The sequence below is a fragment of the Hyperoodon ampullatus genome, assembly GCF_949752795.1.
Source record: "Hyperoodon ampullatus genome assembly, chromosome: 14".
NCBI lineage: Eukaryota > Metazoa > Chordata > Mammalia > Artiodactyla > Ziphiidae > Hyperoodon > Hyperoodon ampullatus.
Window position 1 is genome coordinate 83,316,368 of NC_136927.1, and position 65,748 is coordinate 83,382,115.

The 65,748-nt window shown below is 50.9% G+C and overlaps 1 protein-coding gene across 1 annotated transcript; it reads left to right on the forward strand.

Annotated features, from left to right (window-relative positions):
• Nucleotides 1-36,613: 36,613 nt before the first annotated feature.
• PCK1 (phosphoenolpyruvate carboxykinase 1) lies at nucleotides 36,614-41,149 on the forward strand (the record flags this gene model as incomplete). Its single annotated transcript, XM_079719232.1, has 9 exons — nucleotides 36,614-36,837; nucleotides 37,320-37,501; nucleotides 37,933-38,136; nucleotides 38,260-38,447; nucleotides 38,662-38,824; nucleotides 39,439-39,663; nucleotides 39,757-39,888; nucleotides 40,275-40,370; nucleotides 40,695-41,149. The coding sequence occupies 9 exons, from the start codon at nucleotides 36,614-36,616 to the stop codon at nucleotides 41,147-41,149; spliced, it is 1,869 nt and encodes a 622-aa protein (XP_079575358.1).
• Nucleotides 41,150-65,748: the final 24,599 nt, after the last annotated feature.

Consider the following 65,748-nt stretch of genomic DNA (forward strand, 5'->3'; position numbering starts at 1 on the left):
CACAGCATTGTAAACCAACTATACTCCAATAAAAAACCAAAAAACCGGGCTTCCCTGGTGGCGCAGTGGTGGAGAGTCCGCCTGCCGATGCAGGGGACGCGGGTTCGTGCCCCGGTCCGGGAGGATCCCACATGCCGCGGAGCGGCTGGGCCCGTGAGCCACGGCCACTGAGCCTGCGCGTCTCGAGCCTGTTGCTCCGCAACGGGAGAGGCCACAACAGTGAGAGGCTCGCGTAACGCAAAAAAAAAAAAAAAAAAACCAAAAAAACAAAAGCTCATGTACCAACAGTAATGGGTTTGTTGGTTAAAATCTTGGATGGCTAGTTTTAACATTGGGTCTGGGTTTCTATTACAGTATGTGTGCTATATGGGTGAAGATAAATATTTGAAGGTCACTGGGAAAAGAGTGTGTTATAATAACTTCTTTTAAATCATTTAAATGAGTTTTTCTGCTTGAACAATCATGACCTATTTAGTGCCTTCTCGGGTAATTTTGCATTATTGCTCTCACACTCGTGCAGCTAGAAAGTTTTACCAGGATTTATATAATACATTCATGTTTAGAAATGTCAACTACGGATTAAAAACACATTTTTTAAAGGAGAGGAGGGACATAGAAAGGGGAAACCGAGGTAGCCTTGGAGGGAAAAGTAGGGGCTTAAAGAGGAGAGAGTCAGGGGGGAGGGGCGAGCAGGGGGAGAGCCTCCTTGAAAGGGAGAGTGGGGTGACATGGATGAAGCACTCAAGGAGGCGGAGCAGAGCAGACAGACCTGAAGTTTTCCAAACTTTGGTTCTGATGTGGAAAGTTCCAGCAAAGATTGCATCTGTTTCCTTTCCTCTTTGCAGGCACCCCTGGGACTCCCTGGCAAACCTCCCACTGAAGGATGTGTCACCTTGGAGCGTCTGTGGAGCCTTCTTTCAGAAGCTGGAGGTAGGAGGGACACCCCAGAAGGTTGTCTTCCTTTGAGAGTCTCCAGGCAGCCCCGCTGACTGGGGGAGGGGGAGGAGACGGCACACGTGCAGGACCCGTGAGGCGGCGGGTGTCGAGGCAGCCTTCCTGGGCCAGGCTGCCACCCTGGCCGTGTCAGTGAGTGGGTTCAAAACGTGGGCAGTATTTGGAGGCCACCGGTAGGCCAGACACAGTCTCAAGACAGCAGGCTTGGCTGGCAGCCTCTGGAAGAATCCAGACTGTCGAAGCTTCATTTCGGCAGGGCGACCTTCTTTGCGGGTGCAGGTGACTGTCACCTGTCCACTCCTTATTCTCTGTGGAATCTGAACTGACCCTTCCTTTCCGATTCCATAAGCCTCTCTGCGTTCTTGGTTAATATAATATTTGGGGGGGAGACATCTCCAGAAAGAGATGCTGGATTTCTGCTAAAAGGCCCGTGGAGCGCAGGAGACTAGCAAAGTAAGAGATGTGACCTATTTCAGCCCGGGTGCGTGGAGCACTTTCTACCAGTTAAACTCTCGATCCCTGTTTATTAGGGACATTGAGGTAAAGCACGAGGCAGGTTGCTTGCATTTAGTCTAGAATGAAAAGAGCAATCAACTCGTGGGCCTGCAACCGTCTTTGTCAAAAGCCTAAACTCCTCAGATTCTCTTCAGTTGCCTCCTTTACCCCTTCCCGGTCCCTGCTCCATCCAGACCCATCTCCTGATGATCTCAAGTGGCCACATAGGGTGTAATCTGAGCCATGTGTCTGTTCTAATACCCAGAGCTTTGCGCCTGGCTTGGCTTTGCTGTCGTAGGTGTCCCTGAGAGCACTGATGGGTACAGCGTAGCCCTGCTGAGACCTGGGAGACCTGGCATCCTGTCCCGGAGGCAAATGCTGTTGCATCTCCTAAAGATGCTGCGGTTGGCACCTGCCAGCCTCAGGCTCCTGCAGCACCTTTGGTGTAGTTGTTGGTCACTTGCCTCCTTCAGGTGACAGGGATGCTCACCATGCCTTTTGCCCAGGATGTCAAGGGACTTGTGTGTGGTTGACAGCTGCTTGCTGGATGGGCTCCTGGGAGAGGCTACAGAGGCCTGTAGCATCGTGGGCGGTATTGTTCCTTGGCTCTCCACATTATCAGCTTTTGACCAGCCAGTGTGGCTCCAAGGAAAGAAGCGTCCTGGCCAAGTATATGGTGCTTACCACGTAAAATGGAACAAGGGTAGGAGGCCACGTTAACACTTGGTTGCAGAAAGCAAATGTTCGAGTACCTCTACTCAGCTCTCTCGGCCACAAGTTCTGCCTCCAAGGTCTGCTTTTGACCCAGGAGGCGTGGATGACGGGGGCCGTGGGGGGAGCAGACGTAATGTATAATCCCATTCAGAAATGTAATAGATTTACCCAGAGATATATACATGATCAATATAAAACTATTCTGAAACAAAAAAATAATAAATGCATGTCTTGCAGGACAGCACTGAATGAGGCAGGCCGGCAAGTGCTGACATCTTTAAAATTTATTCTCAGTCTGCTCACTGCTTCCAGAGTGAGTGTCATGAGCCTTACCACCTAATGAGTCCCTGGCCCCCTAACTTGAGTGCAAAATCTTTATAAGGCACGTGGTATGCACTTAAATAGGTGAGCTTCCCAAGTGAAAAAGGAGTTTGGTGGTGAAATGCTACGTGAAGGTTGGAATTGCCAGAAAATCTGCGGCAAGGGGTCTTTGTCAGTAGTTTGTACCCAGCGTGCCTAGGACAGGGAGGGCCCTCGGCAGTGTTTTGTGGAATTGCTGGATGCTGGCGTCCACAGCCCTTCCCCATTCTTTTTTCTTGCCTCTTTAGCATCCAGGAAGGGTGAATTTGGTTTGTATATCCTGGAATCTTACATAAGTAAATGTCAGAGTGGTTTTCTCCTGTTGCCCTGAAGCGATATTTACCTGAACAATTGAAAGACATCTCTGACCTCTTCATTTTAAGAAGGCTTCCTGAAACTTTTTACTTTATTCAACAGTTGTTCATTCATGCCGTAGGTGTTTATAATTAACTCAGCTAACTCCATCGCTGGGAAATGGGGGACTCACCAGGACCTTTCTGAAAGGTGATCTGGCGCCCCAGAATTTCCAAACTCCACACTGGATGGGACACGTCCCAAGACGGGCGGTGGACCTGCTTTAAGGTAAAGAGAATTGAACCCATGATAGGTTAGCGGGAAGCCCTAGTACTAACTAAGGTATGTTCGTACCGCCTCAGCTGCGTGTGTTACTATAATCAGTTCAATTCTAAGGAAGAGGAGATGGAAAGTTAATGTCTACTTTGTCAAATATTAGAGTTTAAGAGTAGATACCAAGTTTTTCTTCTGCATGGTTGGTTGTTTCTGTGTTTATTTGCTTATATTGCACTGAAGCCTGACTAGCAAGTGGTAGTACATTATTATTATTATTTTTTTTTCTTTTGCGATACGCAGGCCTCTCACTGTTGTGGCCTCTCCCGTTGCGGAGCACAGGCTCCGGACGCGCAGGCTCAGCGGCCATGGCTCACAGGCCCAGCCGCTCCGCGGCGTGTGGGATCTTCCCAGACCGGGGCACGAACCCGTGTCCCCTGCATCGGCAGGCAGACTCTCAACCACTGCGCCACCAGGGAAAGTAGTACATTATTATTTAATCCGCTGTTGCAGTGATAAGGTTGGCCCCTCTGTGTGTCATAAAGATAATTCATGCCCAAAGAGTACATAAACAGCCTAGCTCTTTTGCCTGAGATGTGATCGCTGCCATTCTGGCTTCAACCAATGGGATGCCAAGGAGCGTCCACTTTCGAACCTGCCAGTTAACCTGTTGGGCAAACAATGTTTTTATATGGATCATTATCCTTTGACCTTTGGTATGAACACAGACCGAATGTACTTTTATTTAATGAGCAATTCAGCATTGCTTGTGGACTTGGCCACAGGGTGAAGAGTTTGGGGACAAAGGAGGCACAGGGGAGAATTCTTAAAACCATGTGGGATGTTTATGAGAAGGGAAGAGGCAGGATACAAGCATGGGAATTTGACTATTAAGCAAAAGTGCAGTAGGTGTTCTAGAACTCTCCAGAACTTTATCACTATAACCTCTACCTTGTCCTGCTTCTACATGAAGAAACATTTGGGAAATAAGTAGATAACTAAATAATACAAGCTTTATTACATTAAGTCTGATTAAATGGAGTCCAAAAACAAGCATCTTGCGGGGAAAAAATCTGGAAATGTGTACTCCAGCCCATGAATGGTAGTTAACTTGGGGGCTGGGGTGCTGAAGAGGCCGATGGGAAAGACTCCTGTTTTTTTTTTCTGTGCATAATTTCTTTAAATAGTACCTAAAACTAGTGTGAAAGAAAAGGTGGTCTACTTTTTTGTTGTTGGAAAAAAACCCCTGGAGGATCAAAAACCTGAAATAAATGCTGAGGGTTTATGGACTGTGTTTCATTTGTCTCTAGAGCCCAAGCTTCTAACTGCTATTCAGCATCCAGAGGAAGCATAACTTAGCAGTAAAAGTGGTGCACAGCTTCCCTGCTGTGTGGCCTTCGACTGCTTACTCACCCTCTCTGAGTCTCTATTTTCTCATCTGTAACTTGAGCCTAATAATAGTGCCTTCCTAATTTTATTATTATGGGGAATAAATGAAATGATCCATATAAAGTGCTGAAAAATAACACAGAGCTTGGAATATAGTAAATACAAAATAAATGTTAGTTATTTTATTAGTATTTTTCACCAATTTATGCAACAATTGTTATTTATAATAGAATATTTATGTTGTTGGAATTTTGCAAGTCTTTATCTATCTATTTACTTATTTATTTTTGGCTGCGTTGGGTCTTCGTTGCTGCGGGCAGGCTTTCTCTACTTGCGGTGAGTGGGGGGCTACTCTTCGTTGCGGTGTGCGGGCTTCTCATTGCGGTGGCCTCTCTTGTTGTGGAGCACGGGCTCTAGGTGTGCGGGCTTTAGTAGTTGTGGAACGTGGGCTCAGTAGTTGTGGCTCACGGGCTCTAGAGCACAGGTTCAGAAGTTGTGGCGCACGGGCTTAGCTGCTCCGCGGCATGTGGGATCTTCCTGGACCAGGGATCGAACCCCTGTCCCCTGCATTGGCAGGCAGATTCTTAACCACTTCGCCACCAGGGAAGTCCCTCTGCAAGCCTTTTAAACTTCACTTTTTAGATTTCTTTTGCTAGTTCTAAAATTAAATCTGCCTAAAAAAAAAAATGACATCCCTAAATCTTCTGGCACAGAACAGATAAAGAGGGATTATTTTACATTTTTATATTTCTCCAGTAGGTTTAGCATCAGAAAAAGGTCTAAATTCAGTGGTATGGTTAGATCATACCTAATTAGATGCTAATTAGAGGCTGGTAATTCTACTCTAAAATCTAAGAGGACTGATGCCCTGTGCTGTCCAGTACCGAGGACAGCTTGGGATGTCCTAGTTTTTGCAGGAGCTGTTCCATTCTTGCTCTTGTCAAGGTCAATGCTAACCACAACGATGGGTCCCTGCTCAGTTCCCAGTGCTCTGACCACCCCTCCAATCCTCCCCTGCTCACCCCCCAACGCAGGCCACTAGGATCTCGCCTCCGCTCGAAACACCACCCCGCCCCACACAGAGCCCTCCAGATGCCAGGAGAGCTGGTGTCCCCCCGCCCCCCAGACTTCAGGCGACCACCTCTCTCCCACCTGCTCCTGTCACACAGCCCCTTACTGTCTCTCACACCCCAAGCAGGCTGTCCCTCAGGGACTTTGGACTTTGAAGGGTGGCAGAATGCCACCCCAAATACCCCACTTTCGCATAAGGATTATTTTGAGCTAAAGGCACTTGGAAAAGAGCAGATGCCAGAAGGGCCCCCTGACCTCCCCTTTTCTTCCTGAAAGCAGGAGATGAAACCCCCCTGTGAATGGTGCCCTCCCGGTACCAGGAAGAAAGAAACAGTCTTGTCACCAGAGATGGGGCATGGAGGCCGAGAGAAATCCGAACAAGCAGACTTGTTAAAATAATTCCTATTTTCCTTTAGTCTCCCCATGTATTGTTACTTTTCCGTAGTTTCCTGTCTTTGCTCAACTTGGTGGATAAACACCCAGACCTGACCTGTTCACTGGGTCTTTGTTCTCTTGGGGGCGCCCATGTCCATGGAACAATCTGTGTGTGTTTCTCCTGGTCATCTGTCTCAGATCAATTTAATTCTTAGGCCCAGCTGGAGACCCTAAGAGGACAGAGGAAAAAAGTTTTGCCTCCCCTAAAATTTGATCTCTGTTCCACCATCCCTTCTCTGAGGCCTCTCTGACCTTCCTGTTTATTTATTTATTTTTTGTTTTGTTTTGTTTTTTGAATTTTATTTATTTATTTTTTATACAGCAGGTTCTTATTACTTATCTATTTTATACATGTTAGTGTATACATGTCAATCCCAATCTCCCAGTTCATCCCACCACCACCACCCCGACCTCCCTGTTTAAAACGGACCCCCCAGTGTCCTTTGTCAGCTTCCTGTTCCCTAGCATTGAAAAGTGGTTGGCATCTCCTCCAAAACTTGAAGGCTCATGGTGTGCTCATAACAAATGTCACTGAAATGCATGCTCCCCCAGGGCCAAGATCGTCCTGTGTTTTATTCTGCTGTTTGTTCCTTCCTGGTACTAGATCAGGCTTGCCACTTGCAATGCACTCAACAAATGTCTGTTGAATGAATGGACCTGAATGAATAGTTGTGCAATCATTGTATGCAATAATCTTACCTGGTTCTGAGAGCCAAGTGTTCAAAGTCAATGCGTAGCGGGTTCCGTTTACCTTTTAAGGTTAGTTGTCTATATCCTTGTAACGTCACACACGTCTAATGCTTCTTAAACTTCTCTATTTGGAGGATTTAGAAAGGCTGCCTGCCGTAATACAGCAGTAGGGAATAGAAGCCCCAAACGGGAGCTGAGAGTCTGTTCATGGTTTACCTCTTATGCCCAAAGTACCTCTGGCTTTTCGTTGACACATGTTCTAAAATATATGTTCTACAGAATTAAAATTCAGAATCATTACTTTGGAAAGGGGAAGAGATGGTTTTCATTTGGAACAAGGGATGCATTGAGGGTGACAGAGGACACAGAAGAGTCTCCGTGTGGGGGACACCTGCCGAGATGCAGGGCAAACGGTCTTCTCTTCAATTGGGGGTCGTCAGGGCTGCACTTGAGCCAAATATTTGTGAATGGATGGATGGAAGGAAGGAAGGAAGAAAGGAAAGGAAAGGAAGGAAGGGGCTTGAAAAGCAGACTAGAAGCCCTGATGAGTGAGTGGGAGGCTGGCGGATAGACCAGGTTTCCCAAAGGCTGCTGTTCAGGCCAGATGCCCCTCCGGCCAGGCCGCCCAAGGGGAGACACGTTGTCTAAAGCAGCTGGCCTCCTCACACCTCTGGGGAGCAGGACTGTCATGAAGTGGAAAATCACCTTGATAAGTTGCCTGCAGGTGGAAGAGGTTCCCGGCCAACACCCTCAACGAGATAAAGAAACTGCTCTGTATCAGACGTGGAGAATTCGCCTCTATTGTGTTTGCCTTTTCTTGTCTGTTTGTTTTCGAAGGAGGGGGGCGTGCAAGGAAAAGAGCAGAGAGAACGGAAAGAGGGACAATACAGCTGACCCCTGAGCAACATGGGGGTTGGGCACTGACCCTCTGCAGGGTCGAAAGTTCTGGTATAACGTACAGTCGGCTCCCCCATCAGGGGTCCCCTGCATCCATGTCTAGGGATTCAACCACTGTGGACAGTGCAGCACTGTTGTATTTACTACTGAAAACACCCGCCTGTCAGTGGACCCACGCACTTCCAACCCGTGTTGTTCAAGGGTCACCTGTACTGCGATATGGCTAAGGTATCGCTTAGAGGTGCATCTTTTTTTTTTTTTTTTTTGCGGTACGCGGGCCTCTCACTGCTGTGGCCCCTCCCGTTGCGGAGCACAGGCTCCGGACGCGCAGGCTCAGCGGCCATGGCTCACGGGCCCAGCCGCTCCGCGGCATGTGGGATCTTCCCGGACCGGGTCACGAACCCGTGACACCCGCATCGGCAGGCGGACTCTCAACCACCGCGCCACCAGGGAAGCCCAGAGGTGCATCTTATGAAGATGCAAGTTGCGCTTCTCTCTCCCAGCCGTCAGTGAGCTCTCCTGCACACACAGAGGCCTTGGTTTGGAGGCGGTGTATGTGGCGTGTGTGTGTGTGATGTCTGTGTACATATAGAAGTCAGGCGAAGGGCTGGCTTCCATGTGGGCATGTGTGCAGTGCAGGCCAGCATGGGTTGGGGGAACAATCCACAGGTGAAATGAACCCAGAACTGGGTTTTGGACGCAGAGGCCACCATGAGGATGTTGGTTTTGAAAATAATTATAGATTGACGGGAGGTTGCCAAACAAGAGTGTACAGGGGGGTCCCTTTACCCAGTCCCCTGCAGTGGTTACATCTTAGGTATCTGCAGTGCAATATCAAAACCAGGAAGCAGACATGGGTACAATCCACAGCGTTTATTTAGACTTTCACAGTTTTACGTGCACTCCTTTGTGTGTGTGCATGTGTAGTTCTATCACACGTGTAGATTTGTGTAGCCGCCACCACCATCAGGATACCAAGTACCATCAGCCCCGGGAGCCCTCCAACTGCCCCTCTGTAGGCACACACACCCTCCTCCTCTACCCCATCCCTGTGACCATAAGAATTTAAGCCCCTTGTGAATTGGCAGAAATCTTGGGAAGAATGTTGTATTTTTCCACAAGACTGGCATGGGAGGCTCATGCTTATCTTATCTAGACATTACGGGCCGTGTTGGCTACTGTACCATAGCCCTAGAACTATGCTGATGTGACAAAATGCCGCTGACTTCAGTCCTAAAGAGCTCATACTCCAAAGTCCTCTCATTCCCAAAGTCTGTGTGTGGACAGCCTCTGACAAAGGGGGTGGGGATGGCGTCTGAGAGCTAAACGTTGTGTGAGCTGGGTCCTCGAGTGCCAGGGGTGTCCATGGAGAGTGGGAAGAAAGCCTCGTGGGGTCCGGAAGCATCGGGGCCCTGTTTTACCAGATTTGTTTCCTCTGCAGCCCCGGAAGCGTACTCAGTGTCCTGTGACAGTGATCGCTTCCATGAAGCATCCCAAAGTGCCTCTATTATGGATAAAGGATACATTTTAAAATCTAGAACAAAGGCGGCAAAGCCATTTGCGTTTAGGGCCCAGGCACAACAGTGACTCTGGCGGCTGGCGGTGGGTAGGTGTCCTCTCCCGAGGGGGACTGTGTTCCCAGCCCCGCTCAGCCACAGCCACAAAGAGACAGATGCCGTGCATCTTATTTTTCTAGACAAGCCAGGGCCTGAGTGTGCAACTAAATTCCTCTGAGTGTTAAACAGTGGCAACTAATTAAAAGAAGTTTTAAGTCCTCTTGTCAACCAAACAAAATGGATGCAGGAACCAGATTGGCCCAAAGCCAAGTGGGATATTTTCCCACTGGTTCCCATTACTTAGACACAAAAGGAGGGGTCGGGTGGTTGGCACCATGGATCATTCTGGGAGTACTTGTAAGCGCTTTAGGAACTTATGAAGTCGTTGTTTTTCTCAAGAGAGAGCTCTGGAAGTGATAATAATTCAACTTTGTAGAGCGCTGTCAGGCTCACCACATCCATGTTGGTGCAGGCGTCCTCGATTTAACTCCTGGTACGACGGGTACATGGATGTTTGTCTGAGGTCACAGGGCCTGGGAGTCCAGGCATGGCCTGAGCGTCTGAACCACAGGTGTGCACGAAATCAGGGTGGACTGGGGGCACCCCAGGGCTCTTGCTACAGCCCCGAAGTGCATGACAGTTACTGCAACGGGGCTAACCAGAGAAAGAGTGACTTTTTCCAACTTGGGAGGGGAAGCTGGTGAAGTTGGACCTATTGCTGCTTCTTTCATATGCGTTTAGACTATATTTACTTTAGGCTGTGTTCAGAAGCTAACCCCCATCCCTCCCCATCGCTCCCCAGTTTTTCTCACCACCATCGAAGACAGCTCTCACCGTCCTCCCCCACGCACGCACGTGCACACACACACACACTTGCTCCCTGCATGTTTTTTCACTTGCCTGTCTCTTCACTAGTCCAACTCTGAAGCATCCCTCAAGACTCCTTCAAATCTGCCTTTTTCTGTGTCTGCCTGGGCCACACAGGCCCCCTCTGAGCGCCCCCTCCTTCTTCCCTGTTCTCAGGGCTCCCAGGAGGTGGAGGAGGGCAGGGTCTGTTCCTGCAGGGCTGTGTGGATGGTCCGAGGTCAGGAGTTGGACTCTATTTGGGTTCCATAGGAAGCCACTGGAAGGCTTTGCCCCTGGGAGTGACGCAACCCAATTTATATATTAGAAAGTTCTCTCCTTTCCTTATCTCTCGTCTCACAGCTCCTTGCACCCTCGGGTGCCTAGATTCATGCTTTCGACTTCATAATGGTAACCATGATTTTTGCTGATGGGAAGGTCTGCTGCGTTTCCACTGACTTGGCAGGAGAAAGATGCTAAAGGTGTCATTCTGGTGAGGGTGACGGGTGAATGGCCAGGTGGCGGAAGGCAAGCCGCCCCTGGCGTCTTGACTTCTCAGGGAGCAGAAATTATCTTCTTACGGCCAGAAAGGTCACAAACATGACCAGCTCATCCCCATGTCTCTCCCTTGAAAGACACGTCCGTTATTACAGCCGGAACATTTTTCTCATCAGGTTGCTGTTCGTAGAGATGCTCACTTGGGACCTGTTTAGTCTTGATTGTTCTAAACAGCCTGGGCTGGAGAGTAAGGGCATCCGTCTTCGGTTGGTCGAGCTTGGACACTTGATCTAGAAGGAGACCGAGATGTTCTTTCCGGATCGCAACCCTTCGCCCCGGCCTGCGTGCCCACCTGGTCCAGCTCCTGCCAGCGGCCTCTGGGCCGTCACACCACCTCCCTCTCTGCCCCACTGTTTCTGCGCTGCAGCCTCCCTGGCCTCAGCTTTCCTTTTAAATGCCAAAGGCATGCCCATTTTGGGGGGTCTCCTCCCCAGACATAAAAATGGCAACGCCTTCTCAACGAAAGTGTACTTTCCCCAGTGTAACTGCTGTCTAGAACACTCCTCCACAGCACACGATTTCTGTCACTGTCATGTGTTTTATTAGCTCTTTCATCTGAATTCTTGTTTATGAGTTTGCCTGTTTATTGTTTGTTTCCCCTTAGGATATGGCTCCAGGAGGGCAGGGCTACCTTGGTCCCCTCTGTCCCACAGAGCCGTGAACAGCGCCTGGCATTCATTTGCTGAGTGAACTTGAAGAGTCCAAATGTCAATGTCCTTTTTAAAAAAAAAAAAACTTTATAAATCTATTAGTTTTTTGTTTTTTTTAATTTGAAATATAGGACTTCCCTGGTGGTACAGTGGTTAAGAATCCACCTGCCAAGGCAGGAGACACGGGTTCGATCCCTGGGCTGGGAAGATCCCACATGCCGCGGAGCAACTAAGCCTGTGCGCCACAACTACTGAGCCTGTACTCTGGAGCCCATGAGCCACAACTACTGAGCCCTCGTGCCTCAACTACTGAAGCCTGCGTGCCTAGAGCCCGTGCTCTGCAACAAGAGAAGCCACCACAACGAGAAGCCCGTGCACCACAATGAAGACCCAATGCAGCCAAAAATAACTAACTAACTAATTTTAAAAATTGAAGTACGGTTGATATAATGCACTTTTTTTTTTTTTTTTTTTTTTTTTTTCCGGTATGCGGGCCTCTCACTGATGTGGCCTCTCCCGTTGCGGAGCACAGGCTCCGGACGCGCAGACCTAGCGGCCATGGCTCACAGGCCTATCCGCTCTGCGGCATGTGGGATCTTCCTGGACCGGGTTACGAACCCGTGTCCCCTGCATCGGCAGGCGGACTCTCAACCACTGCGCCACCAGGGAAGCCCAGTATATAATGCACTTTTAAGTCTTGAGTTCCTGCAGTGGACAGAGCGAAGGCCCTGCTGGTGGTCTTGACCTTGACAATGGCAGACACAGCATTCGTAACTCCCCAAACTCAGTCTTCTCATTAACCCTGTGCAAGCGTTAAGCTCTTGCAAACGAACTCTCCAAGACATGGAGCATTCCAGAGAATGGAGGTGCAGGGCTCTGGAGTGGACATGTACCAACACCCCTTATCCTACTGTTTGCTTTGGCACCATATGCCCGCTTGCTTTCTGAGAATTTCCTCTGGCTTCTTTCCAGCAACCTGTCAGGAAGTTATAGACTAAGCACCCTTCAGCAGTTAGACTAGAATTCAGTTGTTTTTTGAAAGATGAATTTAGAGGTAATTCCCCAATTACCAGCAGTCGTCACATGAACTGAGACAAAAGACTGCTGAATCTTTGCTTTGGTACAGACCAGCCCTCACTCCAGCAGAAACCGGTTGTTGTGTCTTAGTGATGAATGCAGGGGATCAGCAGCTTAAAAGCCAATTAGCTTTGCTGTGCAAAAGCTTTTAAGTTTCATTAGGTCCCATTTGTTTGTTTTTGTTTTTATTTCCATTTATCTAGGAAGTGGGTCAAAAAGTATCTTGCTGTGATTTATGTCATAGAGCGTTCTGCCTATGTTTTCCTCTAAGAGTTTGATAGTGTCTGGCCTTACATTTAGGTCTTTAATCAATTTTGAGTTTATTTTTGTGTATAGTGTTAGGGAGTGTTCTAATTTCATACTTTTACATGTACCTGTCCTGTTTTCCCAGCACCACTTATTGAAGAGGCTGTCTTTTCTCCACTGTATATTCTTGCCTCCTTTATCAAAGATAAGGTGCCCATATGTGCGTGGGTTTATCTCTGGGCTTTCTATCCTGTTCCATTGATCTATATTTCTGTTTTTGTGCCAGTACCATACTGTCTTGATTACTGTAGCTTTGTAGTATAGTCTGAAGTCAGGGAGCCTGATTCCTCCAGCTCCATTTTTCGTTCTCAAGATTGCTTTGGCTCTTCGGGGTCTTTTGTGTTTCCATACAAATTGTGAAATTTTTGTTCTAGGTCTGTGAAAAATGCCAGTGGTAGTTTGATAGGGATTGCATTGAATCTGTAGATTGCTTTGGGTAGTAGAGTCATTTTCACAATGTTGATTCTTCCAATCCAAGAACATGGTATATCTCTCCATCTATTTGTATCATCTTTAATTTCTTTCATCAGTGTCTAAGAGAAAAACAAATACCGTATGCTAACACATATATATGGAATCTAAGGAAAAAAAAAAGGTCATGAAGTACCTAGGGGTAAGACAGGAATAAAGACACAGACTAGAGCATGGACTTGAGGATATGGGGAGGGGGAAGGATAAGCTGTGACAAAGTGAGAGAGTGGCATGGACATATATACACTACCAAACGTAAAATAGATAGCTAGTGGGAAGCAGCCGCATAGCATAGGGAGATCAGCTAGGTGGTTTGTGACCGCTTAGAGGGGTGGGATAGGGAGGGAGACACAGAGGGAAGAGATATAGGAACATATGTATATGTAAAACTGACTCACTTTGTTATAAAGCAGAAACTAACACACCATTGTAAAGCAATTATACTCCAATAAAAATGTTAAAAAAATAAATAAAAATAAGAATTCCATAACCAAAAACAACAACAACAAAACCCAATAACCAATTAGCTTTCTGCTTCTTTGCTAATGAGGGGACAGTGCCGGGTAGAGTTTGGCTCCTTGAGAATGGAGTTCAAACAGGGCCAGCCGTGGAAGTCAAGCTAGCAGAACTGATGAAAGGAACACCCTTCAAGGACGTCTGTGTTCTTAGCAATATTAAAATGTTCATCTTCATTTGATGGAATGCTTCTGAGTCTGAATTGTCAGTATAGACGTTAAGGATGTAATAGCTATTGACGCCTATTCTAGATAATAATGCCTAAAGATATCACTGGGGCATTTTTCATGGGAGCTTTACTCTGCAAGTGGAAGTTTTTCTGCATGGTTGCTATCTGTAAAATTGTCAGACTTATACACGCTAATATTTGTAAGGTGGCATTGATATTATTTTTTCCTGCAGTTTGTGTGGCATTGTGCTTTGTTAATGAGTGCATTGTGTCATGGGTTGATGTCACAGGGCGATCCATGGCGCAGGGGGACGGAGGGGTCACCTTGAGGCTGTTGCTTGGGCTCAGGGTCTGATTTGCTGCCATGAAGGTCTAGGAATTTGATTCTGTCGGGACTCCACAGTGGACTCGGAAGGCACTGGCATATCAATTGGTGCCAATTTCTTAATTTACGACGAAACACGACCTTTCTAGAAAGATAGACCCCAACTCTACCATCCAGGCTTCCTCATTCCTTGCAGCTACTGTGATGAGAGAGAACTGTGGTTGGTGGAAAGACAGACTGGGGCAGAGTCCCAGCCCCACTAGTGACCCCCAGCAAGACCCGACCTTTCTGAGCCTCAGTTTCCTCATTTGTAAGATAGCCACCCTGCCTCCTACTCACAGGGCAGTTGGGAAGATTCAAGGAAAATACGTATGTAAACTTCTGGGTCTAAAAAGAAGCACTGAATGATTTAAATGAGACAGGCAAACGCAGTGGTTAAGCATATAGACTTCAGAGTCAATGAGGGGATTCCTCTTACAGCTGTCATCCCCTGAAATACGCTGCTGCTTTTTTCTGAGATTCAGTCTTCTCATCTACTAAACGGGATCAGAAAGTTATCTACTGCATAAGTTTGTTGTCGCACTGAGTGAGATACTGAATGGTGATCATGGCGCTGGACATAGCAAGGGCTCCAGTGAATGGAACTCACCACTGTCATTAGGAATCTTAGTAGTTTGGGTGGTGGAAATCATAGCAGCTATTGTGGCACCACCAGCAACCAAAGCAAAACAAGCCAGGAGGTGAAGATCGCTTGATGAGCACAAAATCGAATGAAGAGGTGGACGGTCACGGGCAGAGCTTCTCTGCCCTGACATTTATTGGTGTTTCAGGCTGGGAGATTCTCTGTTGTAGGGCTGTCCTGTGCATTCCCTGGTGCTGAGCTGCATCTCTGGCTTCTACCCCCAGATGCCAACAGCACCACCTAGTTGTGACAACCAAAGATGCCTCTGGACACTGACCCATGTCCCCAGGGAGAGGGCAGACTCACCCCGCTTGAGGAGCTCTAGTCTAAGGGACAACTTCACCCAGACCAAGGAGAAGCCCATGGTCCTCCATAACTTGCTCCATTGCCTCCAGAGGCCTCCCTGCCCGATATTGTGCTTTGATCCTCCCTTTTCTAATCTATGCTATCTTTTGTCTGTTTGTTGACAAATATCGAATGACTACTATGAACCAAGTACCTGGGGGATAATCTACGGGGGAGCAAGGCTCAGCCTCTCCCTCGGGGACACTCCCTCACACAGACCTTCCACCTTCAGCCCCTCCGTCCGCACACTGCTGCTCACGTGGTCTGGTGCCTTGACCCCAGGTTTCTGAAGCTCCCTGCAGCCTGGAGCCTCCCTTGGCCCCTCGGAGACAAACCTTCTCTGCACAGAATTACCTCTCTGGAGAGCTCATCTTCTTCCTTGTGCGGTTGCCCAGGATATTTACTAGCATTATGACCTTGGGGATGAGAATTAACCTTGCTGGACCTCAGGTTCCTGTGGAAAATGAGGACAATGATAGGTTCCCCAGGTGGTGCCTGCCTGCAGGTGAACCGGGATTCCCGGGCCTCTTACCTCTTCTCTGTCTTTTCTAATGATCACTTCATTCTCAGTTGTACCCCACCCTGGCCCTTGATATTTACCACAGAGTGGTTTTTGAGGACAGAGCTTAACTTAATGGGTCAAAGCTTCAGTTTTTTTTTTTTTTCCTATTATTCCAATGCCTATATTAGTCTGCATGACTATCCAATTTCAGATGTTCCTTGCCAGTGAAACTCAGTGGTTTGTAAATCTCTATATCATGGCCAGAACAGTTTGCCCCACTGTAATTTGGACTAATCTCTGAGAAGGCCTGGCTGCATGAGTAAACGTACAAATAATTTTCCAATTAAAAAAAAAAAGAGGCACTTTATTACTTTGAAACCAAGCAAGAACTGGGCTAGAAAACTATGACTGAAGAAAATTCTTTAGGGAAATATTAAGTAAACATTAAGAATGACTGGGAACTTCATTTCATAAGGTCTCTATCGCTTATTGGTTTTATGAGCCTGTGCAATACCCGCCAGGAGATAAGTGCATATATAATCCCTGCTCTGCTTGATGTGTTGGGTAACAGCTTGAGCTCTTAAGTAGCTTCAGCAGTCACCAGAAATCCTGTTGGCACTGTTAATTTGCTTAGCAAAGGCTTTCTTGAAAGATCTTAGAAGGTAAACTTTAACCCGGCCTCTGTCAGAATTACTATTAGAGGTACAGAATTGATGAGGTTTACTTAGCTCATTTCCATTTTTGCTGTACTTACCAGGGCAACGGTTCCATATTTCTGAGATACATAATGTTCATGTCATGACACTGTTTTTATAGCTGCTTCGCATAATTTAATTTGGGGCACCCAATTTAATCATGTGTGTCCTGTTTTACCTATTGATTTTTCAAAGGGAAGTAAATAATTTTAAAAGGAAATTTTCATTGCTGTTCACCCGCACTAGCTCCCTATCTATGTCTAAGAAGTTGAATCATTGCCATGAGGTCTCCTGGAAGGCTTGCAGGACTGGACATCAACAGAACTGGGCCAGATTCGGGTTTTGTCTCTAACGCGCTATGTTCATTTCTTCAATATGCAGTGTCCGTCTTTTGGAATAATCTTCAATTTTCCTACCTCTCAGAATTGTGAAGATTGAATTTGGGAAAGAAGGAAAGCAGAAAGGTTTCATACAAAAATCTGTCCACAGGGTCTGTCAGATCTGCAAAATGAAAATGGATGGGTTCGCATACCAGAATTCTAAAAAGATCTTTAAGAGAGAGTGTGCAGGAAGCGAGCCGTGGAGGAAAGCAGAAATGTCACAAGGGACATTTCACAAAACACATTGTGGTTTAGAGATAAGGTCAAGTTTCAGGCAGGAGAGGCAGCGCCTGCTACGGATGGGGGGGTCAGCCCAGCGATATTTGGTCTCTAGTTTATGCCATGACTTAGGGCCAGACAGGCAAGATTAGGAGAAAGGTGGGCCATCACAATAACCAAGGAAGTTTATATAGTATTGTTACAAGGGAAAAGAGAACGGCCAGCCACATTATCCGTAATAGCCCCCAAATGGAAACAACCCAAATGTCCATCAGCAGAGGTATGGATAAACACAATGTGGCTTAAACACACAATGGAATACTATTCAGCCATGAAAAGGAATGAAGTACTGATATATGCTTGAAAATATGATGCCAAGTGAAAGAAGCTCCAAAAGGCCACATCTCATATGATTCCATTTATAGGAAATTTACAGAATAGGCAAATCAGTAGAGATGGAAAGTGGACTGGTGGTTGCCAAGGGGTTAGGAGGTGGGAATGGGGAGTAGTGAGTGGTTTCTTTTCGGGGTGATGGAATGTTTTAAAAGTGATTGGGACGATGGTTGCACAATTCTGTGAATATAGTAAAAACCACTGAATTGTATACTTTTAAAGGATGAATTATTTTAGGGTGTGTGAATTGTATGTTACAGGGGGAGAGAGAGAGAGAGAGAGAGAGAGGGAGAGAATTAGGAGGTTATGATCATAAAAACTTGAAATAGGATTTTTAAAAATCATTATTTCTGTTAATAAAAGTTATGCCTCCAGGTGCTGAGTTGCTGGAAGGAGTTTGGGTTTTGGAGTTCAGAGACCTGCCTCTAGGCCTTGGGCAAGTCTCTTAAACTTTCAGGGCCTTAGTTTCCTCATCTGAGCCTCAGGGAGTTAGATAAAATGATCCATGTGTTCCTTTCCAGCTTTAAATACCCTGTGATTTCCAAGATTCTCTTCCTGTCTTCTTTCTTGCCAAGTATCGCCCCAGAAAATTCGACCCGACATCTCCTTGCCAGCACTGACATGAAGAGAGCTTATGGTGTTAAATAACTTTGGATGTTTTACATATTGGGTTTCCTTTGAACGGGGCGTCTTTAAAGCAGAAAGTTCCTAATTCTTCTTAAATCGTCCCATACGATTCTAAAAATACTTAGAAACGCCATGCATGGATCATGGGAATTGTGACCCTTGACCTACGTTTATGTAACCTTCTGGTTACACAATCAGGCAAGGTGAGGTTAGGAAAAAGAATGTCCTTTGTCTCAAGTCCGATACCTGCCCATGGGACCAATTTATCACCTTATTTTCTTTCTTGATTCCTGTTTATCTCTCCTGACCTTATTCAAAGCGACTTGAAAACATTAAGTACAGCTCTCGATTTGGTTAAACTGATGGCTCTAAGTGAATAAACAAGACTGGCAACTTGGAGCTGTAGATAAGGCCATTTTCCGGGGACGTGAGGACACCAGGCTTTACCTGAAACTGACATCTGAAAGTTAAAGGCGGAAGGGGCTGGTGGGGAGGAAGGAAAGAAAGGCAAAGGAGTTATGTTACCACCGGTAAAGGTTAGAAATGAATCACAAGATCAGGGTAGGAAACCAAGTAATAAAATAAGTGCATAATAGTGGGTTGCCAGGCAGACAGTGGGCTAATACTGAATACAGCTGGGGCGCTCAGCAAGGGAAGAGTGGGCGAGATGGAAAAACAAAGGAAGAAATCATAAAAGCCAACACAGAGGGGAGAGCAGTCTGTCACTTTGTCTTAGGAGAAATTAAGAAGCCAGACAAATTATAAGTGTACTTTCCCTGGGAAACACGATCAGACAGTCTGAGGTTGGCACTCCTGGCGGGGTGGTGAGTGGCACGGTGGGGTCCTGTGGGTTGACCTCTCTGACTCGGCACGGGGACAGTCGGGACTTGACGAAGTTTGCAGGTGTCAGTGAGGTGCCGGAGTGGGAGCAGGGTGATGTTTGGGGGTTTCGCTGGATCTCCTTGATCCTTCTGTTCAGAGAGAGAATAGCAGACAAAGGTAAAGACATGTAGCATTACTGGGGGCCCGTGTACCCATCCGTGGGCTGCTATGCATTCCGCCCTTTGATTTTCCCCCTGACCCTGTGCAGTTAGAACTATTCTTATCCCACTGTTCCAGATGAGGACACGGGGGCAGCTTGCTCAGTCACACACAGCAAGGACCCTGTGCTTCTAACCTCCCTGACGTCTGTGTCCCTCCCCGGGCCTCCTTCTGGAGCCACGGCAGAAACGGTTAAACGTACCTCTCCCAGGCAGGGCTGGAAGGAGGGGTTTTCAGGGACCACCTAGACTTGGATGACATGGATTTCACTTGTCCTGTCGCCATAAAGGAAATGGGGCCGTTCTGAACATTTGCCCTCTGCAGTTGGTTGTCTTTTTCTTCTCTCCATTGGCAATGGCTTCACCAGACTCTCAGAATAACACCTTGCCAAGAGTGTGCCTCAGCGTGTCTCAAGCTGCACAGAAACCCTCCACACTCAAACACCGGCCTGCCCAACCAGCCTGCAGAGCTGGCCACGGCCTGCGCTTCAGGCAGGCCTCAGGTGTGAGGGACAGCTCAGCTCAGCATCCAGACGAGAGTGGGGTCTTGGAAGGATGGGGCTCCTCCCCCTATCTCTCTCCAGCCCACGCAGAGTCAGGCATCCACTCTCAGCCACAGTGGACCTCTGCAGACTAAGAAGGGATTCAGTCTCGTTCTAGAAGGTTCTCTCCAGTTCTCAAATGTTATGACCAAATGAAGAAAGAAAGGCTGACTTTGAAATCAATGCCTCGACAGGGCAAGGCAGAGAAAGTTTCTAGTGGACAACCCAGGCCTAGCTAATGTTTCGTGAAGGTAGTAGAAGGCATCATTTGTTTTCAGAGTGTAATTTTATTGTATCTTAATGCAACGAAGGTAAGATAAATTCCCTATTATTTTATAATAACCCTATCATTTTTATAATACCATACTATTATAATAACCGTTTCACTGCAAGTGATGAGTATGTAATTGCATTTCTTATATATTAGTATAATTTACCACCACAAACTTTGCTCTTTTTTCCCCTTAAGTTTTTATATTTTCACTATTGAAAAACTTTTAAATATTTTCTGAAGTGGCTCATTCAGGCTTATCCTGCAGACTTTCTGCTACAAACCTTCTGCCATCATCTCTCTTTTCAGATGGTAAACTACTCTGAAAGGCTTAATGAATAAATGAATAAATGAATAATGACCAGAGAAAGGTCCGGGTAAAGCAGTGCGTGTTTGGGGTGCTTGGCTGACATTTAGTGAATGGTGATGATCTTATGATCTTATGATAAAAGATGAACTTAAGGCCCTCCCCCACCACCCCAACTCTCCCTCCTGACTCCTAAGAGTTTTCCCTGGCGTGGTTATGTAAATGTGCAGAGCATGAGGGAAATTATTGCCTAATTTCAAAAACAAATGAATCACCAGTATAAAGGGCGATTCTGCATCATGCTTTTATGTCTACAGTGACTCATGATGGTGCTGCGTTTTCAAAGACATGGAGTTTGGAACATGTTTGCATGCCTGACGGAGGTCATTGCGTTCCTCCCGTTAGCCGTGTACATGCAGGATGCCTGTCCCCGGCCCACTGCCCTCCATCAAGAACTCAGATGTGCAGAGATTCCCGACAGGGCCCCTGGGTGTCGGGACAGGACAGCTGTGCGGGCCCGTCCGGCACTTGGCAGGATGTGGCGCGTCCCTGGTCCCCATGCAGTAAATGCCAGTCGTGCTTCCGTCGTTTTGTGACAACCCCATAAGCTCCACACATTTCCAAAGGCAGCCCGATGGCCAGGGGTGGTGAGGGTCCTGCCCCTGGTGGAGAATGTGTTTGAGACAGTGAGGCTCTGCTAAGCTCTCTAGATGCTGTGTGCACAGGCACCTAAATGCTCATCTGTGTCTCCTCTATTGAACACGTGGCCAACTTAAAATCGATCATCTAATTTAGTGCTGCCTTTATTTATTCCTGGCAAGACACTTGTTTGGGGTTTTTGTATTTTGTTTACTCAAAGAATTCTTGTACAAATAGGCTCTGAGGTCTCAGGAAAGGAGAGAGGTAAAGTACTTCATACAAATAAAACCCGGAGGCTTCTTGATCTGCTTGGAAGTCTAAACAAGATATAACAGTGGCAGAAGTCTGAGGCCCAGGCAGGGCCCCCAGGGCTGTCCCCCTGTTGCATCGAGGGGGACATTTACTTCTGGCTGACTTTTCCATAGCCCAGTGTTATGACTCCAAGCTCCCATCCTTCAACCCAGTGTTGTAACCCGGAAGTAGATGGCTCTCAGAGCTGGGCTCATCTTAACCAAGCTCACGAGACTGTTGTTCAAGACTAGCACACCAACATGCTGACCTGCAGTGAGACCAGAGCTGGGCTGGGACTGAGCTCCTGGCATCTGTGACCTGCAAGGCCTTCAGAAACCAAATCATAATCTCATGGTGCTCAAGACTATAGAACTCAAGCAAAGTGATTGGTTAGGTTAAATGGAGTTTACCTTCTCATGCAGCAAGTAGCCCTGAGCATTTACCACGGTCAGGGCTGGGACACAGTCCTGACCAAGGCTGACAAGGTGTTTGTCCGGCATGGAGCTCGTCACATTTGAATCAGGGATCCTGAAGTTTAACCCATAGACAAATGAAGACACTAATGTCAAAGAGTAATAAATGCCAGGAAGGAAACGCACCTGGGGACAATGTGCTGGGGGTTGCTTGGAAAGGCTGAGCCCTGAGTGACAGGGAGGCCCAGCCACGCAGAAGCCAGGGGCAGTGCTCCAGGCAGGAGGAAGAGCATGTGCAAAGGCCCTGAGGTAGGAACAAAGTTGGCTCAAGGATGTGACCAAGTTTAACTCGCAAAAAGGAAGCTGATTTTGGAGTTCTGAGGAGCTCCTTGAAGCTCCCAAGGGCAGACCACAATCTGATACAGAGGGTTGGGTAAGCAGATGGAACAGGTTACAAAAAAAACAACGCACTGACATCTCTGGGATTCTTCTGGTTGCTCTGTGGACCGTCCCACACCCATCTCACCCCTCACATCAGTTAGCACAGTGTCTGGCCTCGTGAGTTGCGCTCCAATATGTGTCAGTAAATGTCCCAGGCACTGCAGAAAGGGAAGGAGCAGCATGGGCCAACCCCAAACAAATAAATGCCTTTCTGTTAAAACGTGAGTGCCTGCAACCAGAGATAGTAAAGGTCATTTCCCAGCGATGACCTGTCCAGGCCACGATATACCGTGGAGACTTAGATTTCATCTCTGACTTAGACTTTTTCTTTTTAAAGGAACAACATATGTCATCTGAAACTTTTTTTTGACATGACAATACCTGGAATAATTAGATACATAAAGAACAGTGAAACAGCAAGCGTTTCTAAGTATATTTTGAGCAGTTATTATCCACCATCAGTGCCTTTCAAATGTCACTTTGTGGAGGGTTCCTCTGTTTGTTGCAAAGCAGGAAACTTTCTCGCTGTTCTTCTTTAAAGTAGTTGAGAGTATTTTAAATCTCTATGTCGAACTATGCAAGTCTCTCCAAAATTAAAGTGCTCAAAACCTTTATTTTGAAAAGCCCAAATGGTGCCCATCAAATCAGCGAGAACATTCCCTTTTCAGAATTTAGCACGTGCTTCTGGAAATGTCAGATGTGCTCTCATTTAAATAATGTGACATCTCACAAGAAGACATCTGATGAGCATTGCATTCAATTGTTAAAAGTACAACAAAGAAAGTCCAAGAAGTTCCCCCCCCGCCGAAATTTATCATTAATAATTCACATGAGCTACTTTGTGTGGACGCCTACTGAATGTGATTGAATTTCTCTTTCTCTCTCTGCAAATGGAGGCTGTGAGGACTCATTTTAACTGAAGGGACACCTGAAATTTTCACCTGAAAGGAAGAAAGATGAAGCGTTACAGTTACTCAGCTAGGCTTCACGCACTCAAAATGTATGCAAAAAATGTCTAAACACAGAAGTGCTTGAGATACATCTTCAAATACAGATATTTTAAAAACGTGTAGTGACCCCCAACACGGGAACTTTTCACTTACCACCATGGCCCAACTCACAGGAAATCCAAGCTCGCTTGTTTGCGACTCATCACATTTTTTACAGGTGTGCGCAGGGCTCAGAAGCCTCGTGCATCTCTTGCAACTTTGAACCTGGAAGTTGTAGTCTGCTGAATAGAAGTAAACACGAGCCCCCGAAGGACTGGTCCATGGCTACCGTCTTGTTCCCAAGATGCCACAGGCCCAGGAAGACAAATGTTGGCCTGAATACAGGTTGGGTTGGTGTAGTGGGTCAACGGGAAGGGTTCCAGGGAGCTGTTTCTGGGCCTGGTATTCACCCTTTTCCTCTTCCTTTGCTCCCCACCCTTGGTCAAAAATACGGAGGCTCGACTCGAATGAATCGCTCAGGGAGCAAAAGGCCAACCTCGGTGCCAGGTGACGTTTTGAGACAGGTGGCTCACCCTTGCCCATGGACTAGCCCCTGGCACCCGTAGCATCAGGGGCCGACAGCCTTCCCAGTGCTGAATGAGATCAGGGACGGGAAACAATTAAGAAAACTTTGCTAGCACAGCCCCCTAGCCTAGGAAACGGCTCTCTGAAGGAGAAACTGTCCTCTGTCGGAGAAGGTCGAGGCAGGTCGGCCTGAGTCACCGTGCATCTTTGTGATGCAGCCAGTGGCGCAGAGTGCACTGGGGAGGGGAAGTGTCACGGGCTGACATGCTTCCTCGCGCCGGGCTTAAATTAATTTCTTCATCTGTTCTCGTTAGTTAACAGTGATTGATCGAGTGAAGATATTATTAATAAAAATTAGGTAACCAGCCTGGGAAGGGACTTTGGTTCGTGCCTCAGCACTTAGCAAAGGGCAAGTGTAAAAAGGATATTTTCAGCAGCTTGTGATTGGGATGAGTCGGGCCAGGTGGAAAATGATCCCAGCCATTTATCAAAGCTGTCAAGACGCGTCTCCCACCAGAAGTGTTTACAAATATTCACGATGAGCTCCTGCATGCTGCTGACAGAGCCCGGTCGGCCGTAACTCAGGACTTTGAACACGACTCGGGTTATTTAGTGCACCTATTTGATTGAATGTGCGTACATCCTGTGGCTCCTGATGCTCCTGATTATGAGAAGGCACTGTGGAACTTCTGGAAAGGTAAACAACTGCTCAGAAAGGCTGCTCAGAAAAATGCCTGCCTGGCTAGCTTCGAATGAGCCCAGGCAGAACGTGCTCCAGGGAGCGGATGATGCCGGGGGAGCGGATGATGCCGGGGGAACGGCAGCATCAGGAGTGAAAAATGAGCTGGTTATCCCACACACGTGATAACATAAATCTGATTCAAGGAACTGAGAGAGAAGAGTAGACAGGAAAGCATATGGAAGAAGTTAAATAAAAACCCGAGGTGGTACTGCCGTTACCCCATTAGGGGGCGGATGCATTGATTGGGTGTGTTTATCGCCTGCACCCTGTACTTGGTGCTTAGTCACTGTCGCCAGGGGGGTTCTAATCCTCTGTGCGTAGAACTTGTCTTCCAGCTGCGTTTATTTAGCGGTTGTTTGCTGTGCGCCTACTATGTGCCAGGCATGGTTTAAGGTGCAGAGTTCGCTGAAAGGATTGAGAACACAGACTCCTAGAAGTCAGGAATTTTGCCTTTGCTTTTTTGTCCCTTCATAAACCCACAAGGATGTTTATTTGGGTTACCAAGTATGATGTGGGCTACCCTCTGATGTAAGTTCTATAATTATCCTCACTTGACAGATGAGGGAACTGAGGAAGCATAGAAAGGGTGTGACTTGATGAGGGCCACATGGTCCAGATACGAATGGGAGCCTCGGCCTCTGGCATCCATGCTGTCGGCTACTACACTACTCTGGCCCCAAAAGGACACCATAGGCCCCGCCTGCAGATTGAAATACTGAACCAATCCCTCTTTCTGATCACCGGAATGGTCAAAGAGGGCCCACTGCTCAGTGAAGTTGACCCACGTCTGTACATATAGAAGCTGGTGTCTGAAAGCCCGGACTTCCCATTGACTTCCAACCCTGGAGCAGTGGGCCCTGCCACTTGGAGAGAGAGCCCACAGGGGCTTGTGTGCTGAGGCCAGCCCCTGAGACAGACGTCCGTGCCCTAGACCCTGCTGGTCCTGGCCAGGTCAGCCCCCAACAAGGCACAGAAGGATTGAGAAAGAGGCCTCTTGCATCACACCTTCCTTGCACCAAGCCAGGGAAAGAAAACTTGCCTGACCTCAGCTTTCGGCAGAGCTGCAGGATGGAATTCTACCTGATTGAAAATTAAAGAATGACAGAGACATAAGCAGGGCAGAGGTCTCCCCAGCCCCTGCTTCCCATTTTCCCGGCTGAAACACCAACTTGCTGATGAGACAAATCTTCCCCATCTGTGTTGGCCTGTGATTCTAGGTACCCACAACAGATTTCTCACCCCCTTGCCAATTTTACTTTTTCTTGAAATATCCAGAACACCAAAATGAACGTTTCTTTCCACCTTTACCATTTATTTTACTTGGTTGCCTCTTCCCAGCAACACAGACTAGTTTAGGCAAAGGGGCTCATGGGCTGGCATCTTTTTCCATCAGACTCTGTGGTCATTGTTCAAACAGGGTTTTCTGCGTGTGTGTAGAAGGGCTCTGACTTGGTACTAGGATATGAGAGCAGCATCCTCCTTCTCCTCTGTATTTCAATGTGGAAGTATTTTAGGGTATTACGGCTAAGTTAGATGCCCCAGTCCCTGATGAGACATGCTGGCTGGACCCTGATCCTGGGGGATGTGTCCTGAGTACCAGTGCTATGAATCCCACCTCCCACCCTTGGGAGAGGAGCTGAGAGTGTGAGATTGACTGAGTTTTAGGAATTATCCCCAGCATGGATCAGAAAAGACATTTTTGTTCTGAGCCGCACCACTGCAGGCATGTGGAAGAACTTGCATAGTTACCAGGGAGCTCTAGGAAAGAGAGCGTTCAGTTCCCGAGCGATTATCATTATTTCCGACAGAGTTAACTGCGCTGCAAAGTGGATCCATTTTCTCGCTGCAAAATAAGTGCGTTGGATTGTTTTTTTTTGGTAACTATGCAATTAGTTCTTTTTGCCCCGTGCTTTGCCTGGTGGTGCTGTCTTTTCTCTGTGGGTGGGCTTGGCGGTGAATGTGTTCTCACTCTGCTTCACACGCTCTGGGAAAATGAACTTGCTTACTCTGTAGCACCTGAAATCGAGGGCACTGTGGGTCGGAAGGACCGGCTCAGTTTAGAGATAAGGAAACTGAGACCGTAGAGGGTAAGTGACCAATCCAGGGACACTCAGTAACGATGGCACAAGCGTTTTCAAAGACCACCTGGAGCCGTACCACCCAGCTAACGCCCTCCACACTACAAGTCATATGCAAACACATAGGAAGAGTAGAAAACTGGGGATTGGGGCCAAAATCTGGGTATGCTGTGTTTACAGCATGAAACTGATGAAGAGAACTAAGGCAGGGCTTCCCTGGTGGCACAGTGGTTGAGAGTCCGCCTGCCGATGCAGGGGACACGGGTTCGTGCCCCGGTCCGGGAAGATCCCACGTGCCGCGGAGCGGCTGGGCCTGTGAGCCACGGCCACTGAGCCTGCGCGTCCGGAGCCTGTGCTCCACAACGGGAGAGGCCACGACAGTGAGAGGCCCGCGTACTGCAAAAAAAAAAAAAAAAAAAAAGGGAACTAAGGCAGGGTTGTAAAAGATGAGGGCAAACCTGAATCTTAAATTTTCTTTTGTCATATCTTAGGTTGCTGCTCCTTTCCACCCAGTGTAGTTGTGTACCTAAATTAGCTGGCATGTAACTCTGACTTCCCATTTTAATGTGCACAAGCAGCATGGAAACAAAGTCCTCCCCAGCGTCCAACAAGAAGGGAGGCTTACCAAACACAGTGTCACCGGTCTTCCAAAGTAGGGGAGAGGGAAAGAAGACAAAAACCAAAGCCACCGTGGACCTCAGAATCCCTGGCAGTGAACACATGCAGTGACGAATCGACGGGACTTTAGGGATAGAAGCAGTCCTGGACTGTGTCTCATCCACCTCCGTGCTGTACAGGTGAAGAAAGTGAGGCATGGATGCTGGTCTCACTGGCTTCTGGGGGAGCTGGAACCAGAATTGCCCCAGGTCTCCTGAGTCAGGGTTCTGTCTAGGTTGGGATCCTGTCTCAGGAAGCTTTTGGCTGCAAACCACAGGCCACGTAACTCAAACAGCCAGTCAACAAGGGGAGTTAGGCTCTCACATGGTACAGAGAAGCGCAATGCTAGGCACAGTCTATGAGCAGCCCTGGAATCTGCAGTCCTGACTTTGAGGGTGACTCTCCTGTCACTGCCTGGGGCCCTAGCCTCCATAGAAGCTCACCGTCAGCATCCCACGGAGGTGACCCTGAGCTCTGAAGTTGTTCACGGGATGGATGTGGCGTGGAACGTTGAATTCCAACATGTGCATCACTTCTGCACACCCGGAGCTCCTTTACGCCTCTCCAGAAACCCGATGGAAAACTCTCCAAAGAAAATAAACAAGATTGGGGACTTCCCTGGTAGCGCAGTGGTTAAGAATCTGCCTGCCAATGCAGGGGACATGGGTTCGATCCGGGAACATCACACAAGGTGCAGAGCAACTAAGTCCGTGTGCCACAACTACTGAGCCCATGTGCCACAACTACTGAGCCCGTGTGCCTAGAGCCCATGCTCTGCAACAAGAGAAGCCACCACAATGAGAAGCCCGCGCACCGCAACAAAGAGTAGCCCTGCTCGCCGCAACTACACCACAGCAACGAAGACCCAACACAGCCAAGATTAATTAATTAATTAATTAATTAATTAATTAATTATTTTAAAAATGAAAATAAACAAGATTGTATGGATTTGCTATTTCCATGGGTCACTAATGATTGCAAGGGAAGATAACCAGCCCTCTAGAAAGGTTCTAACACCTGGTTATCGGCATTCATTTAACATATCTTATGTGCAAAAATTTTGCTTTATTAACACAAACAGGCAAAATGGGTTCCCTCTAGATCCATTTTTATTTCTTCATTGTGGAAAGAATATGCACACAGACAAAATCTTCTCCTGGGAGAAGATTCCCAAATGACACAAATTGTCTTCTCTGCTGGGTGAGTGTACATTCAGCCCAAGACTATGGTCTTAAGACATTACAAGGCTGTTGAGAGATGTGGAAAGGATTAGGTGGAGGGGTGGGGGGCGGGTGGGTGTGTTGGAGACCTGCCTGCCTCCTACAGTGGCCTTCAGATGAGCGCCCCTCCCTCACATACAGTATACCTGCTCCCCACACTGGGCCATTGTCCCACATCTTGCACATAAAAGACGGGACTACATAATCTTTCTTGGTTTTTAACTGAGGTGAAATTTATAACATGAAATCAACCATTTTGGAATGGAATCTAAAAAAAAAAAAAAGGACATGAAGAACCTAGGGGCAGGACAGGAATAAAGACGCAGACGTAGAGAATCGACTTGAAGACACGGGGAAGGGTAAGCTGGGACGAAGTGAGAGAGTGGCATGGACGTATATACACTACCAAATGTAAAATAGGTAGCTAGTGTGAAGCAGCCACATAGCACAGGGAGATCAGCTTGGTGCTCTGTGACCACCTAGAGGGGTGGGATAGGGAGGGTGGGAGGGAGACGCAAGAGGAAAGAGATATGGGGATATATGTATATGTAAAGCTGATTCACTTTGTTATACAGCAGAAACTAACACACCATTGTAAAGCAATTATACTCCAATAAAGATGTTAAAAAAAAAACAACCATTTTAAAGTGTAAAATTCAGTGGCATTTCGTACATTCACAATGTGATGCAACCACCACCTCTATCTGGTTCCAAAACTCTCATCACCCGTGAGGGAGACCCCCAACCCATTAAGCTGGATTAACATCATCTGTTAAGGACCCTTTCAATTATATGATTCTATGGCTTTAAAATAGGAACTCAACTCATTCAACTCTGTAGAAAACAAACAAACAAAAAACAAAAAACAAAACCCTCCATGCTTCAGAGACTTTTACGATTTCCCCATAAAAGTAGAACATCTAAATATTTGTCCCTAACAAACACAGCCGGGGTGGATGACTGGGATTGCCAGGGGCAGATGATGCCATACAGATCATTACATGACTGGACAGTGTTTTCCTGCTGTTGGAAAGTTCCACGCCTGGGCCAGTTGGTGCCCATGGAGTAGCATCCCTGGAAATGGATACCCAGAGTTGAGTTGCGCACATACTTTTGGCTCCAGGACAAGATATGGGGTTTACATTGTTAGTTTCTTATCACCTTCTGGAAAACTGCTGTCCCTTTGATCTTTACCAGTCTGGAAAACTGTTGTCCCTTTGATCTTTAACCAGGAAAGGGGCATGCTGACCTATGAATTCAGATTCCTGAGCTGAGGGGCATTTTTGTGGTCATTCCCTGGGTGTAATGAGCCTCTCCATCACCCCCATCGGTGGTGGGGTGGAGTGGAGAGGTCTTGGGCTTGCAGTTGAGAGCCCTTGCTTGGGAAAATGGCTTATTTGCCCTCTCTGGGTCTCAGCGGTTCCACCCCTCCAGTGAAAGAATTGGTTGTGAGTGGTGAATTTCCAATGTTTTCTGAAACTCCTTGTTCAAACAGAGATCCAATATGGCAGTCTAATATAATACTTACCACGGGTGAAGTCAAAGATGCTGCGGGTGAGGAAGGCTCTGAGCACATCTCACCTGGTCATTCCCCCTTCCTCCTCCGGGAGGCTCAGAGGGATGCCCCCAAATCCCTCAGAGCACAGGATGGAAACCACAGATCCTGGCTGTACAGGAACTCCAAGCACTGGTGTTGATGGTCTTTGGAATTTCTGTTTTTATTTTATTGGCCTCAAGGTAAACATCGACCAATGGATGTCAATCAAACTGTCCTCAGAATCCTCTGGGAGACGCCACCCAAGTACATGGCTTTGTTTTTCATTGCTTATCTGGAATGGAGCTGTTCCTCACCCCTCGCCTCAACTGCCCATTCATCCTGGCCCTGCTCTGGTTTCCATGTTGCCCTCCTGATGGCTCCATCCACGCAGGCATCCCGTAGGCTTTTCAAAGTCTTGCTCCCTCACTCCTCAGGACCCTGGGGACAGCTAGCTGCAGCTTAGGACAACAAAAAATGTGTATGTGACCTCAGGAAGGTGTAGGGAAGATGATACCTTTAGGTTTGAAACTGTTTTTTTTTAGTGTCTGGTCTTTCTCCTTTCAACAAAGAGGTTTTGTATGTGGACTCAAGTCTTTAGATGTTTCTTCAAAAGAAGAGCAACTATGTACATTAGGACATAGGTGCTTAAGTGGCCCTGGGAAAGCTGGGGCTGGGGGTCCCTGCAGTGTTTGCAAATGCAGAAATGACAAATGCAACTCACAGGGTGGGCCGGCCAGAGGTGGCCACCCACCCTCCCCAACCACCTTGGAGTGTGTTGAAAAATCCATGAGGGGGTTTGACTGAAGGTCCTCAGGGATTCCAGCAGCAGGGTGACAGTAGAGCTGCCCTTGCAGGTCCCCGTGGAAACCAATGGCCGGTACTCAGTTCTGAGACTTACTTACAACTAAGCCTGTGGGTAAATGGGGAAGACGCAGTGTCACTGGTCAGTCCTTTGAAGACATTGCTCAGTGAGTCCCCTTTGGAGCAGGGAGTCTCCAAGGACAGGGGCAGACTGGAGCCCTAAGACATCATCAACAGAGGGATTAGGGAGCTTTGCCTGTGAGTCCTCAAAACCCTAGCTTCTCTCTGTATCACTCTTTTCTTCTAGAGAACTCAGTACTTTTAGGTAAATCTGGGTCCAATGTTTACTTTTAACATTTTGACAAGGGACACTTGCAAAGGAATAATACCACCCTTCCATCATGTACATGTGCGTAAGGGGACGGTTGGATGACTCACTGCTCCTACATTTTAACTGAACCAACTTGTTCTCTCCAGGAGACTCAGAATGTAAAAACCTTGTACGTGTTGGTAGCATATAGGACTGTGCATAAATTCTAGTTTCTCCTTTTTGTTTTTAATCTAGGTACTCTTCAAGGGAATCTAACCTATTGCTATGGAGCAAGGGCTCCTGTGCCCATGGTATAGAAAGCCAAACTCTGACAGTTGGTGTTTGCAGCACAGTTAGGGTATTTTTTTGCAGGGCACCAAGCAAGGGAGTGGGAGACAAGCCTCAGACCTACTCCCTCTTGGTCTTTGAGTTGGGGGTGTTTTTAAAGGGGAAGAGCAAAGAAACAGGGATTAACCATCGTTTTGTGACATTTCCTACTCATAGTTTCTGGGGTCAGGATTCTCTGGCTCACGACTCCAGAATGGTATTCTGGAGTCTAATACAGTTCAGAAAATTCAAGTTCTCAGCAATCCAGGAACATGTCTGAAACCACATCCACAATGACCACCCAGCTCTGTTTTGGATGCCTGACCCACAGTGACTCTATTTTGATTTCTAAATGCATTTTTTCCCCTTAATGATTAAAGCAGATGTACATGTTCAAATAGACTGTTCTAGTTTAAACCATGTATAAGCCAGGTATGAGCCCCATACCTCAATATGTGAACATTTCTTCTGTCATTTCCCCTTTTTGTTTGCAAATTTTCCAATAGATTGAGACGTTTGTCCCTTGCTGCCTGTCTTGGCTCCTTTATTATCCCTTGGTGCTATGCCTCCTTTCTGTTTAGAAATATATATATATATATATATGTATGTATGTATATATTTGCCTAGTTATCCACATTGGGGTAAAACTAATCAGATGTAGTGAACAAACTCAGAGGTATGCTAATAGGGAAACATTTTATAGGCTGTATATTTTATCAATTATATTGAATTGTCACACAAACATTGTACATAGCAATAGACTTAAAGCAAGCAGTGATACCTGTCATGAGTAATTATACTGTGACAACTTCACTAGAGAATTTTCTTTTTATCCTGAACATTGGTGCAAGAGTATGGTTAAAAGTAAAATGACAACTTTCAATTTTGAAAGGGAGACAAACATTTGGAATGACCTAGATATTCAATAAATTTCCATCATTTAACTTGATTAGAAAAACTCTAAAGTTTCAAGTTACCAAAATCTGGAGAGACTTTTTTTTATTTTTTATTTTTTCGGTATGTGGGCCTCTCACTGTTGTGGCCTCTCCCGTTGTGGAGCACAGGCTCCGGACGCGCAGGCCCAGCGGCCATGGCTCACGGGCCCAGCCGCTCCGCGGCACGGGGGATCTTCCCGGAACGGGGCACGAACCCGTGTCCCCTGCATTGGCAGGAGGACCCTCAATCACTGCGCCACCAGGGAAGCCCTGGAGAGACTATTTTTAAGTAGATATTCCTAAAACATAAAAAGTTCCTAAAATTTCCCTTAAAAAACCTCTTTTTACATTTGATTTACTTAAAGACTTCATCATATCAAGTTATTTTTCTTGCTGACAAATTTTGTAACAGAAATAATATGAACTTACTTGACTTTCAGTAAACCTAGGTACAATAAAAGTATTATACTTAATGTTGATGACTCTGAAGACATGCCTATATTAATTAAACCAACAAACTTAACTAACCTTAATACCAAATATTAATTTAATATTGAATACTTTCCAGATCACATGAACCTATAATTCATTCGGGTTAGTTTATTTTATATTTCTGAGAATTATATAAGTGCTTAATTTCCTTTAAGCCAATTAAATAGAGCTCATTTACAAATTAATTGTGGTAAGACCATCCAAAGATAAAGACATATTCATAATCCACACATAGACATCCATCCATCCAGACAGAGATTTCATAGCTTCATTTTAAAACTTAGTCATGAATCAGGTATTACAATATAAAATTTGCTGGTTTCTAAATGAGTAAGTTAAGTTTAAATTAAATTCTTTCCACCTTTTTTTCCCCCTCAGTTCTCAGGAATTGGAATGATCTACTGTAGATAAGGTACAAGTTCCTGAGAGCCCTGGTAGAACATTTACGTCTCAAGGCATAGGGAGCGAAAAGCAAGTTCTCTCAGAAGGACTTGTTCCTTAGGGTCAAAATTCTGAAAAGAGGTTTTATCAAGCCAGCAAAACCAGTTTTGGATTGTCCAGTGAGCCTCATCTTGGGAATTTTTCTCCAGAGTCTAAAGAATATTATGGCCATTAGGAAAAAAAAAGAAGAAAAAAATATATATATTTGTATATATATTGGCTTTAATCATGAAACCAGAACTAAAGGTGGTCCAATTTTGTAAGATGCATCCTAAATGGCTATTTTTAGGAATTGAATTTCTGTTTCCCATGTCTGCCAATTAAAATAGTGCACTTTCTTTAACACAAATATGCACTCACACTCACACGCACACGCACACACGACAAAAGCCAAACCAATTCCAAAAGCAATCTTAGGCTCTTTTATCAAACCCGATCCCTCCCCCAATACCTGGCAGTGGGCCCAGGAAGGCACCAATATACAAAGATAAAAGTTTTCGGGGCTTCCCTGGTAGCGCAGTGGTTAAGAATCCGCCTGCCAATGCAGGGCACACGAGTTCAAGCCCTGGTCCGGGAAGATCCCACATGCTGTGGAGCAACTAAGTCCGTGCGCCACAACTACTGAGCTTGCGCTTTAGAGCTGGTGAGCCACAACTACTGAGCCCATGTGCCACAACTACTGAAGCCCGCGCACCTAGAGCCCGTGCTCCACAACAAGAGAAGCCACCGCAATGAGAAGCCTGCGCACCTCAACCAAGAGTAGCCCCCGCTCACCACAACTAGAGAAAGCCCGCGCACAGCAACGAAGACCCAACACAGCCAAAATAAATTTAAAAAATAAAATAAATAATTTTTTTTAAAAGGTAAAGAATCATTATAAAAAATAGTCTAAGAAAAAAATGGAAAATTCAAAAAAAAGTTTTCGGCCTGCACCCTTGTGCCGCTCGCTCACCCATAGACATCTTCCAATCCCCAAACCATTCCTTTACGGCAAGCCTAAAATATTGCCCAGGGGTGCTGATGCTTGGTCCAGAAGGGAATTCTCCAGCCAGATCCCCAGGCCAAAGGGACCGGGCTGCTACTGGATCTGCAAAGGAGAAGCCGCACACCAGCAGAGGGTCCGCAGCCCACTGGCACTGATTGTTATCAAGGCGGGGTGCAGAAAGCCAAACTCTGACAGTGGGTGTTTGCAGCAAAGTAAGGGTTTATTTGCAGGGCTCCAGGCAAGGAGGTGGGAGACAAGCCTCAGATCCACTCCATCTTGGTCTTTGAGTCGGGGGTGTTTTAAAGGGGAGGAACAAAGAAATGGGATTAATCACTGTCTCGTGACATTTCTTAATCGTAGTTTCAGGGGTCAAGATTCTCTGATTTATGACTCTCTGGCCAGGTGGTCCATGGCTCGGGGGTCTGTGAGCTCACCCTGCCCTAGAGAAACAACCCGCGTTTGTAAGTTAGCGATGAGATCTAGAGCAGCAACTTCAGTGCATTAGTGATGTTATGACGTCAGTGTTCTTAGTCATCTAATGCTGGTTGATGAGCGTTCAGTTAGCATAGCATGGAGTTCAGAGGTGACGAGAAAGGGATTGAGGTCAGAGAGCAAGGGAACAGTTTTGGATAGAGTGATTAACCATAAACTCAGTGAGGGCACTCGGTTCTGGGGGGACTTGGTTTAACTATTACAGTTTTTACTGGCAGAATGGGAATCTCTACCCACTCGGGGAGATCAGCCAGACTGGTGTAAATGTGTGTTCTGTGTATGTACGGTTGTGCCTTTGAATGGCTAATTTCACTGATGTCAGATGCTAAGGAAGTGTCCCCAGCGCCGGAGCATCACATTGTGGTTGAAATTAGACAGGACACTCACTTCTGTGTGGCTGATAGCATCATTAAGAATGAATTCCAGTGACCATCTAGGCAAATGACTTTAAACAGAGACATCTCCTGTTGTACTTATACTGAAAGATTCGGCTGGCTGAATTAAAAAGCTGAATCAATGAAACCTAGCGATGGGCTGATAGTTTCGGTGGAAGTTGGTGACATGTGCACTCCCAGTGTGGCAGTGGAAGCAAAGCCCCGCAGGATGGTCCTCCAAGTACTCCTGGTCTGATATTGTCGTTCCCGACGCCTTGTGATTGTCACGGCGCCTTGCAGACACTGTCACGGAGCCATCTCAGCTCACCCTCCACAGGGGAGGCAGACAACTCCCCACCGCCCTCCTCCGGGGAGGGGGCGCCCACTCAGCTGTGGAGCTGGCTGGGGCGGGTCGGGCCTTGGCATCGTTCTCCCGACTTCTCACCTAGTGCTCTCGACACTGGCCAGCAGCTCCATAGCTCATTAAATTCGACTGACGTTCCGACGGCTTGCAAAGCAGATTCTTTGCAGCTGTTATAAAGGTCTCATTGCTCAAGTGTAATCTAGCAAAACCAGCCCCCTCCACTCCCCGGACGCTAAGATTTGCAAGGGCAACAAAAAGTGTTTAGTTGACTCCAGAAATAACTGCACCCAGCCTGGAACTCCTCGGACAATACATGGAAGGTTCCAGAAGGGGCAAATGTTCCTCACAAGGGGCAGTCCGGTGTGCCGCTCCGGAGCCCAGCGGCTCCTGTTCCAACCCTCCCCCTGCCACCCACCAGCCCCGGATTGGGGAGTAGCCGCTGGGCCCCCTGTGCCTCGGTGTCCTTGTCTGTACACAGACTTTTCGTGGGCTCCACCTCAGAGGGTGACAAGGAGTTAAGTCGATACAAAGCACTTACAACAATGCTCTGCATTTATTCATTCAGCGCCTACCGTGTGCCAGGAACTGTGCATACAAAAAAGGAACAAAATAGGCAGAAACCCCTGCCCTCATGGAGTTTCTTTCTATTTGGAGTGAGGGCAGGGGGCACACCGTGGACACTCTATAAGGTTAATCGCCCCTAATTACGTCAGACAATGGCCAATAGCTGCACGCCGTCCCATTGCATTTGGGGGTGTTCTTCCCATTGGCCTTTGACTGTGGGGTGACACCTCACCACTGTCTCGTTCTGCCAACCGGCAGCGCTCCGTACACAAGACGTGCTGCCAAAAGCCCCGAGGTGCCCCCAGCCGATGCTCTGTCGCACCTGCCTGTCAGAGGGAGGGCCTGTGTTTTGCATCAGCAGGGGACTGGGTCAGAGTTTCGTCAATCAGAAGTTGTGTAAGGCTTTGCTATGGCTGGGCCAGGGGCCGGAGGCCTCCAGCACTCATTAACAACTATCTGTTCAATGATTATCTCCCTGGGGTTTATTGTAGTGGGCCGGTCCAAAGCATAACTGACCGTGGCCGTGATCCAAAGACCAGCCCCTGACGTCAGAGATGAGCCTCCCTGGGTGTGGCTGAGGGGCTGGACCTCTGTCCTTCATGGAATTTAAAGCCAGGAAGTTCTGCCCCCAAACACCAGACAGGGCCTTCCCACTGGGAACGAACACTTACCCGCGGGAAGAGCCTTGAAAGAGACCTTTGGGTCTCTGATCCGGATCGTCCAAAGAGAAGAAAGGTAGGTAGGGCTGTTCGTTTACGTCTCTCACAAACTGCAGTGCTAACAGGAACTGGCTTTCTATTTTCCTCTCAGCCCCGACTATCTGGCGAGGTGCAACCCGGGCAAGGCGTGTGGAGTTGGGGGGCATCCGTGGTTGTTTTTGTTCAGGAAGCCTGTGCTTTTTCTATGGCAGGAACCTTGGCGCCCGTGCCCCTCAGCCCAGCCCCGCAGAGATGCCTCCCCAGCTCTCAGACGGCCTCAGCTACTCAGCCAAAGTCGTCCAGGGCACCCTGGACAGCCTGCCCCAGGCCGTGAGAGAGTTCGTGGAAAGCAACGCCAAGCTGTGCTGGCCCGACCAGATCCACATCTGCGACGGCTCCGAGGATGAGAACCAGCAGCTGCTGGGCCACATGGAGGAGGAGGGTGTGATCAAGAGGCTGAGGAAGTATGACAACTGGTGAGCACACCCTCGGGCCCCGGCGTTGGCGCCTTCTGCGCCGCCCAGGGTGAAGGTGGGGGTGAGGTGGAGGAGGGCCTTGGGCAGGGCCGGGGGCGGGGCTGTGTGGTTTGCAGACTCTTGAAAAGCTTAGGAAAAGAGCCAGAACCACAGCAACTTAATTTTATGACGTTCGCAGAGCAGCCCAAGTCGTCAAAGAGGGGACGCACGCGAACGCTCTCTGCAAACTAGGTCCCCGAGCCAAAGGAAGGTCGGACAGTCCCTGTCCTAACAGACTAGCTCCTGGTCTAGTGTGTGTCTCCCTGACGCTGACGGAGCATCGCTAGCGTGCTGGGCACCGGCCAGGTGTAGGAAGAACGTGATGATGAATAACTGGTCCCTTCCTGAATGGCGCGGGGCTGAGGGCGTCCAGGGCGCAGATGCCATGCAGAACAGCAGCCCTTCCTCTCCAATCCTCACCTGTGTATTTTTGCTTTTTGCAGCTGGTTGGCTCTCACTGACCCCAGGGATGTGGCCAGAATTGAAAGCAAGACGGTCATCATTACTCGACAGCAAAGAGACACGGTGCCCATCCCCCACACCGGCCTCAGCCAGCTGGGCCGCTGGATGTCTGAGGAGGATTTTGAGAAAGCGTTCAACGCCCGATTTCCAGGGTGCATGAAAGGTGAGTGGAACGTTTATTTGAGCAAAATATCAGCAAACCTTTTATGATTGCGTCTGTCCTAATGTCGCTTGTCATAGAAACTCCCACGGCCCTGGAGAGCCTCACATTCCACATGTGACATTGGCCGTGTGTTGAAAATGTACATCTCCGTTCTGGTTTCATAGACTGTCTTATACGACCAGGAAAACGATGTCTACACATGTGGATTTAAGATAGCTTGGTGGAGCCCAACTGCACATTTATGAAAACTCTTTGATTTTAGGGTTCTGGCCACTTTTCAGTGGACTCTGCTAAATCGGGGGCACTGGTGGCAAGCAAGGCGTGATGTTGTCAGAGGGGGAATCTTGAGAAGGGTCCACCAAGGGAAACAGTGGTGGTTGTTTGTGAGTCCGGGGTCGTTTCTCACCGCTTCCCACCCACCGGCCCCGCAGGTCGCACCATGTACGTCATCCCGTTCAGCATGGGGCCCCTGGGCTCGCCTCTCTCCAAGATCGGCATTGAGCTGACAGACTCGCCCTACGTGGTGACCAGCATGCGCATCATGACGCGGATGGGCACGCCCGTCCTGGAAGCGCTGGGGGACGGGGAGTTTGTCAAGTGCCTCCATTCCGTGGGGTGCCCTTTGCCTTTAAAGAGTAAGCATATTGTTTCAAAATCAAAAGCTAGAACTGGAAAAAAAAAAAAAAGCAAAAAACAAGCTTCAGCTTAAACCCAGGCGGGGACAGTGCACACTGATGTGGGCGTGTCCTCCCGTGCAGAGCCTTTGGTTAACAACTGGGCCTGCAACCCGGAGATGACACTCATCGCCCACCTGCCCGACCGCAGAGAAATCATCTCCTTCGGGAGCGGGTACGGCGGGAACTCGCTCCTTGGGAAGAAGTGCTTTGCTCTCAGGATGGCCAGCCGGCTGGCCAAGGAGGAGGGGTGGCTGGCAGAGCACATGCTGGTAAGATGCAGGAAATTCTAAATGCGCGCTGTGGAGGGTCGGGCAGGGCAGGGGAAGTGGTGAACCCCTACCGCTTTAGAGTTCCCACAATGCTCCAAGGACAGGTCTAGGAATTCCATCAGGAGTGATGATGGAGACGCCCTCCTAGACTAAAGCATGGACCTCTGGGGCAGAAAGGAAGGAAGTGCTTAAGGAGAAATATTGCCTCCAACAGATTCTGGGCATAACCAACCCCAAGGGCCAGAAGAAGTACTTCGCGGCTGCCTTTCCCAGCGCCTGCGGGAAGACCAACCTGGCCATGATGAACCCCACCCTCCCAGGGTGGAAAGTAGAGTGTGTGGGGGATGACATCGCCTGGATGAAATTTGACCAACAAGGTGACTCTTTTAGGCCCAAGTGTTGATGATAATAATTGAACCTAAGTGAAGTTTTGGCTTTCAGAAAGTAACAATTCTCTTAAATCCACAGTGTTTGGTTTTTAATTCAGTTATTTCAGTTCTTGCAAAAGCTTAGACATATGTATTCCATCAGCATTCTTTAATCTCATATCAAATCTGGATTGAAATGGGACTCTATATTGCTGTTTGTTTGTATAATAAATTGATTAAAATAGCTTGGTGGGGGACTTCCCTGGCGGTCCAATGGTTAAGACTTCACATTCCAGTGCAAGGGGTATAGGTTCGTTCCCTGGTTGGAGAGCCAAGATCCCATATGCCTTCGGGCCAAAAACCCAAAATATAAATCAGAAGCAATATTGTAACAAATTCAATAAAGACTAAAAAAAGAAATAGCTTGGTGGGAAACTGGTGAGGAAGAAAGAGTCAGAGTTGACTGATAATGCTGGGATGAGAAAAGAGAAATAGATTCTAGGGAGGAGGATAAAAATAAAAGACTTGAGAACTTGGTACAGAAATTAGCCTGGCAAGATATAAGAATATACGTTATGCTTTGCTTGGTATTTACTTCTACTACCTGGTTTATAACTTTCCAGGTAACTTGCGGGCCATCAACCCAGAGAACGGGTTTTTTGGTGTCGCTCCTGGAACCTCTGTGAAGACAAACCCCAATGCCATCAAGACCATCCAGAAGAATACCATCTTCACCAACGTGGCCGAGACCAGCGATGGGGGCGTTTACTGGGAAGGCATTGACCAGCCACTGGCCTCGGGCGTCAAGCTCATTTCCTGGAAGGGCAAGGAGTGGGACCCCAAGGATGGTAAGTCCCCCACCCCGGGAGGCCCGGGGCCCCAGCCCACGGGCGTGTGTGTCGGGCCAGACGCTCAGGGTCTCTCCTCTCTTGCTGCTGTAGGGGAGCCTTGTGCCCACCCCAACTCGCGGTTCTGCACCCCTGCCAGCCAGTGCCCCATCATTGACCCTGACTGGGAGTCTCCGGACGGCGTGCCCATCGAGGCCATCATCTTCGGAGGGCGCCGACCTGTTGGTGAGGCTCCCCTGCATTCGGGCTGGGGACCGGAGGACGTGGCCCACTCTCCCCTTTGCCGTGACCTTGTCGGAGGGTGTCAGGGATGCAGAGCTTCCTTTCCAAAACGGCAGGGTAATGAGCATGCTCCAGCGTAGAACGTACTCTATGGCCACCTAGGACTTCTGGATCCTTGGTCCTGTGATGCCGCCCCCAGATTGACTTTGGCTGCGTGGCCTCCTGCCGTAACCTGACGTGGCGGCATCTGCCCTTAGCTCTGGGGATGCAGAATTAGCTCAGTTAGAAAGACAACACGCAGCTGCGTCCTTCCATTTGTGAGACGGCATCGCCGGCCGAGGGGTCTGGCTGTCAAGGCCTGAAAAGAACGTTTCTTTCTCCTGCTAAAGGCGTCCCTCTGGTCTATGAGGCTCTCAGCTGGCAGCATGGTGTGTTTGTGGGTGCGGCCATGAGATCGGAGGCCACGGCAGCGGCGGAACACAAGGGTGAGTCCGGCCAGCATCTGGAGCCGCCGAGAGGGGAGATGGACTGCTTTGTCTCTGTGCCTCTCTCTCTCTGTCTCTGTGTCTCTCTATGCCTCTTTGCCTCTGTGTCTCTCTCTCTCTCTCTGTGCCTCTCTGTCTCTGCATGTCTCTGTCTCTCTCTGGCTCTGTTTCTCTGTCTCTGTCTCTGTGTCTCTCTCTGTGTTGCCTCTCTGTCTCTGTCTCCCTGTGTCTCTCTCTGTGTAGACAGGTAGAGAAAGCCAAGTGGCCATGTCAACAGTAAATGTGCCGACAGCGTCCTCTGAGGCATCGTTTACCTGTTAACAGGCAAAGTCATCATGCACGACCCCTTCGCCATGCGGCCCTTCTTTGGCTACAACTTCGGCCAGTACCTGGCGCACTGGCTCGGCATGGCCCAGCGCCCCGGGGCCAAGCTGCCGAAGATCTTCCACGTCAACTGGTTCCGGAAGGACAAGGCCGGCAGGTTCCTCTGGCCGGGCTTCGGCGAGAACTCCAGGGTGCTGGAGTGGATGTTCACCCGCGTCGGCGGGGAAGGGGGCGCCCAGCTCACGCCCATCGGCTACATCCCCGACGAGGATGCCCTGGACCTCCGGGGCCTGGGGGACGTCAACGTGAAGGAGCTCTTCCACATCTCCAAGGAGTTCTGGGAGGAGGAGGTGGAAGACATCCAGAAGTACCTGGAGGAGCAGGTGAACGCCGACCTCCCCAAAGAGATCGAGAGCGAGATCCTGGCCCTGAAGCAAAGAATCAGCCAGATGTAATCACACCCCAGACCTCACCTGGTCCTCTGCCTCCAGTCCATACAGTGCAAGCGAGAGAGAGAGAGAGAGAGAGAGAGAGAGAGAGAGAGAGAGAGAGGGAGGGATGGGGCTTCCTGAGTTCTCACTGCCTGCAGCACCACAATGACCGCACCCACCGGCCGATCGAAAGACACCCCTTAATTTTTCTGATAAGACCACAGCAGAATAAGGCTAGTCACTAATGAGGCTGTGGAGGGAAATCTCAGCAGGCTGCAAAGTTCACTATGCAATGCACCTTTGTTCAACATAGGGACGCTCAGACTCAGAGTCTTTTTTGTTCTTTCTCTTTAGCTGTATCAGTTAGCCGGAATGCACAGAAGAAGATACTTGAGCTGTATATATGTGTATGTGTGTGTGTGTGTCTGTGTACTGTTGTCTAAAGCACATTTAATAACTCTGGAAAAATCCTGGGCAAGATTACCTACTAGTTGTTGCTAGAAAGCGATGTTGCTTTGTTATTAATATGTGTGTTTAAATTATTTTTATACACCGTAGTTCCTCACCTCTACATAATTTCAACATATTCCCTTAACACTTCTTGGAAAAAAAATCACAAAATAAACTTTTATAGAAAAGATGGATTTGTTTGCTTTATTTTTCTTATTTGAACCACCAAAAACAGCGAACTCTGATGAAGCCCTTTGTGATGGAATTCCCTGCAAAGAACACAGGACGGGCAGGACCCCCCTGACGGAGGGGTTAGGTGGGGTTGGAGGGGGCAGGACAGAGCCAGGTGGGGAGGTGTGAGCAGAGAGAATGTCACCCAGAGGTGACACGGTGCCACACTTTGGATTTTCTGAGTTAACCACTGGTTAGTGCCTAGAAGCTACTAGTTAGTGTCCTTGAACAATTCCACAAACCTTTAAATGGTGGATCCTGTGTAACTGGAACAGGAGCATTTAAAATGTGCTTTTTGACAAAACTTTGGGTCTGGGGGCTCGGCTTTCCACAAGAATTATATCGTGGCTAACTTCACAGGTTTTTGTCAATAAATACTTTTTTTGAGCAATGCTTGTCTCCACTGTCATCCATAGAGGAAGAGAGTAGAGAGAAAAATGTCCTTCAGAAGAAACAGCAAAAGGGCTCTCCAGGCATTAATGGAGCGCCTTCTGTATACAGAGTGTCGTGCCATTGGTGGGCTCACAATGGGCTGCCTCCAGCCCTCCGCTGGTCCCTCTGTTCCCGATGTTTGTTTATTGGGTCCTCCGGGCAATCCAAACGAACCACACACTGGACGGGGCCTGCACATTCTGTGGATACACAGGGCCTTCTCTGGTTGCCGTTCTGCTTTCTGGGCCGGCTCTCCCACTCAGCACACCCCAGCCGTGCGTGTTCTCAGGGGGGTCAGGACGCCTTGGCTTTGCTCGCTGCCACAGCTCACAGGCTCGCTGGTTCCCCAAAAGTCCTCTGTGCCTTGCAGGCACCATGTGGAAGGTCAAGCCGAGATCCCCCCTATTTTATAGGTGGGGAAACCGAGGTTAGATGGGTCCGTCGGGGCTGGGAAACAGCAGCCAGAGTTTCCTTCTCCTTTAAGGCGTTGAGAGCTGACGGGGCTCTGCCCACAAAGTGTCAAGCTCTGATAGCAAAACCACTGAGGGGAAAAACCATTTAACTCAATTAAACGCTATCTGCTGTATTAATTTAAATCAGTGGCTTTCAGACTTGTTTTTCCTTTTGGCTGCAGAACACCCGCTTGACATGTGCTCTGACTCAGAAACCCAGCAGCTAAGGGAGACACAACAGGAGGCTGGGCAGGTGTCGGGACCCAGGCCCCCTGGCTTCCTTTTTTCCACCCCCTGAGGCAGTTCCTTGGACCCCTGAGAGGCACTTCCAGGATAGAGCGTGGGCACCATTTTTAAAATGCATGCCCCTGGCCCCGGCTTCCTGCTCTAGGCCCCCGGTAGGCTTCACCCCTTTTCGAGCAAAGCCAGCCATCTCAGAATTCCCAGTGCACAGCATCGCTCACCCAGCCAGCAGACTCTTATATGACCATGTTGCCACCTGGCCCAGGAAGCCTGGAGGACAGCCTGGAGGAGGTGCCTTAAACAGAATAAGAGTTTTCAGGGAACCAAAAGGACTCAGCACTCGCCATTGGTGCCTAAGTCAGTTTCCGAAAACCGTGCCCACTGTGTTCCACCTCCAAGTCCTAGTTTCTGTGCTGGGCCCTGTGGCCACAATCATCAGGACACTATGACCTTGATGGCTGACATTATAGTGTTGTGCCTGAGCCCGAGCAAGGCAGGAAGGCAGGTAAGGCCAAGGCCGTTTGCAGGTGGTCAGGCTGAGGCCCTGAGAGTGGCCCATTGGTCAGGGTGGGATGGGGGTGAGAATGAAAACTCAGCCTCCCAGGTCCTGGTCAGCCCTCCCCACAGTACACATGAGTCCAAATCAACACAGGGACTGACGTTCTCTACTGGGATCCAGTGTAGGAGTTGCCCCCTGACCTCCATGCGTTCCCTGCTGGGGTCTGGGTTAAAGACCAGAACACAGTAGGTACATAGCACGTATTGAACCAGGACAACAAACCTGTCCCTATGTTCACCCGAGGTTCTGGGGGAGAATCCAGGGGAGCGGGGCAGGTGAGGGGGCGGGGCCGGGGGCTCTGGGAGTCGGGAATTGCAGGGCCCTCTCTCCTTTGGCCCACCCTAGCCCAGAGCCCCCAGGCTGCCCCTGCTCTCGCCCCTCCGGGTGGGACACAGCATGTTCCTTCCCGAGCTTTACGGCCACAGGCAGGGGCCCTGGAGGCTCCCGGACCTGCTTCCCTGCCAGAGCGGTGACCTCTCCTTTGTCCTCACGCCAGCAGTTGCAGCAACAAGGGACCGGGTTCCATCATCTATGGGAAAGGGCTGGCTGTCTCATCCCTCCCTCCTGCCCTCCTTCCTTTCCTCAGGGGTAGGAAATACTGGTGACCTTGGACACATCCCAGCTCTGCCTTTGGCCAGCAGTGCTACCTGACATGACGCCCTGATCTGTGCCGCGACAATAATACCTCTGCTGGCGTCCAAGGAGTAGAAGATGAAATAGCCCAACGCAGCAAAGGTCCTGGGGCCCAGAGGGTCTGGATGTGAGTTCCCACTCTACCTCTTCATAGCAGTGTACCCTCAGGGGACTGCACAAAACTCTGAGCCTCGGTTTCCTCAACTGTAAAATGGCCTCCACTCCAATCAGGGCTGACATGCGATATGGCGGGGTTGGAGGTGAGAAGCTGAAATCACCCCACGCAGGCGGATGGAGAGCTGCTGCCCCAGCACTCCGACCGCCCCTGGCTCACCCATCCCAAGTCTTCCCTCAGGACCCCCAGACCTCCGCACACAGCTGAGGGGCTCCCAAATCCGGGCTCAGGATCCCCTCCGGGTGGTCATTGTTCCCACTGGTTTTTAAATATTTTGAACTTCACTCCTGTCCTAGCCCCGCCTCGATGCTTTGAGGCTACACAAATCCCCCAGCTCAGAACTTTGCTGCCAACCATGGAGCTTGGCCGGTGGAGAGGAAACCCTCTAACTGAGAAAACCCTGAGTCCTCTGACCTCCCTGCAATGGACTGAGATCAAGCTTCCTCCAGGGGGAAAACCGGGGCCCTGAGATGGAGACAAGTTTCAGAGGGAGTAATATTAACAATGTGACTTTTTCCTGCTTTTCTGACGTTTTCCTTGAGTCTTCTTGCACAGAAAGCTGAACAGAGTGGGACCCTTGGGAGATGCTCCACACGGGCTCTTGTTATTGTTAAGTATCACCTCCCGGAACCACAGCACAGGTGACAAGGACAGTGACGCAGGCAGGGTGGCTGCAGTTCTGATTATTACAGAGCTGCTCCCACGCACGATGTTCTCTCTACCGTCTGCACTCCCCCCTCCACCCCAGAGCCCAGAGGTTTCTTTGATGCCACAGAGCCGGGATTCAGGGCTGCTACGGAGAAACAACAGACGTCACTGGTCCACAGTCACATCCGGGGCGGGGCCCAGAGCACACGTGCCTGGCTGACACCTGCCACATCTTCACGCTGATGCTCGTTCCCGGGGGTTTGCTTGTCTGCCACCTGCTCGGCGCCAGGCGGCCCCCTGGTAGCGGGGTCTGTCAATGTGTGAATGCACACCAGACACGCCAGCCCCAAAGGCAGAACCTTTCTCCAGGCGAAGAAATTTTCAGCAAAATATGCTGTGAATATTTGTTCAGCCCAGGAAAATGACTTTAACTGCATAATTAAACTCGATGTAGATGCTGCTTCCAGACAGAATGACTGGGGAGAAATTGAGACCACAGCTGTCCCTCTGCATTTGCTGAATAGAGGGAGGAACTGCTTGTTTGCAGAGACTTTGCCCTGGTCCCTGTCTTTCCTCCGAGCAATGAGGGTTTTGAGAAAAGTCAGGGAGGTTGGAGGAAGGGGCTTGGTGGCTGCTGGAGAGAGGAGGGAGAGGAAAATTCCCCAAATCAGAGAACCAACAGCAAAGGGACCCCGCCTCTCAGACGGCATTTGCACTGTGTGTTCCAAACGTTCTAAGGCACATCCCACCTTCCCTGGGTAACTGGTCACTTGAGCAAACAATCAGTACACTGAAATGGGGGAAACGTACTAGATTGAATGAAGAAGAAAAGGTTGCATCTCAATCATTAATTAAACGCAGCATTCCTCACTACGGTAACCACAGAAATACAACCCTAAGTGGAAGAAGCCTGCCACAAAAGACACATGCACTGTGTGGTCCCAGCGATATGAAATGTCCAGAATAGACAAATCCACAGAGATAGAAAGTACATTTGTGGTTTCTGGGGGTCAGGGGTCAGAGGCATTAGGGAGAGATTGCTAATGGGTGCAGAGTTTCTTTTGGGGCTGATGAAAATGTTCTAAAATTAGATTGTGGTGAAGGTTGAACAATCCTGTGAATGTATTCAAAGCCACTAAATTGTATGTCGTTAAGTGGGTGAATTTTATGGCATGTGAATTAAAGCTCCATTGAGTGATGTGAAAAAAGAATAAATACAATAAAAACAAAAGTCTTTCCTCACTTGCATTAGAAACCGGTTGTCTGCCAAAGGCTCTGGGTTGGAGGGCTGCGTTCACCTTGTCAAAAAGGGAGATGAGGGCTTCCCTGGTGGCGCAGTGGTTGAGAGTCCGCCTGCCGATGCAGGGGACACGGGTTCGTGCCCCGGTCCGGGAGGATCCCACATGCCGCGGAGCGGCTGGGCCCGTGAGCCATGGCCGCTGAGCCTGCGCGTCCGGAGCCTGTGCTCCGCAACGGGAGAGGCCACAGCAGTGAGAGGCCCGCGTACTGCAAAAAAAAAAAAAAAAAAAAAAAAAAAAAAAAAGGGAGATGAGGGGAAGAGGGAGGCGGCAGGGCAGAGGCAGCTCACTGGGATGCTCCCCGGAGAGCATCAGGAAGACTCAGAGACAATGGCAAAGGGACGGACTTATTCATTATGGGGTTCAATGCCATTTAATGCCCGACCTGTGACCCTCTTCCAGTGATCCTGAGCACTGGAAAAATCATCTCTGCCCCGGGTAGAGGAGGAACAGGCCAGAAGCCTGCAGAAGTCATGGAGACCAGCAGGTGGCAGAGCTGAGACCTCAGACTCCAGGTGTCCAGGGGTCTTCAGCAGAGGGAAAAATCCCAGAGTCAGGAGGCCATGGGCCCCAACCCAGCTCTGACAGTGGATCAGGAAATTTGCACAGGGGAAGAGAGGGTTCACGTCACCTCACAGGGGAGGGTCGAGGCGCAGGTGCCCGGGACCCAGAGGCTCCAGCCACGGCAGGAGGGCCCTCTCCCCTCCCTGGTAGCAGAAGCCTGTGGAATGGACTCCAGGCTAGGAAACGAGGATCCTGGGCAGCCAGGCGGCAGCTTTCTCCCCGAGCCTCGGTTTCCCCAGCCTTGCCCCGGGGAAGTCTCTCCCCCTCCAAGCCTACCCTGATGTCAGAGCCGTGGGCCTTTTTGGCGGGACCCTTAGAAGTGGGATTGAGTGAGCCCAGGTCCAGGTGTGGGGAGATGGACAAGGTGGAGAGCGTGACTTCATGGACAGGAAGGCACGTTCTACCCACGAATAGTTCTCCTGAGCTCATGCAGCATGCCTGCAATCCCACCCCTGGGCGCCCCCCGCTCCCTGTCTATCCCACTGCCCCTCACGTGTTGCTCCATTCTTCCAATGCCAGGACCCAGGGAAGACAGTGGGGAACAGGAGGCTCAAACTCATGGGCGCACCCCCAGTCCCCTGGCCCCTCCATCCTGGCTCAAAGCCTGGCTCCCCCGCAGGCCACAGAGGAGAGACAGAAACTGACATCCTGCTGCTGGTTTTGTCTTCAGGGCACGAAGCTTAGACGGTGGGGTATTCAGCCCTTAGCATCTGCTGGCGAGGGAGGGGACACACTCTGGGGCCCAGGGGCAGTTTCGGGACCATATCAGCCACAGGAGAGCCAGCATCTGGAAGACCCTGGCTGTCACTTAAGTGCCAGACCCTGGAGGGTTCGAGGCTACTTTTCGGATCTGGGTGAAGACAGCTCCCTGTACCCAGTGGGGACCCCTGGCTCGTGGTGAAATTCTCTGCCAGGGCTGAGGCTCTTGAATGTGGGTGAGTGGGCACTCCAGGAGACTGGTTTGGCCCAGTTGGGGCATCCTGGACTGAGCAGAGCCGCTGGGGTTGACATTATCCCCCTGTCCCATGGTCCCCCCCAGTTAATACAACACTCTGCCCTCCAAGGTCAACTCCGGTCTGGCCTCAGTGGGCACGGAGGCTTCAGCCGTCTGAAGCCTGGGCTAGGGCTTCATCACCATTAAGATCAGAGACCAGGGAGCCAGAGGCCCGGGTGACTCATGTGGCAGCTGCTCCCCGTTATGTAAAGCGGAGCTCAGAGCCGTTAGCCGATAGGAGATGAAATTTACATTTTGAATTAACTCGGATCATCAGATTGCTTCCTCTCGACCCAGGGAAATTAAACATAAAGTCGGAGGGCGCTGTGGGCTGGAGAGGTAGGGGCCCAGCCAAGCGTGCCAGACTAGCTGCTTCCTTTTATTTTTTTCAACAGGCTGCAGGCAAAAGGTGACAAGAGGACACGGCCTGCTGCAAAGTCAGCCTGGGAGAGAGAAGGAGATGGGGGAAGTTGAGATAATCTTTCTCTCTTTTTCCTTTTGGGCAGAAACACAATAAATCTGCGCAGCGGAATTAAATTCTGACCTGTCCGATTTCCTCCATCTCTTCCTCTCCTAATAATGGTTATTTATTGAGCTCTTATTATGAGCCTGGCACTTAGCTAAACACTTTAGAGATAAGGCAGAAGTGAATTTGTCCCCCTCCAGCCCCCCCACACCGCTTTCTTTATTTCCTAGTGGGGAGGGAGTCTGAGGGAAGAAGTAAGGAGACAGTTTTATGAACAACACAAAGCTCAGTGACTTCTGTTAGGAAGTTTTGTTTGTTTTTCAGATGCTCTACTCGGGACCAGAGGCCCGAAGACCCCCTCCAACAATGGAGCACACTGAAACCCACCACCCTCCCTCCTGGCCAATGCGAAGGGCCCCCCCTGGGGTTGTGCAGTGTGACTTTGTCCCAGGCGCCCAGGCGAGAGTCTGCAAGACTGTCCCAAGTCAGAACAGACCTTGCAGGCTGGGATGAAGCCTCGGTGGGCAAACAGGTGTCTGCACATTCCTGGGCCTCTGAGTGCATCTGTGATGAACATCTATCGAGGTTTATCCTCCCTGGAAAAGAGGTCCTTACTAGGTATGGGAGAGGCCTGCTGGCACTCGACCCCACTGCCCCTGCCCACCGACAACTCCACGGGGTGGCCCTTTATCTACAGGGTCTTCCTGGCTTCACAGACAGACCGACCCCTGAGAACAGGTTATAACTCTAGTGGCCTTGAACTGATCTGATGCAACCTCGGGTCCTTCATGACTGAACCCAGACAGTCAGAGGTTCATTCTCCTGGAACCACGCATGTTGGTTCTCGTCAGGAGGCATGTGCCCCAGGGCCCCTCTGACGCGTGGGTTACAGTCACTGCACAAGCGCGGGGGCAACGCCTGAACCCTGGGGTCTGGGCTGGTTGCAACAGGACCAACTTTTCCTGCTGCTGAGAGTGAGGGAACGGGCGCTGACGGGTGACACACCAGTGCTGTCGCCAGCCAGCCGTGCCTCCCTCGAATGGCAGGTCTCCAAGATCAACCCGTCACCTTCCCATGAATAGTTATTGAACGCCCTCTGACTGCCCGGCACTTAGAGTCGGCCCAAGCGCTTAGATGAGCGGATCAGGACTGTCCTTCCTGATGAATTCGTCCCGCAGGAGGCCTTGTCCTTTTCCCAGGGTCACTGGAAAACTTCAAGCCTCAAGTTATCAGGAGCATTATTTTCTGTGGAGAGGAATTTACAGGTTCACTTTCTTCTCCCGTTCAGAATTTCTGGGTGATCAGCCTCCTGGTCCACCCCCCAGACTTTGTCATTCTGTCTGGACAGCTGGATGCCCTCCCTCCCTCCCTCCCTCCCTCCCTTCCATTTAATTATCCACTCCTGTATCCTCCGTCTCTGTCTCCACACATCTTCCATCCACACACCCATCCAATGGACCGTTCACGCAGGTGCTCATCTAACCTCCACGGGGTCAATCAGCCGTGAACTCTACATTCCCCCCCCAAGCCACCCTCTGTCTTCTCACCAAGGTCACACAGCTACCAAGCTGGGAGAGCCAGAATCTGAAGCAGCCCGGCCTGATTTTCCCCTATAAGTTGTGCCTCCAGGACACACTAACTGCTCAGCTGGACAGAGCTGAAGAGCTGAGTGTTCTCCGAGGCGGAGACAGGTTGCTACAAAGGTTCAGAGAACAGGGGAGGGGGGTCGGGAAGGCTGTTGAGAGGGAGCAGCCTTTGAACAGTGTTCAGAAACCGCTGTCAGACTCGGGAAGCCAAGGTCTACAGGGCAAAGCAAAGGAATTCCAGGTGGAGCAAGGGACGTGAGCCAGGATCAGGGCGGACGGAGCGTGGAGGGTGTTTGCGGACCAGTGGAGGGTGAAGAGGGCGGGGGATGCTGTGTAGGCGGCTGGAGGTTGGATGGATGGAGTGCGGCTTCGGGCAAAGTGAAGGGTGTGGGTAGTGGAGGGTGGGAAAGGAAGAGCAGGCCCCCATGCCGGTGCATACCACAGAAATCCAGGCCGTGGCACCAGCTGGGGTTCAGTTTGTTGGCACAGGGAGATAGGAAGCCTGCTGGTGATGGGGAGCATCCAGTGAGAGAAACCTGAACCAAGGGTAGACTCTGCAGTCGCGCACCGTCCCCTTTGGAGGTGCTGCTGGGCACGGTCCTTCTCAACCTGGGGAGATGGGCCCAGGTTGTCAGTGAGTGCAGCCCCACGCCACCCAGCCGCACCCGGGGCGGGGGCCTCTCCATCCACCACTCATGGCGGAACTCAACAGGGATTTGGAACAACCTGAGCTAGAAAACAGGCTGCTCTCAGGAGCCTGGCTGCCTAAAGCTCCGAAAATGACACCTCTGTGGGCATTTCGTAATGGCCTTTGCAGTCCCTGCTTTTCCACCAAGAAGAAAGTGGCAGAAGAAACTGAGCAACGTTCCAGGGTCTTGCCTCTGGCAGGGGAGGAATCTACATCTTTTATTGTTTCTGACACAAGTGCTAGCCTGCTGTTATGCTAAAAATTTCAGCATCTGAAAAGTTCCAAGCTAATTTTCAGGGGGGGAATTAGACGCCAAGGGGCTTTTTTAAAACCCGGAGGATCTTGGGTTTAAAAACTTGGTTGCCAGGGAAACTCCTTCTCCGATACTTCACGTTATAAATTAAAGCCCCTAACTGAAGGGTAATTAAGGTGATTGGTGGTACTGCTGCAGAAGAGGATATGGCAAGGCAGCTGGGGAGAAGGGGCCCCCAACATTTTAGGGCACCCCCCCTTGGCCCTGGGGAAGCTGGACCCATTACCAGCCTGGGGGCTTGAAGGCACCTCTGGAAGAGAATGCAAGCCAGCGAACAGCTGCGTGCTGTGTTCTGTGAAAGGCCAAGCAAGCGATTGCTGAAAGGAAATCTGAAATGTCATGCTGCTCCCCTGTTGGCATCGAATAGGTGAAAAGCTTCATGAGTCAGTTAATGAGCAGATTGTGAAGGCTGCAGTGTTCCGGCCCCTGTGGCTGTGTCCATGTGTGTGGTGCCAGCCAGGAGCTGAAGTAATTGTTACCTCCACCTTCCGCAGGGAGGCCATTTAGGGTTTCGTCTGTGGTCCCAGCCATCCAGCAATTCACCTGCCCATTCATCTCTCTCTCCATCTGTTCATTCATCTAATGTTCCATCGGAACATCCATCCTCCCATCAAGCCAGCCATCCGCCCTTGTATTTATTCATCTACCTATCCATCTATCTGTCTACCTGTCCATCCACTTTCTGTTCACCTAGGCCTCCCTCACCACCACCACCACACACACACACACACACACACACACAGAGTTGGATGGATAAATGCATGGATATATGGATGGATGGATGGATGGATGCAAGGCTGGATAGTGAATGAGTGCATATCCACTCTCCTATCCATCTACCTCTATTTACCTATCTAGGGGTCCACTTGCTTATACATTCACCCATCCATCCATCCATCCATCCATCCATCCATCCATCTCACCCATCCATCCATCCATCCATCCATCCATCCATCCATCCATCTCACCCATCCATTCATTCATCCTCTCATCCACCCACCCATCTAGTTAGTAAACATTTACTGAGCACTCGTGGTCCCATAACAATAGCTTCTCCATACTGAGCGCGTACAGCGTGCCAGGCACTTGCCAGGCATTCTTCCTTTCGATCCTCTGCTCGGTGCTGAGGCTTGGGAGTTATCATTATCCCCATTCTATAGATGAGGCACTAGAAGAGTTCTTATGGCTAACAAGGGTGGGAGTTGGATTTTAACCTTTCTCTCCACCCTGGGAGCAAATCCCCAGAGAGGGGGGCTGTGGGTGTGGCATCATCCATCCACCTGTGTTTCAGCCCTAAGAGCAGGACTTGAAGGAGGATGGGGACAGAGAGGATGAAGGCATCAGGACAAAAACTACATCCAAAGCCTCAGGGGCCAGAGGCTCTCAGGGTCCCGGGTCCAGCTGTCCTGGCTCTGACCCCTTGCCCAGGCGGTGGGCATACACACACTTGCCCCCCATTTCTGGCCATTTCCCTTCCCGCAGGGTCAATACTGCCAGCGTGGTCAGGCAGCTGGTGCCAAGGTGAAAAGTCCAGGGGTCAGAAACCTTAGCAGCTGATGCCAAGTCCCCTGGGAAGTGTTCCCAGTAGCTGAGACCTTTCCCCCAGTGAGCTTTGCCCCCTTTCAGGGAATGCCCAGTAGGCAAACTGGTACCCTCAGCTTTGGCTTCTGCCTCCCTTTTTCCCTCCTTCCCTCCTTCCAAGGTACTCCGTCTCCAGAAACAGTTTGGTACTTGGTGGACTCCTCAACCACCTGACTCTTGACACACGGAGAGGGGGGTTCTGGTCCAGAGCAGAGGAAGGGGGAGGGGAGGGCACGCTTGTCAAGCGGCCCCCCAGCCCAGCACTGTGCTGGGGGCTCCCGGTCCCTCTTAGTTAACCCTCCGCCACCTCGATGTGGGACTAAACAGAAGCCCGGAGAACCCAAGTCTTGGGGAGACCCCAGCAGGGCACTGGAAGGGCTGGCGGTCCTCTGTGGGCAGCAGGTCACAGCCCCCAGAGAGGTGGCCTCATCACAGAGACTGCTGGGAGCTGGCACTTGGGGAGGGGCGCCCGCGGTGTGTCCTCGGGCACAGATATCACGAGCTTTTTGGGATCCAAAGGGAAACGAGTGTTTGTTGAGTGACCCACTGAGGAGCAGGGTGCCCAGCACGCTGCCAGGTGTCGGGAGGACAGTGGACGCACTGGCCACAGGTGGCTTCTCCGAGCCCCTAGCCAACCCTCTGAGGGAACCATGACCCCAATGTCCAGCTTTCGGGGCTGGGGGGCTGGTGCCAGGCAACTTACCAAGGTCCCCGGATGCGGAGGGGCAGAACGGCTTTGAACCCTGGTGTGTCTGGGTCGGGGGGGCTGTGTCCACCACTCTGCCTCGCAGCCATCTGAGGACCAGGATGGAGCCAGGCGCGGGTTCATTCCAACGCTTTTGCAGATATGACTAGTGTCTTACTGTTTGGCGAAGTTTCGCTCAACCCCGGGAACATTGGCCGAGTGTTATCCCCATGGCAGGTGCTGGGTGTCCCGGGTGAGCCAGACTGGCTGAGGCATTGGGTAGCAGCTTCATGGCCAGGAGTCCCGACCAGGAGCCAGCTCTGCAAACACCTGGGGGCTGCTTCCTGAACCAGGGCTAAGCCTGTGACCTTTGCTCCTTCCTGGAAAAAAATCATCACATCTACTCCCTATGGACAGGGGCTGGGTGTCCCACCTGGAGCCCCCCGAAAGTCCTGGAGGGAAACGCTGCCTTGAGTCCCAGTCTGTTTACGAGAAAAACGAGGGGAGTTTGCTGTGAGGACCACCACCTCTCCTGTTCTGTGAGCATCTCCAAGTCAAATAATAGCAAGCATCCTGCATTCCCCTGAGCTCACCCACCCACCTGCCTCAGCCTGTCTGCCCCCTCCCAGGTGAGGAGACAGAGGTGATGCCCAGCCCCTGTCTGTCTCTGCAGGTGGGGAAACTGAGGCTGGGAGCTGGGATGGGGCTGATGAGAGGGCACCTGAGTTTCCCTTCCTCGCTGCAGACAGGCTGAGAGAGTCATCCAAGGTCGCCCGAGCTGCCGCGGCAAGACAGCAGCAGTGTTTTGACTTCTGGTCAGGTCCCTCTCCCATCACGATGCGCCACGCGAGGGGAGGGAGGCGGGAGGGCCGCCGGGGGCCTCTGTAGTTCATGAGTTACTGGCAGAAGCACAATCTCGGGGGAAGATTGATGACCGGCTGCAGGTATTGGTGGGCGGATGCATAAAGCTGTCAGCGGCGGCAGGCCGTAAATCAGATGAATATTCAAGATTCCGCCTCGGGAGCAATTCTCGGGCTCTGGCAATAACACGATGGAAGCAGGAAGGCAGGCGCGGTGGCCTCAGGAGCCCTCGGTGACGGAATGAGGCACTTTCCACCTGCACAGAACTTCTGCTTCCGTCTGGGAAACTTGGGCAGCTTGAAAGAGAGAGGAGGGGGGTCATGGACCCCAAACCCAACTGCAGGCCCCGTTTCATGGATACTTTTCACTCAAGCATGTTTTACATGCAGCAAAACCCAGTCTTAAGTGGGAAGTGGGATGAGTTTGGACCCCTGGGTGTAACCGCCACCCGGATCAAGATCTAGAACATTCCATCTTCACCCCCAAAAGTTCCCTAGTGCCCTTTCCTATTAATCCCCACCTCCCCAAGCCCCAGGGAACCACTGATCCTTCTATCACTAGAGACAGGGTTTGCCTCATCCGTGGTAGACAGAGACCGGGGTGGACCTGGCTTCATCCTCTGTGTGCCGTTCTGTGTTCTGCCTGTTTTGCCCAGCATCCTCAAGGGGCTGTACTACCAGCAGGTCACCCTTCCACTCAGCTGTGTGGTTCTTCTCTGCTGGAAGCGATGACCACAGCTGGTTGAGCCATTCCCCTCGGCATGGCCGCCTGGTCTGTTTCTGGTTCTGCCTGTTTAGGATAAGGCTGCTGTGAACGCCTGACCTGGTCTTTCTGGGCACTTTCTCTTGGGTAGAGCGGATGCACAGTTAACTTTTTAAGGAACCATCAAGCAGACTTCCAAGTGGACGAGCGGTCCGAGCACTGCCTCGGCACCCTGGCCAGCACTCGGTGTGGTCTGCCGTTTCTATCACCTCCCCTAGGTGTGTGGTGGCATCTGGCGTGGGACTCCCCTTTGTTTAATCCACAAAGTCTCTGCTGGTTCTACAGGAGGGCAACATCTCAGGCCACTGTCCCACCTGTTAAGCAGGTCCAGTCCCACCCAGGGCCTTTTCATTGGCTGCTCCTTCAGCCTGGAGAATGGTAGGGACGAGGGGCCTCCCTTGGAGACGTCTGTGTTTTCTCCTCTCTCACCCCTGCGTCCTCTGTAGCTGCCCCATCCTGGGGTCCCACAGGCTCACTCGGGGCGGGGATGGGGGGCAGCCCTGAGGGTACAGAGGCTGCAGAGAGGCCCCTGCTGCCCCCCATCTGCCAGCCCCATCTGCCAGTAAACATGTGTCCAGGGAGAAGTCGCCACCGTCTTCTGCAGCGGGGAGCTTGCTTGCTGCGGGCAAGGTCACTGCGGGTGGTGCCATCATGAGCAACCCCATCTGACAGACCAGGAAACTGAGGTCTCCATGGTGCCCACGCCCCCCTCTGTCTCTAGCCCATGGAATCTGGCTTTCCTTGGGGAGGAGACCTGAGCAGTCTGGCTGGCTTTGGGCAGAGACTAGACTTGATGAAATGCTTCCCCCTTGGGATTCACGGCCTCCCAGTAGGGCAAAAGGAAAACTCTCGCCTTTTCTCTCTGGAGGCCATTTCCCCACCTCCCAATTCTCATGAGGTGAACTTCTCTCCTAACTCTGGGCTGTATTGCTTCACTGGTATCAGCCAGCACCATAGGTGAATGTGCTATGGATTGGGAACCTTTACATGTTAATACATGAAAGACCTCCTCCACCCCCAGGCTCATCCCCACATGTCTGGGCCCACCCTGGTCACCCTGGTATAAGGCCAGCTCCCAGGACTCATCAACACCCCGGATGAGAGCCTCCAGGAGTGGGGAAACTCAAAGCAAGCTTTGTCCACGGAAATTGCCCCGCCCCAGTTAGCTCTGTCTTGTCTCCCCAGAGCTGAGAGCCCTAACAGCCTTAGTCCTTAAAGAAAGGGAACTGGGACATCCCTGGCGGTCCCGTGGTTAAGACTGCGCACTTCCAATGCAGAGGGCACAGGTTCCGTCCCTGGTTGGGGAAGTTCTGCATGTTTCTCGGTGTGGCCAAAACAAATAAACAAACACCAAAAAAAAAAAAAAAAAAAAGAAAGAAAAGAAACTGTCCCCAGGTTATCTCTGGAGGATCCTGCATCAGCTGTGATTTCTGTTTACTGTTATCAGTGCCATCCATCAACCCCTCAAATCAACTCCCCCAAAAGGCAGTCACCCCAGATTTCCCCCATGGAGATAAAGGTTTCTTGTCCTAGACTCTCAAAGTCCGAGAAGGAGCCTCAGCAGCACAGTCACGTCTGCTGGCAGACAAGTGCGTCATGGAAAACTCGGAGGCTGCCGATTCGGCCGCCCCTGCTGCAGCGCGTCAAGTCCCCAAACGCTTGAAAAACAACATAATGTATTCCTGTCGGCAGCTCTGAGCAAAAGCTCATTTCGTGTCTTGTGTTTCCATTTCCTGAGGATTAATAAGTGTGGAGGGGGGACTCGGGCTTCGTGCCGAATATTTATTTAGTCAATATACACATCAATTTAGCAAATTAGAGATTGCAAGCCATTTCTAAGCAATGCTGTAAAAATAATAGCTGTACTTTAAATTTGTAATGGATTTTGGTGTGTATGGGGGTGGCGACTACGTGCCTGGCACTTTATAAGCACAAAGTTGAGCTCTCCTTAAACTTCCGTGAATATCGGAGTCATCGTGGGCGTTTGTACGGAAGAAGACGTTTGAACCCCATTGTCTGGGGGACACGGAAGGGGTCTGGGGTGGGGATTCTGAAACGCATTTGGAGAAGACAGAGAGTGGCCTTTGGGTGAAATGACCCTGCGTTTAAACCCTGATTCTGCTCCTTCCGGCTGGGCGACTGCAGAGGGCGGGGTTTCTCAGGCTCGGCACTGTTGACTTTTGGGGTCTATGATTCTCTGTCCTGGGGACTGTTCTGGGCATTGCAGGATGTTTCTGGCAGCATCTCTGGCCTCCATCCACTGGATGGCATTCGCAGCAGCCCCCTCCCCCGTTGTGACCATCAGAAACGTCTCCAGACATTGACACATGTCCCCTGGGGTGCAAAACCCACCCTCCCACCCAGCTGAGAACTACTGGTCTAGAGCCAGGTTCTTCAGTCTCTGTAAGCCTCCGTTTCTTCATGGAGACCCCCATTGTGTGAGTAAGATTCCACCCCACAAACCAGTGAGAGAGTGGCTACTGTTCACTTTGCAGAGGAGAGAAAACAGGCTCAGAGAGGTACTGGGACTTGCCCAGGGGTGCACAGCGGGCACGTGGCCGAGCGGAGGCATGTAAGCCATCTCCTGCTTCTTGGAATGGTCAGTAGCTCCATCCAAATGTCTCCTCCCCAGAAAGGCTCACTCTGTGTCCCTCGGCTCGGGCAGGTTCTCACCCCGCCCTCCCCGCTGCTCTTTCTCTTTCACCTCCTCTCTCCCCATTCCCCATTCTCTTCATAGGGCTTTGCCCATAGCCACCAGTTCATGTGTGTGTTGACCTGATTCCCTTCTGTCACCCTGCTCTGGAATGTGGGTCCCATCAGTCAGCAAGCAGGCTGTTGTTCATGTTGTCCCCTGCTGTTTCATCAATACATACTAGATGAATCAAAGAATAACAGAATGGCAGAACTGCTGGGCACTTGCTTGTGCAACCAAGTGCTGGCCAATGAGTTATAAGTGGAAGTCTTCTGTGTGGCATTTCTGGGAGGTGTTTGTATTAGGAGCAAGCAAGATCTTCCTCACCTCTTTCTTTTAACTGATGGCTAGAATGCAGACGTGATGGCTGGAGCACAAGCAGCCATCTTGGACTATGAGGTAGAAGCTCTGCGTTGAGGATGGAGGGGCAACAAGGCAGAAAGGACCTGGGCTTTGTTGACTTCTGCAAGTTACCTTACCCACTCCAGACGTTCTTCCTCTGAGCTTCTTCTACATGAGGGTAGATAATCTGTTGCATTTAAGGTACTCTTACCTTGGTTTCTTTGTTCTATGTACCACACTGAATCCTAACCCACGCTCTGGGCTTTTGGGAGTGCCTAGGATGGAGGAGGAAGCAGATGTTGCTGTTCATTCTGTCCAGGTTGTCCAGGTAGTTCTCAGACCTATGGGGCTCATGGGTCCCTTCCGCTAGAAGGAGTCCCACCTACACTGTCAAGGTCAGTGCTCCCAGCTGCCAAGGTGAGCGGGGTGTTAGTGGTCCCACAAGAGAAGTGAAGCACGAGGGTCAGAGGGAAGATGCAGGAGTGAGAAATGGGCTGGGATTCAAGCCTTGCAGCGCCAGCTCAGGAAGCCATGTTCCTTAGATGACATTGCTGGTTCTCTGACTCTCAGCCGAGTACTTCTACTCATTCATTCATTCACTTGTTCAGTGAAGGCCATTCTGTGTTTGCTAGAGTCTGGGGACAGGATGGTAAACACTACTGCTTCTGGAATCCAGGGTGAAATAGGCTAGTTGGGGGAGACAGATTGTGAACCAGTAAGCAGGGAACTGGACGAGGAGATTCTGGAGTAGGTGTGCTAGGCTGGGAGCGAAAGGGGAGGAGGAATTGAGAGGGACGGGGGTGGGGGGTGGGGAGGAGGAATTGAGAGGGACACGGGGGTGGTGGGGAGGAGGAATTGAGAGGGACGGGGGGTGGGGGGTGGGGGGTGGGGAGGAGGAATTGAGAGGGACGGGGAGGGGGCGGTGGTGCTGGCTTTACAGGAGAGACAGGAAAGCGCTCCCCGAGCAGGGATGGTGTTGACACACGAGGAAGTGGGAAGAGAGGCCTGTGAGAGCTGAGAATGATGCTCCGGGCAGAGGGCACAGCCAGCGCGAGGGCTCTCGGACTGGGAGTGTCAGGGGAGCAGGAAACCGGCTGGGGGGCTGGCACGGGCCAGCCAGCCTTGAAGGCGATTCGGATGGGGCTCAGGTCATGGGGGGGAGTTAGGAAAGGAGCTGGAACTCCACCAGCTCTTCCGCAGTGCTCCGCCTGCCTTGCTGGTATTTTCGGGAGGTCCCCACATGCCCCTGGTTCTCTCCCAGTGGTGAGCATGACTCAGTGGGCAGGGGGCTTTCTGGGACCACTGGAGTCGCTCTTCCATCTGTGGGCCAGGCTGTTCACACTGCCTCACACCCACACTGGGGGCAGCTGTCAACTCGAGGCTGCTCCCCGTTGTTGGATAAACACCCCATCTCCCTCACCTCCCAGAGGGAACAGCCTCGATCTCAAGGTTACCAATGGGCGTGTCCTGCACTGGCTCCCAGGGCTCCCCTGGAGGGCCGGGTCCAAGCTGCCCACGGGGATAACCCACCCCGTCCAGGCCCCTACACTGCCCGCCTCCTGCGTCCGGGTGTCCTGTCCCCACCCCTCCCTCAGGGCTTCCGGGATCACGCTCATCCTTGTCTCCAGTCTGCCCTTGGGAGAACCCGACACAGTATTAGCTCATTCAATCTTCACAACAGCCCTGGAAAGAAGATACTGTTATTGCTCCCATTTTGCGGAGAAGAAAACTGAACCGAAGCACAGAGAAGTTAAGTCGTTTGATCAAGGACACGCAGGGAGCAGCAGAGCCAGGACTCGACACCAGACGGTCTGTGAGTTAACACCCTGCCCTGTGGCGTAGTGGACGTGTGGCTCTGATTTCGGTCTGAAGGCAGGATAAGGCCCCGAGCCGACCACCGTTCTCCTCCTGGGGTCTCTCAGCACCCGCAGCAGCAGCAGTGGGCCTCGGGAACTCATTACCGAGGCTGACTTGGGAGCCCCACTCCTGATCTGCTGGATCAGAAACTCGGCGGGGTGGGGGGGCCAGGATCTCCCCCCAGGAGACTCTGGCCCACACTCACTCACCTTTGAGATCCACCAGCGTAGACAGCGGGGTAGATGTGACCTGACATGCAGTTTGAAAAGTTTCCTCTGGCTGCCATGTGGGAGAAAGGTGGGAAGCAGCAGAAGGGTTTGCATCCTAGGGCGGAGAGCCTTCAGGGGAGAGAGGAGGGTGGGGAGAAGGCGTCAGAGTCAGGCTGCATTTAGGGCTGAGCCACAGACCCGGAGATGGATGGGCTGGTGGGGGGCGCGGGCAAGAAGAGCCAAGGATGCCCCCTGGGTTTCTGGCTTCAGCTGGGGAGTGGGTATAGGTGCCAGGGTGGAGAACACTGGGGGTGAACCTGGCTGTGCCCCACTCAGGAAAGGAAAGATCAATAGCTGTGTTCCACAGTTGCATTCAAAGCTTTAAAAGAATGGTTGTCCAGCCAAACACGGAGCCCGCCAAGGACGGCCACACCCCGGCAGTACTAAGGTACGAAAGGGGCTTTGGCTGGGACACCAGTGGGCTCACCGTGCATTTCCACGTCGGAGGACAGAGCTGTCCCCACACCAGAACCAACTTAGAAACCAGATGATCACTTTTTAAAAGCATCGAAAAATAATTCCATCGTTTGCACGTGGTATTCGGATGCTCAGGAAAGCGATGTTTGATATGGCCCAAGGCCGCTCGTGCAAGATGGAGAGGTGGGGAGAAAGGAACGTGTTTAGGACTTACAGAAATCTGGGACGAAGCGCAGAGCTGTGAGGACAGACCGATGGCAGAGGAAGGAGCAGAGGTGGGAAGGACCGTGTTTGGGGACCAGCTGGCCAGCCGGCTCCCTGAGCTCCGGAGAAGATGCCCGGGGATGGGCCGGGGAGAAGCCTGTCAGGCTGGGGAGGGACATACGGGTTCACTGAACGTAGGAGCTCAGCAATGGCAAGTAGAGAATGAAAACAGATGCTTGTCTCTGGAAGAGGTTTCATTGTATGTCATCTGATCCAACACATACTAATTGAGCACCCACCATGTGCAGGAACTTTGCACATGTGAAGACACAACGGAGAACCAGACAGATGTGGCCCTGTCCCCATGGAGCACATGCTCTGGTGGGGCGGCTCAGGGGTCATCGTACAAGGTCATCGTTGAGAAATGACTCCCTGGGAGCAGGTTGAGGGCGCATCAGGGGCCTCTTCTGTCCTCTAGGGCAGCTGGGGTGCATCTCAAGCAAAGGGGGCTGAACGGTCCACCTTGTGGTTCCTTCTGGAAGGAGGAGACACACCTTCTTGCTGCCATAAGGAGCCTGCTTGTCTCCCATCTTTCTCCATCCAGAAAGAGGCTTCTCAATGTGGGACTGACTCTTGGGCAGACAGAGGACAGAAGGTCCCCAGGCCACCTCCCCCTTGGGTGTCCTCGTGCCTGTGTCCTGTGTTCAGAGTGTAGAAGGTGACAGTCAGGATTTAACCTCCATTTTTGGCCCGAGCAGTTCTGCTCCAGCCCCAGTGTGCTCCGCTGAACACGAGGCCTTTGGAGCACGGCTGCACCTCCTTAGAAGGAGCTGTTAAGGGCGCTTCTATGGTCCAAGCACATCTTTGGAAAAGAGGTTTCATCCCCAGACCAGTTAGTCTCTCCTGAGGTTTCTTGCAATCACAAACACGCTCTCTCTGAGAGGGGCTCTAATAAATATGAATTTCTCCAGTTGGTCACGTTTCCACGGATGTTCTAGCACTCAGGCAGCCGGGGCTCAGAGATGCTTCCAGGCTCGCTCGCTCCTTAATTGGTTTCTAACTTAATCCTTAATCCTGCAGCATTTTCTCGCTTGGTGTCCTTTCTTCATGCTATGCGCTGGGGCATATACACAAAGCCACAGACTCATGCAATGTAGGACGGGAAGGGATCTTCAATGAATAACCAGCACATGGAGGGCGCTGTGAGCCAGACACTGTGCTAAATGCTTGACCAGGTCTTAACTCATTTACCCACCCACCCTCATTGTCAAACTGCTGCCTTAGGGAACTGTCCGGTTCACCCTCCCACCCAGGCGAGCCACCTCAGGACCACGGACAACAGGATGCACATCCCAGCTTGGTTTCTTCCAGGGATGGGGAACTCCCTCCTCTCTCCCAAGCAGCTACAGAATAGCTATGCCCAACAGTGCCAGCAGCCACGAGCCCCCTCTGGGTCCTCAAGGGCTTTGAGTCTACGTCCCAGAAAACACTCCAGTGATTAAAAACAACCCTGAATGAGCCCAGATGTTCCGCCTTATATCCTGCTATCCTGATGTGGGTGGCTCCGCCCTTGTTTACCTGACCCGGTGCCTGAAACAGACCTGGCCTTCCAAGGAGGCTTCTAGGGTTTAGACTGCAGCATCCCTGGTGTCACTCCACATTCCGCAGGGAGTAAGAAGAAGCAAGAAGGAGAGAAGGGCACCTACCCCGGTGGGCTTGGACCCGTGGGCTGGCTCTACGGATGCTGGCATATCCTGGGGGGTGCCGGGGCTGGGGAGCAGTTAAGCGAAGCATATGATTCCACCTTGGGAACAGTGGCAAAGCCGCCCATGCTCGGCACTCCCTGTGTGCCAGGAGTGTTCCAGCCTCTTAGAAGGACTAACCCATGTGCTCTTCTTAGCGGCCTGGGGAGGTGTGGGTCACCCTCCCCACACCTGTACTCATGGGGCCTGGTACCTTCTAAGTGCTTGAGAAGTGCAGACTGCTATTAGTCCCATTTAACAGATGAGGACACTGAGGCCAGAAAGCCTAAGTGATTTATGATCAATCCTCCTGAGCCCTGGGCTGAACCCTGGATATTAACCCTGTACACTAACCCAGACGTTTCAAGGAATCAGGTCAAGGACATGAATGATGAAAATGAGGATGATTCTGGGGGCGGGCCCCAGAGGTGCTTTCTGAGCACCCCCCATTAAGAAGGGCGATCATTGTCCTCATTACGGATGGGGACACTATGACCAGGGAGACTAGACCTGCCTGAGGCCACACAGGGAGGCAGGATTTGAACTCAAGCCTCTCAAAGAGCAGAGCTCCAGTAATTCACAACCACACAGTACTTCCCTACCGCTTCCTCCTCATGGGCAGCAAAGGCTGGCTCCACCCTAAGTCAGCACCCTTTACACTGATACCCTGTGACACGCCTGGAGGTGGCTGTAGCGCAGGCAGCATCTGCAGGAGGGGCAGGGCTGCCGGTGGTGGCCGGGGGAGTCCTGGACTCAAATCCTGCAGGGCTGCTCTCCTGCTGTGTGACCCGTGGTCAGTGACCTACCCACTCTGAGCTCAGCTCTCTGAGTTGGATTCCTGTGCCCCTTTTGCAGAGAACAAAACCATGGCACAGCTGGGGTTGAGCCCAGCCAGTGAGGCTCCCAGTCTGCCCTGGCTCCTGCCCACCGCCCTGTCCTACCCCTGGGGCTGCTGGGAGGAGGAATTGAGGCAACTCTCACACCGCTCCTTGCCCAGCTTGGCACACAACAGGCCTGGTCCATCCCGACCCTGCACGGCTGCATTCTGGGCTGGGGCTGGGGCCCTGGGGGGAGAGCTGCAGCTCAGAGGAGGGCTGCCCCGGGCAGAGGGCTGGGCTGGGGGAGCTGCCCTGCATGAGTCCCCCGCCGGCCTTCGGGTGGGCCTGGGCTCGCAGCCTTCGAGTGAGCAGCCCCCTCCCCAGGAATGCCTCCAAGTTCAAAACCAGTGAAGGAGCAAACCAGGACAGAGCTGCTTCGTGCACTTGAGGTCACCAGTCCCCCTCTTCCCCCCTTGGATGCCACCGGCTCTGGGGAGTTCTGCTTTCCTGGCAGGTGGGGGGTAGTCCAGCCGGTGTCCCCTGCACTGCGCCCTGCCCTGCTAGGACAGGGCTTGGCAGGGCCTGGCTTTTTGTTACCAAAGTCCTGAGCAGTGGGGGCAGTGAACCCAAACAAATGTCTCTGAGAGCTCAGGAGTTTCCAGCCAGAGATCCGGCCCGAGCCGGCTCTGTGAAGCATTCCCTGTCCATCAGAGAGCCCCCTTGGCTGGATTTTCCAGGCCCCGGAATCATGCCCGGCCACGATCGTTCCAGTGCGGTGTTTTGTGAGCACCCGAGAAAGGGGGAGGTTTGGGAATCTGTGGGGAAGGCCTGAGCTTCCGTGGCTGGGGTCACACCACCTCACGGTCCTTCCAGAGCCAAGATGCAGTGGGATGAGATCAGAGGAGAAACGGGGGCTGGTGCACAGGAGCTGGGCAGCTCCAGAGACGCCCCCTTCCCGTCACAGCCTATAAAGAGGGGCGGGGTCTTCTTGGAGCCCTGGGGACCACTGCTTATTCACTAAACACCGACGGAGCACCTGGTGGCATGAGACTCCAGACGTGGACATGAATATGAAAATAAAATCTTGGTAAAAGGATGATGCGATTGAAGAGGAGATGCTCACATTTATTGAGCTTTTACGACACACCAGGCACGGTTCTGGGCGCTCAACCTCTGCCTGGCTCACACCGGCCCCGCTGGGTGGGGAAATTATCTTAGCCCCACACGGGGGAAGGGGGGCGCCGCTGAGGCTCAGCGGGGTCAGCCCCCTACCCAGGGTCCCACGTGGGAAACGGCAGAGCAGGTGAGCTCTGAGCCCCTTGGCCACCTGTGAGCCAGGTGTGGGACAGGCCTGGGGTGGAGCTGGAGAGAGACACTTCCCCCTTGGGGACCCCAGGCCAGTGGCCAGTTCCCTGTGAGGTGGCCCGGTGGGAGGCACCGCTGGGGACTCACACAGATCCTGAGGGCAGGACCGAGACCCACTAACATCAGCCGGAGGGAACAGTGAGGGGCTCCGCCGGGAGGGGACCCGAGCAGCGGGTGGAACGTGCCCCACGAGGGCCGGGCAGGGAGCTGGACCTCCCTCCCCACTCTGCTGTGTCTGGGAGCATCCACAGCCTGTGTCACCCCAGGCCCACGTCGGCCCAACACAGCTGTGTCCAATGGAGACCCGCGGCTGAGTGCCAATCCCAGGGCCCCCGCAGCACCAAGGCGGCACCTCTGTGGGGACAGTGATAGGAACCTCCTGCCTGGAAAAGGGACACCTAAGTTGAGCCACGTGAAGAAGGAGGAAGGGCGTCCCGTGAGAGGGAATGGCCTCGTGCGGAGGCTCCGAGGCCAGGCTGAGGCCGACACGCGTGGGGAACCAGATGCAGCCGCTGGGGGAGGGGCGGGGAGCAGGGAGAAGAGGTGGAGGGGGTGGAGGGTCTGGCCGGCCCAAGGGCCAAGTTCAAGGGGGCAGTGGGGAGCCATGGAGGGTTGTAGCGAGGGAGCAGCAGAACCGGAGCGGCATTTTCCAAGTCTCCCGGGTGCTGCGTGGAGAATGGGCGGAGGGGTGAGAGGGGAGGGCAGTGGTGGGGGGCTCCTGCAGTGTCCATAGAGGAGTCCTGGTCCTGCAGTGTCCCTAGAAAGACGGTCCCAGCCAGAGTGGCTTTGGAAGTGGAGATTCTGGCCGGTTTGAGGGCTCTAACGAGTGAGTGTTGTCAGGACCCTCCCCAGGGAGACTTCTCAAGGGAGAAGATCTGCGGGGTCCTGGGCGGGAGGTGATGCGCAGGGTTGGGGACGCCCAGAGCCCCCTGGCCAGGCCCTTGCCTACTCCTGGGGTGCTGGGAGGGCCGAGACCCAGGGTGCCCGGTGCTGTCCCTCCGAGGACTTCTGTCTCACCCAGGAGGAGGCGGAACAACCTCAGAGCTGCTGGAAGGGCCAGGAAGGCGTGGCTCAGCCCCACCCTTCTCCATCCCTCACGGGGGGAGGGCAGGCTGGAGCGGGGGCACGGTTGGGCAGAGGAGAGGAGGCACACTGGGCGGTGCAGGTTGGGGGCTGGGATGGCAGTTTGGGGCCGAGGGCAGAGAGGAGGGGCTTGGTTTGGGCCTTGAATGCCAGCAAAGGAGAGGCTGGGTTAGGAGTGCGAGGGGTGGCCCCCGCCTCAGGTGGAAAATCTCT